The 72,089-nt window shown below is 39.3% G+C and overlaps 1 protein-coding gene, 1 long non-coding RNA gene and 1 pseudogene across 4 annotated transcripts; all 3 read right to left on the reverse strand.

Annotated features, from left to right (window-relative positions):
* LOC110741453 overlaps positions 1 to 3,919 on the reverse strand; it is a 6,639-nt pseudogene extending 2,720 nt beyond the window's left edge.
* A 16,654-nt stretch (positions 3,920 to 20,573) lies between these two features.
* Positions 20,574 to 54,022, reverse strand: LOC103878443. 3 transcript variants are annotated; one of them, XR_004177820.1, is made up of 6 exons: positions 44,819 to 54,018; positions 42,012 to 42,062; positions 31,311 to 31,371; positions 27,247 to 27,409; positions 24,465 to 24,703; positions 20,574 to 24,190 (listed from the first exon to the last, which is right to left on the reverse strand). It is a non-coding gene; the product is annotated as an uncharacterized LOC103878443 (long non-coding RNA). The 3 variants fall into 3 exon arrangements; XR_004177819.1 differs by having other exon boundaries at positions 20,574 to 24,703; positions 44,819 to 45,102; positions 45,841 to 51,357; XR_004177818.1 differs by having other exon boundaries at positions 20,574 to 24,703; positions 44,819 to 54,022.
* A 5,348-nt stretch (positions 54,023 to 59,370) lies between these two features.
* On the reverse strand, positions 59,371 to 60,953 carry LOC100997528 (serine/threonine-protein phosphatase 2A 56 kDa regulatory subunit gamma isoform). The gene has a single exon (XM_003911845.3). It carries the CDS (start codon positions 60,849 to 60,851, stop codon positions 59,484 to 59,486), a length of 1,368 nt encoding a protein of 455 aa, XP_003911894.1. The 5' UTR covers positions 60,852 to 60,953; the 3' UTR covers positions 59,371 to 59,483.
* Positions 60,954 to 72,089: the final 11,136 nt, after the last annotated feature.

A 72,089-nucleotide genomic window follows, 5' to 3' on the forward strand; every position in this document is an offset into this window, starting at 1 on the left:
GGAGAAAAGAGAAGTTTTCTATTTCAAAATAGAAAAGTAGTTAACTGGGTTTTGATGCCAAATAAGTATTTATATGTTTACCTATAACACATTAATTTATTGTACCTACTAATTGTGTTCTCTCCAGGAAATGCAAAGGTATTTGAGGCATAGGCTGTTGGATTTTTTCTATTTTTCTGCAGACTGTAAGCTTCTCAGGTAGAACTATATTTCACTAGCATCTGTAACCAGAACCTAACACAATATCTATGAAACAGTCAATAAATATGCAACAGATAAGTTAACAGATAGAGACATGACTTTATTTCCAAATGATCACATTATTAAGAAAGATCCAAGGCACAAGCAAAGAGAAAAATTGTATTTCCAGTCACAGAGTGGCAACTGACATATAAATGATATAGATAACAAGTGCTACAGCGATTTGAAAGAGACATAAAAGTTCTTACTGGATTTCCATAGGATAAACCATGTGAAAAAAAAAGGGAGAGATGGATTTTGAGTTATTGGTGGGGGTTGGGGTAGTCACAAACCTAGTCTTGATTTAAAATCAAATTTGCAAAGTGATTATATTACAGGTAATGTAATGACATAACTCACTATACTGAGACTTGCAGAGTTTATGATGGTTGTCCAAGATACAAAAACAAGTAATCGTGGGCCAGAATTTTAACCAAGTTCTGATGATCTCAAAACCCCAAGTCCTTTCTCTGTCATTAAGTTGCTTTTGACAGTAATTTTTGGTGGAATGGTAGAAACTGGCTATAGGATGTGGATGGAAAATAATAGCATTGAGGACTGGCGAAATATATATAGGTGGTGCTTTAGAATGAATGGCCCCTGTCCTGTTATCAATGAGTGAGGAGAACTCATTAAAAGTTTCAACGAAAAGACTGACAAGAGTGACATTAGCAAAATGGCAGACTGGGAATCTCTAAGCTCTGAAAACACCAAAAACACCAAGAAAGAACCAGAAACTGGCTAAACTAACCTTATAGAAGCTCTGAAAAAAAGTCAAAGATTTACAGCAAATGAATGTTTGCTCAATCAGGAAAAAGCCACCTTCATATGGTAGGATATTTCATGGTGTTTTCACGTGCCTTTGCCCAAATTCCCATCTCCCTTCTTTGTTTCATGGTCTTGGCCTAGAAGAGGTAGCAGCCCAGTTACCAGTTCTCCCCCTCAAACTGGAGAGAGTGGAGAAGATTTTATTTGCAATATTCTAAACTGTCCAGGGGCTGCTCAAAGGCCTGGTTTCTATTTCTCATAACTCACATCTTAGGTGGTAAAAGTATCAGATTCCATTTTTGAAAGCTGCAGGGAGACTTCAGACCTGATGATGTCTATGACAAAAGATTATAGGTGGAGACTTAGAATAGACCATCTAAGGCCCTGACGAGAATCTAGGGTAAGACTCTTTGGAAAATTAGGACATTTGAGAGAAGTCACGCATAAGAGTTGAGAAGGCCAATTTCAGACCCTCAAAAGATGAATACTCAGAAAATACCTTAAACTTCCACCTTTAGCTGATCCCTAGGCTCAGAGAAAATCCAGCTAATCAGTGAAGTACTATCCTAGACAGAGTCTTCCTTCAAAAACTGGAAGATGTGTCTGTTTTTCAGATGCCCAGTTTTCAACAATTACAACAAATTACAAGGCATGCAAAGAAACAAGAAAACATGACCTATTCAAGGGAACAAAATAAATTGTCAGAAACTATTGATGAGAAAGCCTACAAAAAAGAATGAAAAAAGTCAAAAAGGCTGAAGATACCTATGGCATCCCATTAAGAGGACCAATACGTGCATTATGAGAGTTCAAGAAGGCAAAGAGAGAGAACAAAGGGCAAAGGGATTAGTTGAAGAAATAATGTCTAAAAATCTCCAAATTTGATTAAAGGTATGAATCTACAAATCCAAGAAACTCAATAAACTCTATGCAAGCTAAACTCAAAGAAACCACACTGAAACACATCATTACCAAACTGTTGAAAAATAAAAACAAGGAAAAAGAGAGGAACATAAAAACAGCAATAAAGAAGTGATTTATCATGTGCCAATCATTAGCAGTAAGATTATCAACCAATTTATTAGGAAGAAACTTTGAAATCCAGAGTCAGTGGGCTAATATATTTAAAGTACTAAAAGAAAAACAAAACTGTAAACTGAGAATTCTATGTGCAGCAAAACTGTCCACCACAATGAGGGAAAAATTCAGACATTTTCAGACAAGCAATAGCTGAGGGGTTTATTCCCACTAGCTTTGCTTTACAAGAAATGATAATGGGAGACTTTCAGATTGAAATTGAAGGATGCTACACAGTAACTCAAAGCCAGCCTTTATCAAACTTTTCTAAAACTCAAAGAGCAGGAAATCACTTTCTAGCTTTTCCTATGGGACCAGTATTATCCTGATGCTGAAGCCAGACAAAAATGCTACAAAAAAAATACAGATCAATAAGTCTTGTGAAAATTAACATAAAAAAGTTTAAAACTTCAACAAAATATGAACAAACTGAATTCAGCAGCATATGATTATACACCTGTGATCAAGTGGGATTTATTTCTGAAATGCAAGGATGTTTCAACATATGAAAATTCATCAAATACATCATATGATTTAGCAATTCCACTTCCAAGTATATATGCAAAAGAATTTATATCAGGGACTTGAACATATATTTGTAAACCAATGTTCATAGAAGCATTATTCACAATAGCTAAAAGCTGGAAACTGACCAACTGTCCCATTATGGAATAATGGATCAATAAAATGTGACATATACATGCATATCTTATTTTATTAAACTTTACATTATTGTGCTTCACAGATATTGCATTTTTTGCTAATTGAAGATTTGTGACGACCCTGCATCAAGTAAGTCTATTGGTACCATTTCTCCAATAGCATGTACTCACTTTGTTTCTCTATGTCACATTTTGATAATTGCTACAATATTTCAAACTTTTTCCTTACTATTTTATCTATTACAGTGATTAGTATCAGTAATCTTTGATGTTGCTATTATATTTAATACTTTTATAGGTCTGCCATAACAAAACTCAGTTGCCACTCTATATTTGTGGGAAATTGGTTCCAGTACCCCATGAATACCAAACTCCAGGGATGCTCAAGTCTCTTATATAAAGTTGCATAGCATTTATTAGTATAGAACCCAAAAATGCAAAAGCCACAATTATGTTTGCACCAACCTAGTAATTGCTATGGAGCATCACAAACTTCATCCATATAAAATAGCCAACTTAATTAATAAATGTTTTATGTGCTCTGACTGTTCCACGACCAGCAGTTCCCCTGTCTTTTCCCCTCTCCTTGGGTTTTCTTATTCCTTGAAACATAATAATATTGAAATTAGGCCAATCAATAGCCATACGGTGGCTATAAGTGTTCAAGTGAAAGAAAAAGTTTCAAGTCTCTCATTTAAATCAAAAGGATTATGCTTAGTGAGGAATGCATGCCAAAAGTTGAAATAGGCCAAAAGCTAGGCTTCTTGTACCAAACAGCCAAGTTGTGAATGCAAAAGAAAAATTCTTGAAAAAAGTATTACTGCAGTGATAAGAAAGTGAAATAGCCTTATTGCTGATATGGAGAAAGTATTAGTGGTTTGGATAGAAAATCAAGCCAGCCATGACATTCCCTTAAGTCAAAGCCTAATCCAGTCCACATCCCTAAATGTCTTCAATTCTTTGAAGGCTGAGAGAGGTGAGGAAACTGCAGAAGAAAAGTTTGAATCTAACACAGGCTTGTTCATAGGTTTAAGGAAAGAAATCATCTCGTAACATAAAAGTACAAAGTGAAGCAGTAAGTACTGATGTAGAAACTGCAGCAAGTTATTCAAAATATCTAGCTAAAATAATTGATGAAGGTGGCTACACTAAACAGCAGACTTTCAATGTAGATGAAACAGACTTCTATTGGAAGATGTCATCTAGGACTTTCATAGCTAGAAGTCAATGCCTGGCTTCAAAGCTTCAAAGGACACAGTGATTCTCTTGTTAGGGGCTAATGCAATTGATGACTTTAAGTTGAAGCCAATGCTCATTTGCTATCCAAAAATCCTAAGGCCCTTAAGAATTATGTTAAATCTACTCCGTCTTCGCTCTATAGATGGAGCAACAAAGTCAGGATGACAGCACATCTGCTTACAGAATGGTTTACTGAATATTTTAAGCCTACTGAAGAGACCTACACTTCAGGAAAAGAAAGATTTCTTTCAAAATATTACCGTTCATTGACACTGCGCCTAGTCATTCAAGAGTTCTTGAATGGAGATGTACAAGGAGATTAATATTGTTTTTATGCCTGCTAACACAACATCTACTCTGCAGCCCATGGATCAAGAAGTAATTTCAACTTTCAAATTTTATTATTTAAGAAATACTTTTTGTAAGGCTATAGCTGTCATAGTGATTCCCCTAATGGATCTGAGCAAAGTACATTGAAAACTTCCTGGAAAGGACTCCCCATTATAGATGGCACTACGAACATTTGTGATTTACGGAAGGAGGTGAAAAATCAAAAAGAACAGTAGTATGGATGTTCTTACGCTAACACATTGCCACAGCCACCCCAGCCTTCAATAACCACCACTATGATCTGTCAGCAGCCATCAATATTGAGGCAAGACTCTCCGCCAGCAAAGATTACAATTCAGCCGAACAAGGTGGCTCACGCCTGTAATCCCAACAATTTGGGAGGCCGAAGCAGGCAGATCACTTAAGGTCAGGAGTTTGAGACCAGACTGGCCAACATGGTGAAAACCTGTCTCTATTAAAAATACACAATATTAGCCAGGCATGATGGGGCACACCTGTAATCCTAGCTACTCAGGAGGCTGAGGTGGGAGGATGGCTTGAACCCAGGAGGCAGAGGTTGCAGTGAGCCAAGATCCCAACATTGCACTCCAGCCTGGGTGACAGAGCAAGACTCTGTCACTTCAACTAGGTGGGAGGGAGGTGGCATCTAGGACCAATCTCTAGTTGACAGAGCTTAAGATTACAGCATCACAGATCTAAATAACCACAGCAGAGTCAAGAGTACTTTTCATCCAAGAATTGGAGAGGTTAGTAGAGTAAGAAGATTTCATTAAGAAGCTCTCATTTAGGTAGACTAGAAAAGAGAATAGAGATGCTTGGAGCTAGTTTAATTTTTTTATTTTTTGGAGAGACAGATTCTTGCTATTCAGCCCAGGTTGATATTGAACTCCTGGCCTCAAGCAATCCTCTTGCCTTGGCCTCCCAAAGTTCTGGGATAACAGGCATGAGCCACCACACCTGGCCTATTTGTGTTTATTTTTATAGTGAACAAAAATATACCACACCAATTCTCCTCTTTGCTCTTTAACAATTAAACTGGAGAAATACAAATTTATTATACTTTAACAATTCATAAACATTATTCAAAGCTTTTTATACATTTCTTGCATTTTGATTACCAGCATTTCTGGTTAGAGAGACTTTTGCCACAACTTTTTACTGGTGGAAAGTTGTTTGGAAAAACTTTCTTTCCACCAGTAAGATGATGATCTATTAATATTACACAAATTTGATAACTTTATAAGCAGGAATTAAGAGAGCCTCCATGGTGATGATATTTCAGTCTAAATATCTCTGTTGTCAGCTATGATAACACAAAAATAACTGAAATCCCATTGACAATATCAACAATTTTATTGCTTATAAATTTAATTGACTTAGTCATAGTCTTTGGAAGGTTGATTTTTTTTCTTGAGCTTTGTCAAGATGGCTGACTACAAACAGCCAGGAAGAGCCTCTCCCATCAGGAGAGACCAGACCATCAGGTAGACTGGTACACTCTGAGCAGATCTGAAAGTAGTTTCTGAATGACTTTTGGGCATTGAGGGTTGACAGAGGGAGGATGCAGGCTGCAGGCTAAAACGAGAGGTTGCTGGGAAACCTGCATGGGGTTGCTAAGAACCAACACTCATACCTCACCCTTAGCAGCTCCTAGGGAAGGAGCAAGTGAAACAGGTGTGGACTGGCCAACTATAGCCATGGTCCTCTGGGATTGTAGCTGCAGGAGACCCCATGATCCCCACAGACATCTGAGCTGGTAGGGAGAACTGCCCAGAGAGTTTACACAGGCAGAACTCCAGCCTGCACAGAGCCCAGGAGGTTTGGCATGGGAATGGCTGCAGTGGAGAATGTTTATTGGTGCCCATCCTCCAAAGGTCAACATACTCTCCCAGGTGGCTTTAGCTTTTATTAGCTGCTAGACCTGGACAAAGCCAGGCTGTCTTGCCAGTGGGGTGAGGCTAGTGTGATCTGAACATCCCTATATCTGCCAGCCTCTCCCAGAGTCCCTGCCTGGCTGCACCCATTAGCAGCACAGCCCCAGCTTGCTAGCGGCCACCACCACAGTTCTTTCACTGACAGACATCACCTACCCATCACAACACTTTTGAAGTTAGATCCCCACCAGCATGGACCCACCCACAGCCTTCCTTGTCCTGTGCCCACTCACACTCAGCCTCCCCACAACCAACCCATTGCTGCACATGTGCATGGGGCCAGCCACTGCCCCATCAGCATGCATACATGCACAGACTTACAGATGCACATGCACCTGCAGATCCACAACCAGTGCACATGGACACAAAGACCCCTGCTGCTTTGCTGGCATGCATATATGAGGGAGGTCACCACTGCTCCCCTGGGGTGCTTTTGCCAGCAGCCTCCATTGGAGTTTTGATGTCAGCAGACTGGGAACCCCTTAACCCCTCTAGTGAAGCAGGTGCTTAACCCTGAGGGGACAGAGAACAAAGCTGCAGGTGACCTGATCCCAGCCCCCAAGAGTTAAGGCTTGCAGCCCAGGAATGCCGAGATAAAATCTGGTCCCCTGAAAGCATGTAGAAATGATGCCACTTGACTAAACCCAACCCATACCATAGTCAAATGCCCAAAGGCATCAAAGAATACAAAAACAAAAAGCCTCATCCAAAAGACAACAACTTCAAAGAATAAGGGAACATTAGACCACCCAGATCAAAATGAACCAGCACAAGAACTTTGGCAACTCCAAAAGCCGGAGTATCTTCTTACCTCCAAATGACTGCACTAACTCCCCAGCTGTGGTTCTTAACTAGGCTGAAATGACAGACATAGAATTCAGAATATCGATGGCAAAGAAACTCATTGAGATAAAATAAGGTTGAAATCTAATCCAAGGAAAACAATAAAATGGTCCAAAGTGTAAAGATGACATAGACATTTTGAGAAAGCACCAAACTGAACCCTTGGAAATAAAAAATTTGCTATGGAAATTACAGAATTCAACTTGAAGCATTAACGACAGGATAGACCAAGCTGAGGAAAGAATCTCAGAGCTTGAAATTCCTTTGAACTAGAAAAGGCAGTCAAAAAAAAATTTTAATGATTTTTAAAAATGAACAAGAACTCCAAGAAATATGGAATTATGTAAAGAGAGCAAACCTATGACTCTTTTGCATTCCTGAAATAGATGTGAATGAGAAAATGATTTGGAAAACATTTGAGGATACTGTCCATGAAAATTTTGCCCACCTTGCTAGAGAGGGTGACATGCAAATTCAGGAAATTGAGAGAAGTCCTGCAAAATACTGTACAAGATGGCCATCCCTAAGACACGTAATCCTCAGATTCTACAAAGTCTACACAAAAGAAAAAATAATACAGGCAGATAGAGAGCATGGGCAGGTCACATGTAAAGAGAACACCATCAGGCTAACAGTAGACCATGCTGCAGAAAACTTACAAGCCAGAAGAGATTGGGGCATGTGTTCAGCATCCTTAAAGAAAAGAAATATCAACCAACCATGCATTTCATATTCAGCAAAGCTAACCTTCAGAAGTGAAATGGAAATAAAATCCTTTTCAGAGAAGCAAATGCTAAGGGACTTCATTATCACTAGTCCTGCCTTACAAGAGTGCTTAAGGGAGTGCTAAACATGCAAACAAAAAACAGTTCCCTGCTACCACAAAAAAACACTAAGTACATTGCCAACTGACACTATAAAGCAACCACATAATCAAATTTACGTAACAGTCAGCTAACAACACAACAACAATATCAAATCCTCACATATAAATATTAACATTGAGTATTAACAGGTTAAATGCCCCACTTAAAAGGCACAATGCAACAAATTGGATGAAGAACTAAGACACTACTGTATGCTGTCTTCAAGAGACCCATCTCACATTCAATGACATCCACAGGCTCAAAGACAAGGAATAGAGAGAGAGCTATCAAGCAAATGGAAAACAAAGAACAGAAGTCACCATTCTTATTAAAAAAAAAAAAAAAACAAACAGATTTTAAACCCATAACAATAAAAAAGACAAAGAAGGGCATTACATAATGATGAAGGGTTCAATCCAATAAGAAGACTCAACTATCTTAAATATATATGCACCCACACTAGGGCATACACATTCAAAAAGTAAGTTCTTAGAGACCTAAGAAGAGACTTAGGTAATGGCACAATGATAGTGGGAGACTTGAACACCACACTGATAATGTTAGACTGATCATCAAGATAGAAAACTAATTAAAATATTTAGGACCCAAACTCAACACTTGACCAAATGGACCTAACAAACATCTAGAGAACACTCTACCCTAACAGCAAGAGCATATATATTCTTCTCATCTGCCCATAGCACATACTCTAAGATCAACCCCACAATCGGCCATAAAAAAATTCTCAAAAATTCAAAAAAACCAAACTCATACCAACCACACTCCTGGACCACAGCACATTAAAAACTTAAATTAATACTAAGAAGTTATTTCAAACCACACAATTAAATAGTAATTAAATGGCTTGCTTCTGAATGACTTTTGGGTAAAGAATAAGATGAAGGCAAAAATTAAAATTTTCCTTGCAACTAATCAAAACAAAGATACAACATACAAGAATCTCTGGCACGCAGCTAAAGCAGTGTTAAGAGAAAAGTTTATAGCATTAAATGCCCACATCAAGAAATTAGAAAGATTTCAAATTAACAAGATAACATTACACTTTTGAGGAACTAGAAAAACAAGAGCAAACTAAAAGTTACCAAAAGAAAAGAAATAACCAATATTAGAATTTAATTGGATAAAACTGAGGTAGGAAAAGCCATACAGAAGATGAAACCAAAAGTTGGTTTATTGAAAGAATAAGATTGGTATATCCAGACTAATGAAAAAAAGAAGATCCAAATAAACACAACCAGAAATGACAAAGATGACATTGCCACTGACCCCACAAAAATAAAAAAATAAAAAAATAAAAATCAGAGTTTCTTATGAATACATCTATGCATACAAACTAGAAAACCTACAAGAAATGAAGAAATTCCTGGAAACATACAAGATCCCAAAGTTGAACCAGGGAGAAATTCAAACTCTGAACAGACCAATAACAAGTTCCAAAATTGAATCAGTAATAAAAAGCCTGCCAACCACAGAAAACCCTGGACCAGACAGATTCACAACTAAATTCTATCACTTGTATAAAGAGCAGGTACCAACCCTACTGAAACTATTCCAAAAAATGAAAATAAGGGACTTCTTCCTATCTCATTCTATAATGATAGCATTATTCTGATACCAAAACCTTGCAGAGTCACAGTGAAAAAAATAAAACATCTGGCCAATATCCCTGATGAACATAGATGCAAAAATCCTCAACAAAGTGTTAGTATACCAAATCCAGCAACATATCAAAAAGCTAACTTACTACAAACAGGTAAGATTTATTCCTAAGATGCAAGTTTTGTTCAACATATGCAAATCAACAAATGTGATTCATCACATAAAACCTAACTGAAAACAAAAATCATATGATCATCTCAATAGATGTAGAAGAGGCTTTCTATAAAATTCAACATCCCTTCATGTTAAGAAAAAAATCCCCAACAAACTAGGCATTGAAAGAATATACCTCAAAATAATAAAAGCCATCTCTGGCAAACCCATAGCCAACATCATAGAGAGCAGACAAAAAATGGAAGTGTTCCCCTTGAGAACCAGAACAAGAGAAGAATGCCCACTCTCACCATTTCTATTCAACATAGTACTGAAAATCTTAGAGCAGTCAGGCAAGAAAAAGAAATATAAGGCATCCAAATAGGAAGAGAGGAAGTCAAACTATCTTTCTTCACAGATTATATGATTCTATACCTAGAAAACCCCATAGTTCTCCTCAGAAGCTCCGAGAATAAAGAACTTCAGCAAAGTTTCAGGATACAAAATCAATTCTATACACTAATTACATCCAAGTTGACTGCCAAATCAAGAATGCAACCACATTCACAATAGACACAAAAATAATAAAACGTCTAGGAATATAGCCAGCTAGGGAGGTGAAAGATCTCTACAATGAGAATTATAAAACACTGATGGAAGACATCAGAGATGACACAAATAAATGGAAAAACGTGCCATGGTCATGAATAGGAAGAATTAATATTGCTAAAATGGCCTTATTGCTGAAAGGGATTTACAGATTCAATGCTATTTGTATCAAACTACCAATGTCATTTTTGACAGAACTAGAAAAACTATTCTAACCTTTAGGTGTTACCAAGTAAGAGACGTAACACCCAAAGCAATCCTAAGCAAAAAGAACAAAGCCAGAGGCATCAGATAACCCAACCTCAAAATATACTACAAGGCTACAGTAACCAAAATGGCATGGTACTGGTACAAAAACAGACACATAGACCAGTGGAACAGGATACAGAACCCAGAAATAAAGATGCACATTGACAACTATCTAATCTTTGGCAAAGTCATCAAAAACAAGCAATGAGGAAATGACTCCCTTTTTAATAAATGGTGCTGGGATAACTGGCTAGCCACAGGCAGAAGATTAATATCAGACCCCTTCCTTTTGCCATATACAAAAAGCAACTCAAGAGGGAATAAAGACTTAAATATATGACCTAAAACTATAAAAGCCCTAAAAGAAAACCTAGGGAATATCATTTTGGACATAGACCTTGGCAAAGATTTCATGATGGAGATGCTGAAAGCAATGGCAAAAACCTAAAATTGACAAATGGAACTTAATTAAAATAGAGCTTCTGCACAGCAAAAGAAACCAGAAATAAACAGACAGCTACAGAATGGGAGAAAATGTTTGCTAACTATGCATCTGACAAAGGTCTAGTATCTGGAAACCATTAGGAACTTAAGCAAATTGACAGGCAAAAAAAAAAAAAAAAAGAAGAAGAAAAAAAAGAAAAGAAAAGAAACCCAAACAACTCCATTAAAAAATGGGCAAAAGGACATGAACAATTCCTTAAAAAGACATCCATGTGACCAACAAGCATATGAAAAAATGCCCAGCATCACTAATCTTTGGAGAAATGCAAATCAAAACCACAATGAGATACCATCTCACACCAGTCAGAATGGTTACTATGAAAAAACAACAACAACAACAACGACACAATAAAATAACAGATGTTTGTGAGGTTACAGAGAAAAGGGAACACTTATACACTGCTGGTGGGAATGTAAATTAGTGCAGCCACGGTGGAAAGCAGTTTGGAGGCTTCTCGAAGAACTTAGAGCTACCATTCAATTCAGCAATCCCTTTACTGGGTATATACCCAAAGGAATATAAATCATTCTACCAAAGGACACATGCACACATATGTTCATTGCAGGGCTATTCACGATGGCAAAACATGGAATCAACCTAGATGCCCATCAACAGTGAACTGGATAAAGAAAATGTTGTACATTTATACCATGGAATACTACATAGTCATAAAAAAATGAGATAATGATGGCTGGAGGCCATCATCCTAACAAATTAATGCCGGAACAGAAAACCAAATACTGCATGTTCTCACTTATAAGTGAGAGCTAAACATTGATTACACATGGACACAAAGAAGGGAACAATAGGCACTGGGGCCTATCAGAGGGTGGAGAGTAGGAGGAGGGTGAGAATCAAAAAACTACCTATCAGATACTATGCTTATGACCTAGCTGACAAAATAATCTGTACACTAAATGCCTGCAACATGTAATTTACCCGTGTAAGAAACCTGCACATGTACTTCTTGAGTCTAAAATAAATGTTGGAAAAAATGAATCCTATAAAAAAAAAATAGACATTGAGGACTGCTAGAGAGGTAAGTGAGGGAGGGGAAAAAGTGCTAAAAAATTACCTATTGGGTACTATGCTCGCCACCTGGGTGACAGGGTAATTTATACCCCAAACCTTAGCATCATGCAGTATAGCCATGTAACAAACCTGCATATGTACCCCTTAATCTAAAATAAAAGTTGAAATTATAAAACAAAAAGTAGTGGTGAAATTAAGAAACCCTGCTCTAGGATACTTCAAGAGCTAAATCATGACTCGCTCATCATTGTATCTCCAGAATGGTGTCTGGCAATAGAAGGAATTAGATAAATCATTTAAGAGGACCAAAGGCAGTAAGTACTCCATAGAAACTCATCATTTAGGGAGTTACTGAAAAGAGCATGCACTTTCAGGTCATCTGATTTTTATGTCATTCACAACATGCTCTTTCCATTCCAATCCTTTAAATGGTAGGGACCCTGAGAATTTTCTCATTGGTCCTTTTCTTTTCTTGTATTCTCTTATTTCCTCTTTTCCTATTCTTTTTGGAGTCTCATGCTCATAGACTTCCTAAATAATCTCTTCCAATTGTATAACTCACTATGAAATATATATTAAAAGACCACAAAGTTCTATTTTCAGCTCAGACATCCTCTGGGACTCTAGTATTGCCTACTCACATGTGAACGCTCAGTCTCCTTTCTGTACAGAATCCCTGTACACACCACTCATGATGAGTACAAGGCATATAAATCAGATCTCCCTCCAAATTCCCTGTTTCAGCAGATGAAGGACCAAAAACCCTGTTTGTTGCCCGACACCGAGACTCTTCTCTGATCTCTCAACCCCATTTTCAATCCTTACCATGTGCTGTAAATTCTACTTCTTAAATAGACTAAATTGATGGTGAATTTATACCTTCTCTTCAGCTTGACCCCTAGAAACACATTTCTTACCTGGATCCTGTCCACTGTCTCTTAGCTTGCCTTCATGTTTCCATTTTTCCTCTTCCAGTTCCTTCTTAGAGTCACCTCCTTGATCTTTCTATAAATATATATCTTCTTATATCCCTCTCTGTCTTAAAATTCTAAGATTTAAGTATATGGATAAAATCTAAACTTCCTAGCTCTAAAATGCAAGACAACTTATGATTTTTTTCAGCTCACCTTTATAAATCTTTTCCTTCACTCTGAGTTCTTTCTTTCTTTCTCTTTCTTCCTTCCTTCCTTCTTTCCTTCCTTCCTTCCTTCCTTCCTTTCTTTCTTCTATTTTTGCCACCTTCCATCCCACCTGCAACACTCTGACTTTCTTTCAGTGCTTCTATGCACATGCTGTTCCCAGTGTCTGAAACACCCTCCCTCTCACAGTCACCTAGTTAGTGGAGAAAGCTGGATGTTTTCCTTACTATTTGTGATGGTCCATTTCCTGTATCAACTTGGCTAGACTGTAGAACCTAGTTATTCAAACACTAATCTAGGCGTTGCTGTGAAGTATTTTGTAGATTTGATTAATGTCTATAATTAGTTGTCTTCACAGAAGGGAAATTATCCTGGATAATCTGGGTGGGCTTCATCCAAGTAGTTGAAGGCCTTAAGAGCAAAACTGAAGTTTCCCTGAGGAAGCAAAAACTCCCCCTGTGAACTGCATCAGCCACTGGTTGATATTTTCAGTTTGCCCTTCCTGATGATCCACCCTACAGATTCTTGATTAGCCTAGTCAGCCCCCACAATCACATAAATCTCATTTTACACACACACACACACACACACACACACACACAAAAAAAAAACGTACATTCTACTGGTTCTGTTTCTCTGTTGAAACCCTGGCTGATATACTACTCATGCCTCTCAATCTGACATTCTGCACACAGGAGGAAGCGTTATAATAAACACTTAGGCTTGCTCTCTGTCTTGCTCTCTCGCTCTCTCTCTTGCTGTCTCTCTCTCTCCCTCTCTCTCTCTCTCTCTCTCTTTCTCCCAATTGTCCCCCAAGCTCACTCTTTTCCAAGGAAAGAGGTAGTGACTATGGTAACCAATTTAAATAGCCAGGGCTGGTATTCAAAGGCTCATGCTGTTTTAACCAATGAGTGGAGTTACTCTGTCTTGTAAACTGAAGCAAGACTAGCATCCTGCTCAAGCATGTACACCTGGGCGGGATGCTTCTGTGGTTTAGATATGATTCGTGTGATCCCCGCCAAGTCTCATATTGAAATTTGATCCTCAGTGTTGGAGATGGGGGCTGATGGGAGGTGTTTGGGTCTTGGGAGTAGAATCCCTCATGAATAGCTTGGCGCCATTCTCATGGAAATGAATGAGTTCTTGCTTGATTAGTTCTTATGAGAACTGATGGTTAAAAAGAACTGGGTACCTCCCTGCCTCCCCTCTCTCACTTCCTTTTTCACCATGTGATCTGCACATGCCAGGTCTCCTTCACCTTCCACCGTGAATGGAAGCAGCCTAAAGCTCTCACCAGAAGCAGATGCTGGCACTATATTTCTTTTACAGTCTGCAGAACTGTGAGTTAAATAAACCTCTTTTCTTTATAAGTTCCCCAGCCTCAGGTATTCCTTTGTGGCAACAAAAATGGGCTAAAACGGAAGATTGGTACCAAGGAGTGGGATGTTGCTGTAAAGATACCTGAAAATGTGGAGCAGTTTCAGAACTGGATAATGGGCAGAGGTTGGAAGAGTTTGGAGGGCTTAGAAAAAGAAAGGCAAGGGAAAGTGAAATTTCTTAGAGATTGGTTAAGTGGTTGTAACTAAAATGTTGATAGAAATATGGACAGTGAAGGCCAGGCTGACAAGGTCTCAGATGGAAATGAGGAAGTTATTGGGAACTGCAGTCAAAGCCACTCCTGTTACACTGTAGCAAAGAACTTGGCCACATTGTGTTAATGCCCTAGAGCTTTGTGGAAGGCAAATTTATCAATCTTAATATCAGCCTTCCACAAAGGCTGGAGTGTACAACATGTTCACCTAAACTCAACTGGAAAAATTTTCCATCATGAGGTTCAACATACTGCCATATGCTCCTACCTGAGCCTTACATAAGGCCAAAGCTTCCTTGCCTGAGCCACTGCTGAGAACTTTCTTGTTTTGAATCCTGACAAGTGAAGACCTCTGCCTGCCATGGGATTCTCCTCTCAACTTGCAGTGACTGTGGATTTCTTTAGCTCCGTCTGGCTGACACAACCTCCCCAAACCTGTGGCTCAGTGGTCCCTGAGAAATAATGAACCTCAAAGCTTTTCCTTTTCTCAATTTTCTGGAACAAGAAATGTCTAAGCAGCAAAGCATTCAAGAAATGTCATCGCTGTTTTTAGCAGCTTATGATCAGATACAGGAGCAAAGAAATGACCTAAAATTGGAATTTATTATTAAAAAGTAAACAGAGTGTAAAAATTTGGAACAACTTGCTAGAGAGATTAGCAAGAATAAAATGGAGCCAGGTGCTCATAGTCAAGACAATAAGGAAAAGGCTCTGAAGGCACTTGAGGAATCTTTGAGGCTACCCTTTCCATTATCATCCCAGAGGCCTAGGAGGACAGAACAGTTTTGGGGAACTGGTCCAGGGTGTCACTGCCCTGTGCCACTTCAGGATGCTGCTCCCTATCTCCATGCCACTCCAGCTCCAGCCACAGCTCAAAAGGACCCCAGGTATTATACAGGCTGCTGCTCCAGAAGGCACAAGTCATAAGCCTTGGCAGCTTCCATATGGTGTTAAATCTGCAGACTCCCAGAATTCAAGAGTGATGGAGGCTTAGCAGCTTCTACCTAGATTTCAGAGGATATATAGAAAAGCCTGGGTGCCCAGGTAGAAGCCTGACACAGGAGCCCACTAAGGCAATGCCAAGCAGAAATATAGAGTTGGAGCTCTCACACAGAATGCCCTCCAGAGCCCTGCCTAGTGGAGCTGTGGAGAGGGCTGCCATGCTGCAGACCCCGGAATGATAGAACCACTGGCAGCAACATGCACCCTCAGCCTGGAAGCCGCAGGCTCCAGACTCCAACCCATGAGAGCAGCCACATGGATTGCACACAGCAAAGCCATGGGGGTGTGGATGCCCAACACCTTGGGAGCCCACCGCTCACGCCAATGTGCCAGGATATGGGACATGGAGTCAAGGGACATTATTTTGAAACTTTAAGAATTAATTTCTTGGCTGGGCACAATGGCTCATGCCTGTAATCCCAACACTTTGGAAAACTGTGATCAGAGAACTGCTTGAGGCCAGGAGTTCAAAACCAGCCTGGGCAACATAGTGAGACCCCATTTGTACAAATGGCTTTTTATTGTTGTTGTTGTTTAATTTGCCAGGTGCGATGATGCACGCCTGTGTCCCAGATACTCGGGAGGCTGAGGTGGGAGAGTTGCTCGAGCTTGGAGATTGAGACTGCAGTGAGCCATGATCATACCACTACACTCTAGCCTTGATAACAGAGCAAGACTCTGCCTCAGAAAAAAAAGAAAAAAAAAAAAACAAAACAAAGAAAAACATTTAATGTCTGCCCTGCTGAGTTTCAGTCTTGTGTAGGGCCTATTGCCCTTTTCTTTGGGCTGATTTCTCCCTCTTGAAATGGAAATGTTTACCCAATGTCTGTATCACCATTATATCTTGGAAGTAAATTACTTTTTATTTTACAGGCTCACAGTTTAAGAAACTTGCCTTGAGTTTCAGATGCAACTTTACACTTTGGACTTTTGAGTTGATGCTAGAACAAGTTAAGACTTTTAAGGACTATTAGGATGAATGATTGTACTTTGCACGTGAGAAAAACATGAGATTTGGAGGACCAGGGGCAAAAGCCTGCGGTTTGGGTATGATTCGTTTGGCCCCATCAAGTCTCATGTTGAAATTTGGTCTCCAATATTGGAGGCAGGGCCTGATAGGAGGTGTTTGTTTTGTGGGTGCAGATCCCTCATGAATGGCTCCGTGCAGTTCTCAGGTAATGAGTGAGTTGTTGCTCTATTAGTACTTGTGAGAGCTGGTTGTTAAAAAGAGCCTGGCACCTCTCTCCCCTCTCGTTTCCTCTCTTGCCGTATAATCTCTGCACACACCAGCTCCCCTTTGCCTTCCACCATGAGTAAAAGCTTCCTGAAGCCCTCACCAGAGACAGATGTTCGTCCCATGCTTTCTGTGCAATCTGCAGAATGAAGAGCCAAATAAACCTCTTTTCTTTACAAACTACTCAGCCTCAGGTATTCCATCATAGCAATACAAACTGGCTAATACTGACACATATCTGCATAGGACCCACAACTGTCTTTTACAGGCAAGCTTTTCGTCCTTGTTTATGGAGCTATTTGGGACAAAGGACCAGAGATTCATTTGACCACTTTTAGTAGAAGGAAGGTCTCCATGCTTCCAAAGCAGAAACTAAATGATCAGCTTCCTTTTTCACTCTCACATGCTCAAGAGAAGCATGAGCTTTTTTCTAGTTCCATTGGTTACGGTGAGTGACATGCAGGCCACACTCCTCTCTCTGTTCCAATTCTTCTGTTGCTTACACTGTAGATCATTATGGCAGCTCTAGAAATGACAAGGCCAAGAATCTGGACCTAGCAATCATAGGCCCCAGCAACTGACATCCATCTGCATCTGTGCCAGGGATCCTAATGCAGTTGGCCATGGGTAGAATCATAACTAAAGGAACTCACTGTTTATTTGGAATATCAAAATGAATAAGCAGGGATTTGGTCTGGAGCAGAGATACAGACTTCTCATCTGGCATCAGTTAAGTTTTCTTGGACCGTCTAATTTCTCCAGGAATTCAGGATCTCACAGGGTCTTTCACAGACTACAGCCCTAGAAAGAATAAGGCCTTAGGTCAGGCACAGTGGCTTAAGCCTATAATCCCAGCACTTTGGGAGGCTGAGGCAGGCGGATCACCTGAGGTCGGGAGTTTGAGATCAGCCTGACCAACATGGAGAAACCCCATCTATGCTAAAAAAAAAAAGTACAAAATTAGCTGGATGTGGTGGCACATGCTGTAATCCCAGCTACTCGGGAGGCTGGGGCAGGAGAATCGTTTGAACCCAGGAGGAGGAGGTTGTGGTGAGCTGAGATCACGCCATTACACTCCAGCCTGGGGAACAAGAGTGAAACTCTGAAGAAAAAGAAAGAAAAGGAAGGAAGGAAGGGAGGAAGGGAGGAAGGGAGGAAGGGAGGAAGGAAGGAAGGGAGGAAGGAAGGAAGGGAGGAAGGAAGGAAGGAAGGAGAAAGAAAAAGGCCTTTAATAGAGTTAAAGAAGACTCATCTCAAAGGGCCTGGAAACATTCAAATGTTGGAGAATTGACATGGATGAGATGTTTGGAGAGTTGAGCAAGTGAGAGGCAAGGTTACTTGCTTAGTTTTTCCCTTTTGTTCATTGCTATGGATTTAACGTATCAGGACATGGGTGGTTGACAAGGGATTTTGTGCTGCCTCTTGGGCAGCTAAATTTATTCGAAGCCTGGAAGAATTAAGAAAAAAAATTGGAAAAAGGAAAAGCTTTTGGGGTTCTGATTTCTCAGGGACCACTGAATCACATGTTTGGAGGGTTATGTCAGCCAGAATGAGCTAAAGACATCCACAGTTACTGCAAGTTTGAGAAAAGAAGCACATGGCAGGCAGAGGTCTTCACTTCTCAGGATTCGGAAAGAGAAAGTTCTCAGCAGCGGCACAGGCGAGGAAGCTTTGGCCTTATGTAAGGCTCGGGTAGGAGCATATGGCAGTATGTTGAACCTCATGATGGAAAATTTTTCCAACTGAGTTTAAGTGAACATGTTGTATACTCCAGACAGCTGGCATAGAGTAACTGGCACACAGGCAAATCCAAAGACAAGATGATTTTTCCTTTCATACTTTTTTTTTTCCTCTGTGCTACTTCCTCCACATAACAACACCAACTCTCTGCTTTGATCCATTGCTGGCTAAAGTAAGAGGGGAACATCGCTTCTATTTGTGAAATGCTTTTGCTGTGGGGATTATGTAAAAATGGTGTTTGTACGGGTCTGATGCTCTGATCAATCATCTTATGAGTCAGGGTGACTTTTTGACCCTTTGGGAACCTGGGACACACTGGAGCTCTGGGGTTGGCTGAATCTACTCTTAGGAGGATACAGCAGCTGCAGCACTTCCCTAGAAATCAGAGCAGCCTGCAACAGCCAGGCAAGACTGACTCTGAGCAGAATGGGAGATGGAGGAGTAAGGTATTTTAGAATTATACATCTTTGGTTGACAAGGGAAAGGGGAGTTCCATTTTTATTTCACTTTTGAGGTCTAATTTCTTCTAGGACTTTAGTAGGGAAGTAAGTTATCTATTCTTGATATTGGGGAATCAATATTGCATTATTTTGATCCAGTCCCTAATCTTGGATAAGCTATTTTGGTTAGTGTGCCTGAGTATTGGCTGAGGAATGAACTCAGCCTAAAATTCAGCTTGGCCTTTGAAATAAGTTAACATCCTTTTGTTACTCTTCTCTATTCTGCTGGAGTAAAAACTGAACTGAAGTGCATGGCACTCTAGGGCCAGGAGACAATCCTCAGGGTCTTGTCAGGTATTGGGCAGTGGCCCAGGAGAAGGAGCAGAGTGGCCCTGGCGCTGCTGACCCCTTCTCTCTGGGGACAGCTGTGTCCTTGGCTGATCATATGTTTAACCATCAATCCAAAGGTGTGAGAGAGAACAGAAAGCTGAGGAGAATTTGGGAACACCTGGCCGCCTCTCGACCTGTTTGTGCTCATGCTGTCTCACCATGCGGGGAAGCGTTGGCAGGAGAGACTGTTTTTTCTCCACTCACGTCTTTATCCACTCACCCTTCAGGGATGGAGAGGAAGTCGCTAGCCTAATAGGTGAGAATTTGAGAACCTCAGTTTGCCTCACAGCACTAGTGGGTGCAGTTACTGAACTCACACTCCCACCCCAGCGTCTGGGCCAAGGGAGTGAGATGGTGGGTACTGGGAGATGATAGGAGATGTCCATGTTCATGTTGAGGAATGTTCTATCCCAAACATTGTCTAGAGGTGTCAGAGCATGATGATAATATGAAGCAGAGGACTCTGAGTCAGTACTACCATTGTCTTTAAATTCTCTCTAGACAGTGCACCCCCTATTGCAGGCACCAGGACAGACCACGCCCACTGCCCTTCCTGGGTGCACCACTGGGTAGAGGTCCCCAAGGCTTCCCTCTCATACACCACATTATATTCCAGATTCACCCAGCCCCCTCTGTCTCTTTCTTGCCACCCCTAGCTACCACCATCGTCTGTTTTCTCTTTGGACTCTTTTTTTTTTTTTTTTGAGATGGAGTCTCACTCTGTCTCCCAGTCTGGAGTACAATGACACCTTCTTGGCTCACTGCAACCTCTGCCTCCTGGGTTCAAGCAATTCTCCTACCTCAGCCTCCCGAGTAGCTGGGATCACAGGTGTGTGCCACCAGGCCTGGGTAATTTTTTTGTATTTTTAGTAGAGACGGGATTTCACCATGTTGTCCAGGCTGGTCTCGAACTCCTGACCTCAGGTGATCTGCCCACCTCGGCCTCCCAAAGTGCTGCAATTACAGGCATGAGCCACCATGCCCAACCTCTTTTGGACTTCTATAAGATAAGGCCTCCTCATTGTCCTTCCTTCTTCCTATTTGCCCATTTCATTCCATTCTCCTCACACCAAGTAGAGTGAGAATTCTAAACTTAACCTCTGCCCCCCGTAGTGTCCCATCACACTGAAAACCACATCCAGTATCTTTCTGATAACCCTCAAAGCCCTGCTCATTCCAGCCTTCTGTTACCTCCTGGTCACGTGGCTTCAGCCACACTGGTTGCCTTAATCAGTTCAGGCTGATTAACAAAATACCACAGACTGTGTGGCTCACACAATAGGCGCTTATTAAATACCACAGACTGCGTGGTTCACACCATAGGCGCTTATTAAATACCACGGACTGTGTGATTCAAACAATAGGTGCTTATTAAATACCATGGACTGTGTGGTTCAAACAATAGGTGCTTATTAAATACCACAGACTGTGTGGTTCAAACAATAGGTGCTTATTAAATACCACGGACTGTGTGGTTCAAACAATAGGTGCTTATTAAATACCACAGACCGTGTGGTTCAAACAATAGATGCTTATTAAATGCCACAGACTGTGTGGTTCAAACAATAGGCGCCTATTTTCTCACAGTTCTGGAGCCCGGACATCCATGTCAAGGTGGCTACAAGTTTAGTCTCCTCACAGGGTCTTTCCTCTGTGCACATACATCCCTGGGTGTCTTCCTATAGGGACACCAGTTCTATTGGATTAGGGCCCCACCTCTATGACCTCAGAAAACTTTACCACTTTAAAGGCCCTGTCTCCAAATACAGTCACATTGAAGATCAGGGCTTGAACATATGAATTTTGGAAGAACACAGTTCAGTCCCTAACACTGGCTTCCTGCCCCCCAGGACCTTTGGCCATGCTGTACCCTCTGCTTGTAGGACCTCTCCAGGTCTTGGCATGGCCAGCTCTCTCTTGCCATTTAGCATTTAGCTTGAATGTCGTAACTCTGGAGTGACCCTCTGGTCACTGATCCCAATATCCCCCAGCCACTTGCCATCACTTCGCCTGTTTTGATTCCACCACAGTACTTGCTCTCTCCTGCTATTGATCATGTATCTGTGTGTTTGCTTGTTGCCTGCCTTCCTCCATCAAAACAAAAATTCTTTGAGAGCAAAGGCCTTGCCTGCCATGCCCACTGGTCGCTACTGTGTTCCCACAAGCACACAGCAGATGCCCAACAAACATCTATTAAATGAATGAAACAAAATTGCCTTTGCCTTCAGAGTTAAATAGATACATGGATTCATAATGAGGTAAGTCAGACAGCTTTCCAAACTGAAAAATAAACTATCATTGGTGCCCAAAGAAGATCTTCCTCTGATCTAGCGAGCAGAGTGTAGCTCCAGGCCAAGTTGCAGGGCATTAGAAAGTTAAAACACTGGCAAAATTCTTGCTGAAGTGCCTTCCAAAACAAGTGAGATGGTTCACACCACCATCAGGAAGGCACGCGTATGCTGGGTTCCCACCCTCTCACCAATGCCATGTGGGATCAAACTCATAAATATTTATCAATTTTACGAGTAAAATGATATCCTGTTTTAATTTTCATTTCTTCAGTGATGAGTAAGATTGTGTATCTTTTCATTTGCTTATTAACCCATTGTATTTTTTCCCTGCTGCTTATCTTTTCCTTTACCTAGTTTTACATTTTTTAATTCATCGTTTACTTATTGGTTTGCTGGAACACTGTGAACGTAAAATAAAATGCCTTATTTATCTAACCAAAAATATATGCGTACATTCTCTAAACCAGAAATTATACTTTTAGGCGGTTAACCCGGAGATAGATTTGCCTTAGCGCACAAAAATACATCTGCACAAAGTCCACCGCAGTTTTGCTGTAGTAACCACAAAATAAAATCCACCTAAATGTTCATCACCAGGGACAGGTTGCCAAAAGCTGTTCCTATTAATGAAACTGTTCACAGTGGTTGATAGTTACAGTAATAGAAGAGGAAGCAGGTTAGAAAGAGATCTTAAAGATTCAAAGGGTTTTATGTTTTTTATGACCTTTTTTTAGAGCAATTCTAGGTTCATAGCAAAATTGAGAGGAAGATACAGAAATATCCCATATATCCGTTGCCCCCATAATGTGAATACAACCTCCCCCATTATCAGCATCCTCCACCAGAGCAGTACATTTGTTGTAACTGACGAACCTACACTGACACATCACATCACCCAAAGTTCATAGAATACAACAGGGTTCGCTCTTGCTGTTGTACATTTCATGGGCTTTGGCAAATGCATAATGACACATATTCATTATACATTTGTGTAATTACAGTATCCTGCAGAGTATTTTCACTACTTTAAAAGTTATCTGTGCCTCACCTAGCAACCCTAACCCCCAACCCCAAACCCTCTGGCAACCATGGACCCTTCTACTGTCTTCATAGTTTTGTCTTTTCCAGAAAGTCATAAAATTGGAATTCTACAGTATCGTTTCTTTTTTAATACAGGCCTTAAAGAAGCAAATCTCTTTCCAACATCCCTCTAGCTCTGCAGATATTCAAAATTGCCGATAGAGTTTTCTCCATTACCTATTTCTTTGAAAACATAGAATAGTTCTTTAAATTCTAGAATCAATCTTGACTCATTAAAAAGTATTAATTTTTGCATCAGGCCATTCTCCTGCCACTTATTAAGCCTAGCTGTGAGGGAGGAAGTGCATTAAGGCTTGTAGCTCTGCATGCAATATTATGCCACTAAGGGCACATTACAAGAATCCTACTTGCATTCAAGCATTTCCACACAAAGCAGTGGCTCACATACAGTGTGAAAATTGAGTGTGCACAGCTCTCAGAACTCGGAATTCTTGCCAGGGTTGAAGAGGTTTCCACTGGAGCTAGCTGTTCTGAAAGTATTTGGCATCCGAGCCAACGGCTTTTTCGTAGCCCCCTCTCTGCAGTCCAGGTGTGCATCCCCAGAAAACTATGCACTATTGCATCCTCGGCACACTCCTCACACCCAGGACCTGTGCTCAAGCCACCAAACCATGCTGGTTCCTAAGAGCATCTCTGCAAACCAGATGTCTCTTTGTATGAAACGTGCTGGGAGGATGAGTGGGGCACCAACGTGGAATGAAGTGGTCTCTCCTCCTAGAAATTATACCAGTGAATGCACTTGAGGTGCAACTGCTTGATCTCACAACAACGAAAGGATAAATGGACACAAATTCAGCTGCTTTTGATATGCTGAAGACAGGCCCCCACTTTGATTTATTTCTGAGGCTTAACGATGACAAGAATAGAAAAGTGGAACTATTATTACCACCCTGTGACTTTTGAGCTGGGCATGGTTTGGGGCATTGAAATTAGAGTAGCCTTGACTCATCTACTCCTCATTTCCAACACCATTTTCCATTGCACACTTTCAAAATCTACTCGATTGAAGAGCCATCCACACATCCAACTGAAAAAGATTAACCTTCCCTGGTCTCCACACCTCTCCGAGATTTCCAAGCAGGATAAGACTGACATCCGTGGCCCCACATCACCACTGTCAGGAATAAAGAGAAAGCCTCAGAGCACTCCCAGCAAGATCCCATCACTCACTGCCCTGCAACACTCCCAGCCTTCTCCTCAGTGCTTACATTGAGAACATCAAGACAAATCTCGTTTTGCCATTCTCTCATGTACATCAAACTTCACAAGGAGCCTGCAGCTCCCAATCAACTCTGATCTTCCTGGCCTCTTATATCTATAGTCTCTCTTTTATCAATTATCTCTATAGTCTCCCTTTTCTCATCCACTCTGCCACTCATCCCACATACCTGAAACCAGTCCACACTGTCTTCTGGAAGTCATGATCAATTGTTAGCTTCTCCTTACTTCTTCTCAGAACTTTTTTTCACTTCTTGCTGTCAATGGACAGACTCTCAGGAAACCACTTGCTTTTACCCAGCAGTCTGAAAGTGGTAGCTGTGGTATCTTGCAAGGTTCTCGTAATGCCAGATCTGGAGGTAGGGGCAGGTGTTCTGCTTTCATACTGCCACTTGAACATCCTTTTTTCCTACCACAAGAACAAATAACAACACAAAGTTTTCATCTTTTAATACCATGTGATTAGTCCTTATCAATCACCATTTTAGCTTACTGCTGTTACCTACAGACCCACAGATCACTCCCCTAATTCCTTGAAGATTTTAGCACCTAACTCACCACCACTTCTCCCACATATTTGGTAATTTCAATATCCATATATATATGATCTTTCCAATGTCCTAGACTCTTGGTTTTTCGAGGCCCTCTTTTCCAGCTCTCACATTTTCCACCCTGCCTCAACCACTCTCTCCACAAGCCGTACTCTGGCCTTATCATTACCAGCAAAGCCATCCATAATTACAATTTCAACCATTCTGTCTTTCCAGCTCACTCTCACCAATGTCCCAACTCCAAGAAACCCTGACCCCACTAGGTGCTATTAGCCATTGACTACTTAAGCTTTTCTTGGTCCCTCAATTTTCTCCCCGGCCTAGATTAGATCTGATGGTCCATCATCTCACACTCTTGCATACATTCTTAACAATCTTGTTAAGAAGATTAACAAGACCCCAGGCCAGGTTAAATCAACTCGGTTTACTCTGCACACCAACACAGATGGCCATGGCTGGAGAAAGCCACACAGCTTGCTGACTGATCTCATTTTAAGTTGATAACCCTTACCTTCAAAAAGGTCTCAAGCTCTGCCCATCAACCATTCAATATTTCCATAATCCATTCATTCTCCTGTTACCCTAAACTGATGATTTTCAAACTTGAGGCTGCCACAGAATCATCTGGAGGATGTGTGGAAACTCAGATTGCTAGGTCCTGACCCTTGAAGTATCTGAATCAATCTAAGGTGGACTGAAGAAACTGCATTTCGAACAAGTTCCCAGATGATGCTGACCCTGCTAATCTGGACCATGCATTGATAACCACTGCCCTAGATGATTATTTCATGACTTTTTCTTTCTTCTCAAACTTCCAACACATATTTTTCCATCCTTACTCTCCACTGATGACTTAACTTGCACTCACGCACATGCACACATACACACATCAGAAAAGAGCTTCCCAAGCTCCTGACCCCAAATCTCCTTCCTTACTGGGAACAGTGTCCATATGTTTGTCCTTCCCTCCTGCCGCTGCAGCTGAACTGTCTAAGCTTCTCCCTAAAGCCAACACTTCACATGCATCCTAGATTCCATCTCCTCTCTCTCACATAAACCTGACTCCTGAAACTTCTCCTCTCCCATTGCTCTCCCTACATCAAGAATTTCTTCCTCTCTATTGGGTCATGCCCATCAGTGTCAAGTGTCTTATAAAGAACCCCTTCCTTACCCCCATATTATCCTCTAGTTCCCCTTTACAGCAACATTCCATGAAATTTGACCTCCTCAGTTTTCTTCCAACTCAACCAGGTACATCCTTACCTCATGGTCTTTGACCAGATTTGTCTCCATTCCGAAGATTCTATAAGGCTGACTTGAAACTCTCCTTCAAGGCCTTAATCAAATGCCATCTTGTCAATGACATTGACCAACCCATTAAAAATGGCAACATCTGTTTCCCAATGGCCAGCAGCTCCCACCTCTCAACCCCACCGACCACCAGTCTCCACTCCTCCTCTCACCTTTACTACTCACAGTCTGAAATTCAATCGCAGTTGGAATTAGGTAATAATTGGCATTAGGCAAAACTAACATCTTTCAGACAGGACTTCTAAGAATGCTCTTTGACAACATCTAAATTGGTTAAGGCCTTCCTATTGTTTCATCCTCTTTGTTTCCACACTTTGTGATGAAGTTCATGACCAATTGGACACTTCATGGCTTTGTCTTCAGTGATATTTAAATGCCATTGGGCCTGGGAGACTAACAGATTTCTCCTGAGGCCTCTTCAAATGTAGCTTAATTCTTAATGTTTTTGTGGCTTTTGTTAATTTAAAAGACAGATCTGTAAGACCTACCTCGTCTTCCTTTCTGACTACTCATCCATCTCCATATTAAATCCTGCCTGGATACACCAGGAAAGAAAAAGAAGAAAAAAAAAATGGCATATCCTTGTCCTAAAAGAATCACCATGGCAGTGGTGTCAGAGGAATTCCTATGTCATTCAAGAGGTGCTCAAGTACTCTTAAGAAGTCTAGCACTGGCTTCGAGCAAGATCCCTGGTACATCACATCACCTTCCACACAGTGAATGAATTTAGCTGAATCCAGCAGAAAAGGTATGCTGTGTAGTACTTGGGAAAGAAAATAATCAAAGTGACAAAACCAACAGATCACCCTGAAGACTGAAGGGCATGCAATTTCTCCTCCGCACAGTGCCCAGATAAAGGAGAGGTCATACGAAAACCCCAGACATTAATGAAGGAAAAAATGATAATTAAAACATTTGTGGACTCTCCTTCTAACAAGAACTCTACCACTTTAGCTTGTGGGGGTAGTTGGTCAGCAATAAGAAAAAAATGAAATCTCCATGTAAAAGACTTAAAAGTTAGGTGAATTTTACATATCATGGTCTCTCTACTTGAGTGATCTAAAAAATAAATAAATAAGTAAAGACTCACTGAGGCTTTAAGTGCTGCAAGTACCCCAGGCAGAAAGATCAGGCTTGGTTAAACTATTACATAGTCCGCCATTTGTGTATCATGTCATCGAAGGTGTCAGGGAGGAAAAGAAATGTACCTCTTCCTTCATGTTGGCCAAAGTGACAGAAATCGGTGCTCAGAACTGAAATGACAAACCCTTCAGTTTAGAAGAATGCACATTAGAGCATAGACCTTTCAGTTCTCTTATGTTAAAACAAAATAAATAAAATAAAAACACAAAATTGTAAAACAAGAAGGGAAAATGCTAGGGCAATCTGATCAGGAAGATAAAATCTCCCCCTCTGGCAAGGTTCAGGAACATTCTGCAGTAGAAGTTCTCCACTTGTCAGAAGAATTTATTTTTCCAATTCCTTTCTCTTGGAGAGCATGCATTTCCCCAGCAGATATGAGAATGACCTGATTCTCCCAAGGTAGCAAACTCTCAACTGGAACTCTGTTGCAGTCGCTCGTAGAAAATTTCCTGTTCCATTATTGCACCAAATGAGCTCTGGGCTAATCAGACCCTCTAGGGAAAGGATAAAAAATAAAAAGCACCCATCCCCTAAAGCAAGACTCTGAGCTGCTTTGAACTACATTTACAGCCTTAATATAACCCAAGAGATTTCACAATTCACATGAGAAGCTAAACCCTTCTTCTAATGAAATATTTATTGGGTTCATCATGGAGAAAAGGAGAACAATTTTTGATGAGCATATTCTTCTATTTATTGTGTTCATTAGAAGTGCCAGTGAGAGGTTTCAAAGTAATTTTTTTTATTGTTGCTTGGGATGAAACATATAATTTTCATCATAAGCAAGATGACCGTAAATAGAATACAATTCTTGCTTGAGTGCTGCCCAAGTGTTTGGTGAAGAGGAGGGAAATGTATATCAAATGCCTCCTCCTGCACCTTACTGACTAAGCCTTATGTTGGCAACTCACCCCTGGTATGCACTCTCTGCATTCTGTAGCTTAGTGAAGGATTTTGTCAGGCCAAAATAAAATGACACTAGCAAAGAAATCAAGATCCCAAAGCAAGCGACTAGTGAAAAACACACTGGGGAGACGGTGCTGCTTGCCCTTGGAGCCTTGAGAAGACAGAGGGTTGCAGCCAAGCAGTCCTGGTGTCCACCGGACAGGAGAGGGAGGGTTTAAAACTCCACCGATTTTGTGGTGCTCTCTTTTGCCTAATAATATGTGTATGTTTCACCCTCACTTCATACTGAGAAAAAGTAACAGACTCATTATTTTATTACAGGCAGATATTCGTACTCCGTTTTTTTTGTTTTGGTGAAAAGTGTGCCGACACAGCACTGAGCGTTCCTCGGCTTCCAACTGCCACCTCTTCTCCCAAGGGGTAAGAAAGCTGTTATCACTTCGATGCTAATAATAGAAAATTTAGCACAACTGCCTTCCCATCTTTCAAACCACTTCAATATTTTAAAAACAAAAAACAAAACCCCCTTGGCTCAAGAGGAAGAAAGAAAAGAAAAATTAGATTACAGTTGATCAGATCTGAAAGCAGTTGTCTAACGTCTCTGTGCAGGCTTTTTTTCCTGTAATTAAAAGAAAAAATTTTTTGATGTCTCACTTTTGTCCTATCAATTATGAGAAAACTGAAGCACCCACATTATACTCCTTGTCCTGCATTTCCTGCCTGTCCCACCAGGCTGTTATTTATTTCTTCCTTAGACATCAACTCTCACCTAATGAATGGGTGCTGTTATGAAAAAGAAATTTAATTTATATAAACATTAATGTAATACCCAAGGAACTTGCTGAAAAATAATGTTTTTTTTTTTTTTTTTTTTTTTTTTTTTTTTTTTTTTTTTGAGATGGAGTCTCACTGTGTTGCCCAGGCTGGAGTGCAACAGCGCAATCTCAGCTTATTTCAGCCTCTGCCTCCCAGGTTCAAGTGATTCTCCTGCCTCAGCCTCCCAAGTAGCTGGGACTACAGGAGCCTGCCACCAAGTCTGGCTAATTTTTGTCTTTTCAGTAGAGATGGGGTTCCACCATATTAGCCAGGGTGGTCTTGAACTCCTGACCTCAGGTGATCTGCCTCCCTCGGCCTCCTAAAGTGCTGGGATTACAGGTGTGAGGCACTATGCCTGGCCAAGATATAAATTTTAAGTTCATCTCTGGTTCATAGTCCAAGTAAGTACAGCTCACTGGGTCATGTAAATTTTTTGTCCCTCAATATTAAAATATAAGATTATTACAAAAATATAATCATGGCACTATTTAGAATTTAGATAACACCTTTCCTCTTAGGAAAAACGTATCTGGAAATAGATGGCCATATTTCATATTCATTACAGTCTTGTATGTTAGAAGAGGTATTCTATGCTAGTATCCCTATATCATAAGGAAGAAAGAGAAGTCTTAAAAACTCAAGCATCTTACATACTAGAATGGAATTTGAGCACCAGAGTTAAAATATTGCATGGGAAATTCATAGAAGTAAGGCTACTCAGTCATTCATTGAGTTCAGAGTTTGTAATGACCCCCACATGGTGCTAAAAACTTAAACCTCCAAAGTGTTCCCAGTCCTCCAGACCAGCACATTTGTCTAAAGCAATTTTTTGACCCAAAGAAGGACCAACTGAACCAACTGAATTAGAATTCAACATGGTCCAATTAGCTAAGCTTGGTGCTGCTTGTCCTTCCCAGGATGTCTGGCTGGCAAGAACTCTACCCTTACTGGCAAAATGGGGGATGGAAGGACTATATAATTAAGCTCTAAGGGTAGAACAAAAACTGCTCTGAATATTCACATTTCCTTTCTTTTGTCTCTCAAATGTTATTGTAAATGAAATTATGTCAGAGTAAAATACTAATAAACCAAAGTGGGTTTTTGTTTTCCTACTACGGAGAGCAACCAGTCAGCTTTACACTAGCTAGATGTGGTTTTCCAGTCCTGGTTTAAAAAGCAATGCAGGTATGTAGTCATTTACTTTCAGCCTGCAAGTCCTTTTGATAAAGAAGCCCTTTGCAAGAAGCATTTCTCTCCTGTCCTTATAAATCAAATAAATAAAAATAAAAATTTCTGCCAAGCCATATGCTTCTGCTTCTCTCCTTCAACTGGCCTAAAATAAAAAAGATTACCCCTCTCTGTTCTTTTTCCTATCCTTCTACTTGAGGGGGAAAAAAAGAGCTAGAGAAAGAAAAAGAGAGAGAGAGAAATCAAACAACTGTCTAAACAAATCAATCCAACATTTCCAAGGGCTTTTGACCTGCAGCAATGTCAATCTCGTCTTTTTTTCCCTTTCTTTCTTTGAGTCAACATAACCTATGATTCTGATCACTCCAATATGTCAGTGCCTGCTGAGGGCACGTTTTATTGTTCATAAAGCCCCAGACGATAATGAAAAATAAGCAGGGAAATGATAAATTCATCAAAGTTGCGAGAATATTTGAGGAAAAAAGGAATTTCCCGAGGTAACTGTCCTTGACCTGGCTCTTTAATCGAGTGAAATTTCATCACTTTATCTAATATCATGCTTCATGCTTCAGGCTCCCAGCAATTCTATTTTAGTGTGGTCTAATGGGCAGCTGACACATCCACTCAGCACCAGACTGCATAATATGTGCTGACACACTGTGTGGCAAACTGCCTTGCAGGGGCTGTTTATTTGAGCCTCGCCAGGAAAAATGTCATCACAAAAAGGTTCTTTATAATTCTGGCCTCAGCTTTCCGGGACTGGGTGGACTTCCCACTTTAAGAGGTCTGGGAGCCCTTGCGGGAAGGCAGGCAGTGATTTGGGTGGCTGTGCACATTTGACTTTGGGTGAGAGGTTGGGAAAGCCCCGGTTATGGTTGTCTGAAACCTGAATCTAGATAGTGTAATGAAGAGTGTCATTCTAACGGCTTTGCAGGCTGCTCTTCTCAGAACCTCTGATTCAATTTGATATTCTGAGGCTAACGTACTGTATTGGGCCTGAAAACAGGAATGCACATGAAAAGCTTTTATACTTATTCAGTTCAGTAAGCATGGCAAACTCATCAACAGCTATTTGTACACTGTAGGCATGATGGGACTTACTTTGATGTTCTGATTTATGCTTGCTATTTTCCCCTCAGTGTTACTTTGGAGTTGAAATGCACTTTAAAAAAAAAAAAAAAAAAAGTCAGCTTTTGACATAATAGCTAAGGATATTATCATAAATGAAGCAACACACACACACATGCATACACAAATATAGAAATGCCACAATCTTTGACTCTAAATTTCCAATGTAGACAAACTTCAAATTTGAAAAAAATATAAAGGAGATTAAAGATAACTAGATGAAATGTGTGACCCTGGGCTGAATTCAGTGCCACAGAATGGAAAAAAATGCTATCAAGGACGTTATTAGGACAACTGACAAAACATGAACCGTAGATTAAAGTATTGTATCAAATGATAAGTTTCCTGAATTTAATTACTTGTTGTGATTATGTAAGAAAATGTGTTTTCTTAGACAATTCACAGTGAATTAAAGCTACTAAAGAGTATGGGGCATGGTGCATACAAATTACTCTCAAAGGGTTCAGAAAAATTTAATTAGAGAAAGAGGGAATGATAAAGGATATGTGGCAAAATGTTAAACATTACCAAATCAGCAGAGCAATGCAAAGTAATTCTTGTCGAGAAGGAGTAAATAAATTCTGTCAAGTAGAGGTTCAATTATCTTCCCTCCACTTCCGCAGAAGAAGCTAGTTTGCATCCATATGCAAATATATTTCGATATTCCTGATCTATAAATGAACCTTTGAACTAGCTGTAATAGTCGCCTGTTTCCCTCACTAAAGATGAGCTAAAACCTCTAGCACGTGTTCCTTCAAAATAAAATTGGTTAATCCAAATAAAGTCTTTAATTCTCTAAACCAGTCTTGTGACACTTTCATAAGTCTGAAATCATTGCAAAATAAATATTTTCTAAAATTACTATAAACAGAAAATAACTATGAGTGGGGAACTGGTGTAAGAATAAATACCTGCTGCATGTGCACGTATTAAATAGAAATGTGCTTTACAGGGAGATAATGTGCTTACTCCAAAACTGTGGCACCAGTAAGGTTAAGCAAGCTATGGTCAGTCTAATACTACCACGACTCTGATCATAATGGAGTTCTGTGATTTGTGGCCTCATTAGAACCCTGGGATGGCTATTTAGATCTCCGTGTATGCTATGCCTTGCTTCACCTCACAACCTTTATATTTAAGAAACTGGAGTACAGTCGCTTTACATTTCCCAGAAAGATCAAATTTAATCTCAAATGGAGTAAGACATTTCTATCTTATGCAAAGTAAGAAGTCACACTGGGACTGGCCTAGTGATCCCCACAGTCTATCTACAGAGGAAGAGTCTTTTGTCACAAAATACTGGTAGTTGCAGTTAGGGAGGAAGAGCATGGTGGGGTGGTATGTTAAAGCCGCAAAGACGTCTGTCCATCAAAAGGTTGAAAGCAGGGCATTTCTTCAGTGGAGAAATAAGAACATTGTTCTGTCTTACAAATGCCAACATTTATACCACAAACATCTTTCACTTTAAGCAGGAGTGCTTTGGTAAGACCGATCAAATATTCCTTCCCCAGTGATTTCCAGCTTTGCTTTTTCTAGAAAGGAATTAGTACTGGTAGCAGTATAATAGGAGCCATAATGAAAATAGCCTTTATATTAGATTGAGCCCTTACAATGTGCCATATACTCTGTCAACAACATCACATTACCACTTTATTCTTCACAGTTTTCTGAACCAGATATTATTAGCCCCATTTCACAAAGCAGTAAACTGAAGGACAAGGAGGCTAAGTGATTGTGATACCAAGAGCTAAGCAGTGGCAGAGTTACATTTCGTATTAGGTGAAGTCTGGTTCCAAATACAGAATGCTTGCATTTACACTACACAACCTCTAGAACACACACTTGACGAAAACAAGCTCACAAATTACTTTATTAAAAGCTCATTGGTTCGGGTGTGGTGGCTCACATCTGTAATCCTAGCACTTTGGGAGGCTGAGACGGGTGATCACCTGAGGTCGGGAGTGCAAGATCAGCCTGACCAACATGGATAAACCCCATCTCTACTAAAAATACAAAATTAGCTGGGAGTGGTGGTGCATACCTGTAATCCTAGCTACTTGGGAGGCTGAGGCAGGATAATTGCTTGAACCCGGGAGGCAGAGGTTGCAGTGAGCTGAGATTGTGCCATTGCACTCCAGCCTGGGCAACAGGAGCGAAACTCAATTCAAAAACAACAACAACAACAACAACTTATTGAAGAAAACAATACAAATTAAGTGTTCACAATATGGTACTGTTCATGTCGTGGCCATGGTGATCAATGGTCTTGTGGAACATCATACCAATGAAATAACTAGTTTAAATAAAGCATGTAGATTATTTTGAACAAATAATGCAAAGCAATAAAAAGGTTATTTCCTTTTATTGCCTTAGATTAGCTAAAGTTACTAAGAACAGAAAAAAGGAACTACTATTTAATTTTCCATTTTGAAGATTTTTTTTTCCTCGAGATGGTATCTTGCTCTGTCCCCCAGGCTGGAGTGCAATAGCACGATCTAGGCTCACTGTAACCTCTGCCTCCTGGGTTCAAGTGATTCTCCTGCCTCAGCCTCCCAAGTAGCTGGGATTACAGGAACGCACCACCACGCCTGGCTAATTTTTTTGTATTTTTAGTAGAGACAGGTTTCACCATGTTGGCCAGGCTGGTGTTGAACTCCTGACCTCATGATCCGCCTGCCTTGGCCTCTCAAAGTGCTGGGATTACAGGCATGAGCCACTGCGCCCGGCCCATTTTGAAGATTTTAATACTCTACTTGGAGAGACCCTATATTTTCTAAAACTATAAAACAAAACTGTCAAATTATGAGAAATTTTTAAAAGCAAGCTTCAAGTGTTGTTGTTTTAGTAATGGTAATAAACTATATCAACATTTTTTCTAGTAAAAGCAATAATTTTTCTAAAGGGGAAAACTTTAATTTATAAAGACTTTCACTAGTCAAATCATGGCTAGAAGTATTTGGGGTCTGATATTTTAAGTAAATTGATTGTATCTCAAAATTAATCCTGTCCACCATTTTATGTGAATGCCAATTTTCTTTAATTACTGGAAAGTATCAAGTCTTGTCAATGAGACTTTTAAAAAGTCTAAGAGAACATAAGTCAAATAAAACGGTGACTTTGGATATTATTTCATTTGTTGTCTGCCTGTTGGGTCCTTCGTTCAGCTAAGAGACAAACACTTATTGAATGTGTTTTGATTCTTGCTCTCAATAATCTTAAAATACAAAGATGAGATACAAATAAACAGTTGGCTGTAACAGAGGGCAAATGAAAGTACCCGATAGAGAATGTAATGAATAAAAACTACTTTTTTTGGAAACTGTTTCTCACTCTACATGATTCTACCTGTTCATCACATGACCCTACCTCCTTCATCATAGAAACAAGCTTATGACCTGGACTGGCCAATCAGAGAACCCAGGCTTCCCAGAAACAATGATAGCCCCAAGATAGACACATGCCCCACCTCCAAACAATCCAAGTCATATGACGAGTTGATATAAATGCTGTGAAAGAGGATTTCTCTCCTTCGGAGACTGAGAGCTAAAAATACTATGTAAATCTGGAGCTTCTGAGAACCGCTTTCCTATCATGTATGAGTGTAGGGTCTGCTTAAGACTGAACCCAACATGGAGAAAACCAGAGCCAGGAAATATAATAAGGGACAGATCTCTGAGAACATTAGCCAGGTACTGAATTCAGCCAGCTCAACTACTGGATTTTCAGTTACACGAGCCAATAAATACGTATTTTATTTACCCTTGTTTGTATCTTTCATTGAAAACTAAATTGCCTCTCCAATACCAAGATGATCCCTGAATGGAGATGGATTGAAGTGTAAAACTTTTTCCATCTCTAACATCATATTAATTTACTTCACATGTGGGATAGAGGAAAGAACAATTACCTTCAGCTGAGTAATACACTCAGTGTTTCATGGAAGAAGTGATATTTGAGTTGAGCTAGGATTTCCAAAACTGTAAAAGCAGAGTAAGGACTTTTGGGATGAGGAATTAACATGAACAAAAACAAAGAAATATGAAAGTATCCAGTGCATTTGTGTAACTCAGTGGTACAGAAATATAACAAGGAATGGAGGAGAAGTTGAGAATGGGAAGGTATTTGAGAAGTCAATGATAAAAGATCTTGAATATTTGCCAGGTAGTCCTAACTCTTATTATATAAACAAATGCAAACCATTGAAGGCTTTGGAAGAAAAAAAAATTCAGGATGTGTCGTACTTCCTGGGAAAATAATCCTGCTAACAGCCTAAAGAAATAATTAAATTAGTAAAGATTGGAACGGAAGGCAACCTAGGACCTTGGTGAGAGGTGTTAAGGACATAAAGAAAGTGCCTAGAGGGATGGATAAAAGCAGATATATTCAAGAGACATTTTAGAAATAAAATTAATAGAGCAAGGTAACTAAAGTTAAACCTTTTAAATGATAAAATCTGCCAAGAGAGAATTTTAAAAAAGAAATTGTGATCTGATGAAGTTTTGAGGCAACAGTTTTTAATGGTTCAAAACACGATCTTTCAGGCAAAGTGGAACTAACCTTTGAGAAATGCTTAGAAATGATCCAAAACAGGCAGATGTACTACGCTCACTCTAGTATCAGGAAGTGAAAGAATTTTACTTCTAAGTTTTGACTTTATAACACATTTTAAACTGCAGACAAATGAGCTGGCATAATGATAGAGTCACAAAATGAATTGCAAGTTGAATGTTAAATGATGCTTGCTTCCTTTGGGTTTTCATGTGGTCGGGCTTAATCTCAGGACAGCAACCAAATGTGGGTGCAGACTGTCTTCATTTCCTTCCTTCCTCCCTTCTCTTTTCTTCCTCTGGCTCTCTTCCTTTTTTCTTTTCTCTTTCTTTCTCAGTCTATCCTCTTACTCCCCCATTATCATTAAATTCGTAGCCAGATTTAGACAGAAAACTTTTTATTTTCATAGTGGAAATTAATCAGCATGTTGTTTTAAAACAACACAAGAAAAATTAGCAAAGTTTTCCATGACTTTAAGAGTGGGTGACCTTTTAAATTTTAATGCAGTAAATATTTATAGAGTGCTTACAATGTGGCAAGCACCGTGCCGAGTGTAGTCATTGTCTCCAAAGACTCAGTGCCCAGAATCTTCACTTAAGAGAGTGATGATTTGTCAAATTTAATAATTAGAAATTTTCTATTTCAGCAAAATTACACTTCTAATCATAATACGAAATTTTAGGATGATTTTCTTTCCTGAATTGACTATATTATCATTTGAATTCAAATAGGGAGTATGGCAACATTCCAGAAGTTTCCATACTAATTTTTATAAAGGTATATGCAAATGTTGATTTCAAGTTGTAACCCCTGGGATGGGGGGTGGTGCCTCATAGCCAGTTTTTAACTTTCAGGTGGATAGTAGGCATTAATTGGTCACATTTAGGCAGGCATTGAACTTAATAACAAACTGTAGTATTCATTATGTACTGTGAACTAACAAGTGCTCAGGGCGGGCGGGGGGGCTCATGCCTGTAATCCCAGCACTTTGGGAGGCTGAGGCTGGCAGATCACCTGAGGTCAAGAGTTCAAGACCAGCCTGACCCACATGGTGAAACCCCATCTCTACTAAAAATACCAAAATTAGCCAGGCATGATGACACATGCCTGTAATCCCAGCTACTGGCAAGGCTGAGGCAGGAGAATTGCTTGAAGCCAGGAGTCAGAGGTTGCAGTGAGCTGAGATCGCGCCATTGTACTCCAGCCTGGGCAACAAGAGTAAAACTCCGTCTCAAACAAAAAAACAAACAAAAAAACAAGTGCTCATGTCAGGGAGGGACAGTAAGTGGTAACTACAGGATGACTGAAGTTGAAGGGAGAACAAAAAGGAAATCTAGTTGTCAACACCAGAAATCAGTTGGCAACCATCATCCATTAGCTACCTCAGTGATTTTTTTTTTCTTTTTTTTTTTTTTTGAGACGGAATCTCGCTCTGTCTTCCAGGCTGGAGTGCAGTGGGGAGATCTCGGCTCACTGCAACCTCCACCTCGCGGATTCAAGCAATTCTCTGCCACAGCCTCTAGAGTAGCTGGAATTACAAGCGCCCACCACCACGCCTGGCTAATTTTTGTATTTTTAGTAGAGACAGGGTTTCACCATCTTGGCCAGGCTGGTCTTGAACTCCTGACCTCATGATCCACCCACCTCGGCCTCCCAAAGTGCTGGGATTACAGTGATATTTTTAACTGTACCTAAATCTAATACCATTTAAAAAAATAAGAATTAAAATTTTCTTAACTCATAGTATCTTTTCAGGTAAATACCATATACTATTATTATTACTCTAAGTAATCATCTAGGAGTTTACACACAGATAATGTTTTCTTCATCTTCAAAATGCAAAGAGGAAAAAAAATGAATTCCTATAATCATCTTCAAATTCTCCCTCAAAAAAAAAGTAGGAAGCTGGGATACAAGCCAAGAGAAAAATCCAATTTTAGAACTTCAAGATCAAGTACCTAGGCCAAGGGTGAAAAAGGCATCCTTAAAGAGACTGAAGTCTTAGAAACCAGTTCTGAGGAACTTGAACACGGTTTTCTTACAAAGTTGAACTTGGCCGGGCGCGGTGGCTCATGCCTGTAATTCTAGCACTTTGGGAGGCTGAGGTGGATAATTCCAGCCCTTTGGGAGGCTGAGGTAAGAGGATCACTTGAGCCTAGGAGTTGGAGATCAGCCTGAGCAACATAGGAAGACCCTATCTCTACAAAAGATTATTTAAAAAAACCAAAACACCTAGCTAGACCTGCTGACACTTGCCTGTAGTCCCACTTACTCAATAGGATGAGGTAGGAGGATCGCTTGGGCCCAGGAGCTCCAGGTGACAGTGAGCCATAATCATGCCACTGCACTGCAGCCTGGGCAGCAGAGCGAGAGCCTGTCTCAAAACATCTATATATATATATATAAAAACAAAAAGTCGAACTCATTAAACTGTCCCAGATGAACAAACCGGTTAACATTATTAAAAACACTTTTCAATAAAATATAACTTCTAAATTACAATATCACACAGATCAGTGCATTAATTAAAAAATAAAAGATATATTTAACTCAATCAAAATTCTTGAGTTTTCAGATCTTAAAGAAAAGTATGTTCTTACAATTTCCTTTTTCAACTTCATAATCAACTAACAGTTTAACAAAAGGCAGAGGAGAAATCTGTAGCGTGCATTAAACTTTCACTTTCATTAGCAAAACAAACACTGAATGAATGTGCTTTTACCACATCTGCTTAACCTTGAAGACTCCGTATTTTGTTCACTCTTCTTCTGGAAGTTTTAAATGGCAAAAACATTCCTGGTTTCATTTGCAGTCTGAATGAGTAATTTCAATGATAACAATGACATTTGAAATATTTGTGGTTTTGTGCAGCCTTTCCTCCAGGAATAATAAATAAGCCCAGAACATTGAATAATGCAAAGAAGACCTTCCTTAAGAACCATAGAGGAAAGCAAGATCCTGTGCAAAAGCCATTTGTTCTGGCCTTGTAGCCCCGTTCGGAGTGGAATTCATACTACCCAGACTCTTGGTTTTTTTTTTTTGGACAATTAATTTATTAATAATAAATTTAATTAAACAACCAACGAATCAGTATTTAGGTCTCCATTTCTGAGCTGATAATATTTGTCCAGTAGTGCTTAAAGTCCGGTTGTTATTTGTTTAAATTTAGACTTACATAGATTCTGCATGTTCAGAGGATCTTTATCTTTTACTGTCCTCTCTGTTGGCCAACATTTGAGCATAGGAGTTGGGGAGTGGTGTGTGATGTTCTAGTTCAAAGGCTCTTTTAGCCAAACTGAGCTTAAATATGTACATAGGCATATTTTAAGGTGAGTAAACAGTATTAACTGGTCTCTCAAGCTACATATGTTTAAATAAAAAGCACTTATACTAAATACAAATCCTTTCTGAAGTAATCAGACCACCAACTACAATGTCAAAACACTTTTAAGGAAACTTCACAAAAACACCAAGCTTCAATTGTCTCCTTTACTTGTAGCAAAATGAAACAAACAGGACCAAAGGAAATTTCCCCCAAGCCAACACATAGACAGGAAAAGACTTCAGAAATCCAGGAGCAATGACAAACATTTTTTAAATAACATTGGATTTTCAATTAAAGTCTTAATTAAAGTGGTTCTAAAAATCAATGTGCTCTGCTTAAGGGAAAGAGGGAAGACTCCAACACACTTGTAAGCACACAGTAGGCATTCAAGAAATCATTGTTGATTGCTAGGAAAGCAGTGACAAAAATCTTATGTTTTTCTAGAATAGAGGCTGAATCAAGGCTTTCTCTCTGTCTGGATAGTTTGGATGTTCCAGAGAGTGTAACAGTGAAAGGACAAGAAAGTAAGAAAGAAGCACTTAAGGGAGTGAAAGAGAGACTTTGGAATTAACAAAGACAAGATCCGTTTCTCATTTCCCTATCCCTTCAAAACAGTTGGGGCGGGGGACTAGTTATCTCATCATTGTAATAAAGGAATTGATCTAGATGTACTCTATAGAGGGCCGTAAACTGCCCAGTAGACATCATTCAATCGATTCTCACTATACTATTTTATAATTTTTTGAAAAAAATGATGGTATTTTCTCTATGTTCCTCATAGCATGGAGAAAGATCTAACAAGGACCTAAGAGCTCCCTAATCAATTGGTCCTCATTGTTCCAGGAAGTTAATAGATAAGAGATTGCTTCCAGTTTGGGGGAAATTATTGAGTCATTCAATTCTTTCACCTCTCCAGATCCTTCTCGATATCCAAAGTAAATAAAATGCAGAGATAATGGGACCACCGCAGGAACTCTCCCCACTGTTCCTTTAATATCCAGTTGAATGGCACTGTCCAGTCTCCAGGTAAATATCATTGCTCCATGCATGTGCTTTAGCCATACGTGGAGAAGGTGTGACCCTGAGAAGACTGAAGAAGAGAGAAGCTAAATAATCACTGTTATAGACAACACAGAAGATTTCAGGTGGCATGTTCATAAAAATCAAGGACTTTTTCCAAGCTCACTGTTCAAGCAGGTAGACAATACATGCAGATTCATTGCACTCTAGACACAGCCACCGGTGTTTCCCTGTCTTAAAGCGTTACCATTAAAAAGGAATTATCCTACTTAGAAAAAGAGGCTGTGTGTATTTAACTTGAAAACAAGATTTGACAAGGTGACCATCTGTTTTCTCTTTCCCATTTAATTACAAAAGGAATGGTACTTAAAGCCAACCAAATACCCACGGAGGAATTGGGATTATGACATACTCATTTTCTCTGCAAAGTGCAAACCTAACACTTGCTCATATGGCCACATTGAAGGGGAGCAGAATTAGCGCAGCTGCAACTGATCTCCCACCACAGCCACTGGGACTGAAGTTAGTTAACCTGAAAACCTGACGCCACTCAATGTAAGCACATTGAAGGGCACCCAAACCATTGGTAAAGCCTCCCCTTGGGAAGAACAAATGTTCCACTGGATAACATCTTATTTCACCTGCTTGCATGGGATCATCTCCACTCAAGGTCTGAGTTTCTTGTCTTTCCCTTTTCTTTTCTTTTCTTTCCTTTTCTTTTCTTTCTCCCTTCCTTTTCCCTTTCCCTTTCCCTTTCCCTTTCCCCTTCCCTTTCCCTCCCTCCCTCCCTCCCTCCCTTCCTCCCTTCCTTCCTTCCTTCCTTCCTTCCTTCCCTCCCTCCCTCCCTCCCTCCTTCCTTCCTTCCTCTTTCTTTCTTGACAGAGTCTCGCTCTGTCACCCAGACTGGAGTGCAGTGGTGCTATCTCGGCTCACTGCAACCTCCTCCTCCCGGATTAAAGCGATTCTTCTGCCTCAGCCTTCTGTGTAGCTGGGACTACAGGCACACTCCACCATGCCCCACTAATTTTTTGCAATTTAGGCTGGTCTCGATCTCCTGACCTCATGATCCTTCCGCCTCGGCCTCCCAAAGTACTGGGATTACAGGCGTGAGGCACCACGCCCTCAATCTGAGTTTCTATCAGCAGAGTTTGTTTGGTGAAATATGGTTGAATCCAATTGTGTAGAAACAACCCCTTGTAATGGAAAACACAGAAGACTGAAAGTCACAAAATCTAGGTACCAGTTCCAGGTAAGTCACTCCTTACCTATGTGGCCCCAAGCAAGTTATACAAACTCCCTGAGTCTCAATTTCTTCATCTATAAAATGGGAACACTAATACCAACTCTGCTTACCTTATAGGATGTCTAGAAAAGTTTTATACGCTAATTGGAAACTGATAGGTAAAATATAAATTATTTTACCAATATAAAATATTAATAAAAATATCAACAAAAATATGGTCACAGTAAACCTAAGTAAACTTAAGAAGAATCCCGTAAGGGACATCTCTACATCATATGTAAATACTCCTTGCAATAATAAGATAATTTTTCTAGCTACTCCTTTTTGTTTAAGCAGAGATCTCCTGACCAGCTTCCAAAAGGCCACGAAAATAGTCAAACTGTCCCAGAGAAGTAATTACTTCAGAATATTTGCACTTGTATAGACATGACTTTTTGCAAGAGCTTGTTGCATGACTTTTTGCAAGAGCAAAAAGTGAATTCTGTTCACTTAAGTGTATTCCCTTAATTCTTTGGTACTTTCCTGAAAATATAGTTACCTTCATTCCAGTGCTGGCCTATGCAGTATGGGAGCCAGCCGTCACATATGCCTGTTTAAAATTAAATTAATTAAAATTAAATAAAATTAAAATGTTAGTTACTGAGTCACATTAACCTCATTTCAAGTACTCAATAGTCCCAGGTAGCTACTGGCTATATCACAGCAGACAGCTCAGATGGAGAACATTTTCATCAGAGAACGTTCTGTTGGACAGCACACGTAAGGCCTTAAAAAGTAAAGCTTTACTGGGATCAAACTGGGGAAGGAAATACACTATGTGCTTTCAAATTCAAACTTTGACTCAATTCTGCCTTTCACTTGAGTGAATGTTAAGTTTAAATTTCCTAAGTCTCAGTTTTCTTCATCAGTATAATGGGGACAATAACAGCAAATCTTCACAAAGTAATTATAGTAATTATGAAGACTAAGTGAAATAAGTAAAGCATCAAGCATATTATACGTACTCAATAAATGTTATTTATTACTGAATTTCATCAAGTCTAAGATGCAGAACTTTTCACATTTTAACATATCTCAAATTCGCATGTAATTTATAACCAGTGCCAAAAGAAACTTGGCAGGGGAGGGAGTTGTGACATAGATGTCAATGCCTGCACATGTGCAAATTTAGCATGTGTGTAGAAGGTTAGAGATTCATCTGAGTCTCACCTAAGCTGAGATATAAGCCTTGTTAGTGTGGCATGTTGTTGAACCTTTTTTTAAATTTGGATTCCAATTGTCATTTAAAATGTCTTCGAAAAGAACATATGAAAATTTTACAGAGAAACAAATGAGTATTGTCTTTGCAGAATTGTCGTGCTCTATGTAGTACAATTACATGCAATAGCAATTGCCAGATCTCTTAGGATGGGCATGTGTTTCTCAAAACTATGAGGATTTGATGATGTCTGTTCTTGAATTCTAAATGACTATCACTCTGATACCATCATGCATCCATCAGAAATTCCCAGCTGACTCTTAAGAACTGTTTAATGTCCATCAATATGTGATTCAATTAAAAGGGAAAAAAATGTAATGATGATTTTAACCACATGGGAACTGTTCATGAAGTCTGAAATGCTGCGATATGCCTTGAAATTAGTCTTTTGTTCCTAACCATGCTAAAGAGGAATAGATTATAAAACTCAAGTTCTGAGAAGTGGAGTCACCATGATCCCACGGACAGTGTCCAAATAGACTCAGGACAATATTTGGACTTTAAATGCAAAAAAGCTTATGCTCAAACCAAACTTATGAACTGAAGAATATATATCTGTCAGGAAAAAGAAAGTTGTGCAATTTTATAGGTACCTATTTTTTCTGAAAAGCTGTTATTCAGTTCATGATGTATTTAGCAACTTATGGTGTCTGCTGTCAAGGAAATGTGGGATTATCAACAAGAAAAGACATATGATGAGAGAAGAAAGAGATAAATCCCCAAGTCTCCTAATCTTAGCTCTAGAGGAGAGAATTTATTCAGTTTTTTTCTTTTTTTTTTTTTTTTAGTTTTGTTATTATTAATGTATTTCATCAAACCCGATAACTTAGCTGAAGAACACACAGTTATTTTAATAGCCACCAACGAAAAAAAACTTAGCAATTAAACTGATAAAAATGCCTTTGTATTATTTAGATTTTATTTTATACTTATTGAAATTATTTCTTAACACTTATTTTTCCAGACTCCTCTGTATCCAAAACAATGAAAGTGTTAGCTAAAATGCTACCAGTTAAGACACTACAAAAAAAAAAAAAAAAAAAAAATCTTCATGGAAAGAACCCAAAAGGTCTTTCCAAGCTCATCTTGAGAATATTATACCTGGGTAATCTGGAGAACAACCAATAAGGATTAGAGAAAATCCCCCATGAGTCAGCATCAAAGACTGCCAGAGTCAGGGGTGGATGGGTTGCTTGCTTCACAAGCAGGAAGAAGCAGGGTCCATTGACACAAAGACTGTCGAGGGCCTCCACAGTCAAGAAATATAATTCACCCCCAGTCAGTGAGCCAGAGGACATCCAGAGCTTCTCTTACAAACGCCATCCCACAACCCGGCATATCAGTCTTCTGACACGGCGCCTTTACAAAAATAATATTTACTGGGTTTTGTGGTTTTCTTCTGGTTTTGAAAAGTATCCTTGTTTATTGTAAAGAATCCAGAAAAACAAAAATAAAATATAAATGAAAAAATAAGTGTCCCAGAATCTCATCATTGGTAGCAATTTGATATATTTCTTTCCAATCTTCTCCCTGGGTGTCAATTAGGATAATATTGATTCTGCAATGCTGTTTCTTATCATTTTCATTTAATATTTCCCAAAGCTAATAAATATTCTGAAAAAAATTCTAAGAAAAAAATTCAGCAGGAATCACTTTTATACACAAAGTCATCAATTATATGCCTTGAAATTAGTCTTTCTATGTTTTTCTTTTTCTTCTCTTTTTTTTTTTTTTTTTTTTTTGTGTGTGTGATGGAGTCTTGCTCTGTGGCCAGGCTGGAGTGCAGTGGCACTATCTCGGCTCACTTCAACCTCCACCTCCCATGTTCAACCTCCTGCCTCATCCTCCTGAGTAGCTGGGATTACAGGTACACGCCACCACGCCCAACTAATTTTTGTATTTTTAGTAGAAATGAGGTTTCACAATGTTGGTCAGGCTGGTCTTAAACTCCTGACCTCATGATCCACCCGCCTCAGCCTCCCAAAATGCTGGGATTATAGGTGTGAGCCACCATGCCTGGCCTCTATGATTTTTTAAATAGTCTATCTATGTTTTTCTGTACTATTTCATTGAAAGATAATACATACCTTGAATATACCACAATAGAATACTCCTCTATTGACTATGGAATTTTCTTCCAAAGGACTGACAACCAGTTGGCAAGTGTTGATACTGGTACTTCCTTGATCTTTTCAGGCAATATCAGGACACACATTCCTTTCTCAAATGTTCTTACTTGGCTTGCTGTCACCAATATCAAGGAGTTACTGAGGTCTAGTCGTGAATATATCAAATTTATGCCCCTCTGTTCTGTTTCTGTGTTTCTGCACACACAGTAATTTTTCCTTTCAATACATAATCACAGCGTAGTCTTTTCAAAAAAAGAAATGTATGGCAATTAAACTCAGCACACGTAATACCACACAACTCAATTGATGCAATAACAATATAAATAGCCAAGAAAAGTTTACACAGGCTGGGCAATGACAACAGTATCATAACTGTCACCTGAGAAATTATAATACAATGTCTTTGATGATAAGATGTGTCCTAATTTCAATTTGTGAAAAATGCTATCTTAAAAATAAATGATTATCAATTTATAAGGAAATATAAAGGACATGATGAATGAACACCACAGGGATCCAACTGGCAAAACCCAGACTACAGGAAACTGCAGGTCAAACAAGCTGGCTTCTTCAACAAGAAAATTGCAAGAGACAAGAGAGAAACAATAGATTAAAAGTGACTTAACATATATTTTTAAAACACAATCAATTTCAATGCATCATGATATTCATGAGACAATTGAAAACTTCAACACTGGATATTTGAGAATATTTTTGACATATTTAGTTATGTATTTTTTGAAGGAGCTCTTATCTTTTAGGCATGTATGTTGAAATATTTACAGAAGAGATGACATGAAATCTGGGATTTGCTTTAAAATAATGTTGGAGGGTAGAGATGAATGGAGGCATGGTAGGCCAACTTCGCAAGTGGCCTCCAAGGATTCCTGCCTCCTGGCATGTGATCCCCTCCCCCTGGGTGTGGGCTGGACCTAGTGACATTTTTCTAAGGAATAGATATGGCAAGGGCGGTCAGGTACCTCTTTCGTGAGACTGAATCTTCCTCTCTTGCTCGCTCTCCTTTGTTCTCTCTTTCTTGCTGGCACTCTGATGAAGCAAACTCCATATTGTGAGATGCTCTCTGTAGAACTGCCCACGTGAAAGGGAACAGAGGGAGGTCTACAGCCAACAACTAATGAGGAACTGAATCCGGTCTAGGAAATGGATCCTTTCCAGGTGAGTCTTGAGACGACTGCAGCCTATGAGAGAACCACAGCCAAAGGACCCAAATAAGCCTGATGCAAAGACCAAATCCACAGAAACTGTGAAATAATAGATGTATTTTGTTTTAAGCTGCTACAATATGGGATGACTCATTTCATCTTAATAGATAACTAATACAGTCTAGACAAGGCCATGGATGGTTGGCTTTTGGGGCTGAGTGACAAGTATATGTTCATTTACTATTCTTTCTACTTTCGTATATGTTTGAAATTCTCCATGAAAAAGAGTTCTTAAAAAGGAATCCGTGAAATATGGTATTAACAATTCACCATTCTTTCTGTCCTGCACCATTTAATGGCAGTAGAGTTCTTTTCCATATAGCTAAGTTTTGTCTATCTCTTCTGTTTTGATGTGTTTTCTACTCTGATTTGTCAACTGAGCTCTGTATGACAGTAAACATTTGCTGAGTGTCTAATAACTACTAATGAAGAAATGGCCTAATGCACAGATTAAAATAGAAATGAAGAGGAAAGACTCTTCTTATATTACTTTTATATCAAATTTGGGGAATTGTAGCAAGATAAATGGAGATAAACTGAAGGGAATATTTTAAAAATGTATAAATAAAGGAGGAAAGGAACTCCAGCATTGGACTAAGATAACACAGATAAGGGCAAATTTGTTAGTTGATTTTTTAGGCTGTGGATTATTTGGTGTCTCTGTTTTCATTTTGTTTTGTTTTGCTCAATGTTTTTGACTCGACCATTTCACTAGTTTTTAAACCTCCACTAGCAGAACAAGAGAGAGAAAAAAAAGGTGAGCGGTAGTCAGATATTTCTCCTTGTCACCACATGTAGGAAATGTTAAAGATGATGGAAACAAATAGCAAAATTAAACACTGAGTTAATTAATGCAAAGTGAATATTGAGTGGGGATTTGGATTCCTAGTGAGCATGTAGCTTGCTGATACATTATAGGTCTAAGTTTATAAGGTCACAGCTCGATAAAATTTAACAAGTGTTTTAGAAGAGATGTAAAATGTTTTTTATCAAACCCACACGTAATTTTCTTATCTTCTTTTGACAGGGATAATTTTAAATTAGCTATTTGCCACTTTGTTCTCATAAAACGATTATAGGATGTGACTCATTGAGGCCTAAATTATGTGAAAGTGCTAGAAAGAAATCTGCTGAGCATCGGCTGTTGAGGACCAATAACAGTTCAGACCCCAGGAGCAGGCTTCCTTCCACTGTGATTCAGCCACAGAGGGAGAACTATGCAGAAGGACTTCAACATACAGGCTCTGGCTGAAACCACGGCCACCCGCAAAGGGTACGAGCTTGGGAAAGCAGTTTAAATGCTCAAAACTTCAGTGTACTCATCTGGTAAGAAAGTAAGGTAATAATATAGTTAACCTCTACATTTCTCGTGAGGAGCAAGTGAAATAACACACATAGGTGACTTAGTACATGGCTCAGTTTCTCAGTAAATGAGAACTAATATTGTTGCTATTACCAAAACAAACAGATGATCTTGCATCCTTGGCCACCCAAACGTAGACGCTTAGGATGTATGAATGTGAATTATGGTGTAGAATACAAGAAGCATCCTCCTCCTATTCAGGTGATATTTTGATGTTAAAATGGAGGAGGTGAAGTTGGGAGGATGGGTTTATGCATACAATTTGCTTCTTTATGATATTGCAATGTAATATCCTTCTAGGACCTGTGTATGCCCCTAACTCAGTGGTTCTCCACTGCGGGCAATTTTGCCCCACAGTGGGCCCCAGGGGACATTTGGGATATTCAGTTTGGGACATGTGGAGATATTTTCATTGTCATGACTGGGGAGGTACCAAACATCCCAAAATGCACAGAACTGCCCCCAATAACAAAGAGTTATCTGATCCAAAATGTCAAGAGTGCCAAGGCTGAGAAATTCTCCCTAGCTACAGCCAAGGACAGAATTCTTCTAGGTTTGGGGCAAACATTTCACAACGTCTTTAAAGGTTTGGGGCAAACATTTCACAACAGCTCAGACTGCTTTTAAACTCTCTTACTTTCAGCCAGTGGAATTACTCATGATCCTTTAATTACACTGACCAAGACTTCGGAGGATCTCTTTCTGGTGCTGTTAGCCAAATCAGATTTTACTGGGAGAAAAAACAGGGAACAAATAGACATGCCATGAGTGAACAAAAGCCTTTCATTATTCCTCAGCATTGTGGCCTGGGAACATAGATGCATATTGCACTCTCTCTATAATAAATGTATAACATATAACTACAACTGATGTGCTATTTTATACCTTCCAGTGCCTAGAACTTGTGGTCCACATGACCCAATACCATTGAAAGTGAAGGATGGGTAGGAGAAGGTAGGAACTGAGCACCACTGAGATCCCCTCAGTAGCTCTGATTTTCCAACCCATCTTCCTCTCCACTCCAACCAAAACACTTCTAACAGTCTCTATGGGTGTTTTTACACTAAAACCAACAACAGATCCCCACCACCATCAGCTTCCACAGCATTTCACAACACCTATTATTTGAAGAGCTTGAAACCAGAAGCCCTGTTTTTCCACACTGAAAATATTTGAATGGGCTGTCAAAAAGCCTCTCAGAAATACGCCCCATCCAACAGCAACAAACCCTGTGCAAACAAATCAAGTGGTGCAGAAATCCTTTGCACAAGATGATAGGGAGGCCTCCATGCTGACACTGTAGGCGAGCCAAGTTTTCATGTACTTGGATGGCTGACCTCCAACTTCTGACATATTCATTATATTCCAGCATGTCGGCTGCAGATTGCATTGAAGTGATGACAGCTACAAGACAGCCAACGAGGAATATGGCCATTCTGGCAACAGGTGGCCTTTCACTTGTACTGGGAAAGTTAATCTAGTTTATCATCAAAGTATATTGTGTTCAAGGAGTGTCATGTTTTGAGAGCTCTAGTGACAGATCAAATAGAGAAAGCATTCTTCCGTGGAACGTGACATTTTGGGGAGACCAACCCTTTCAAACCACTTCATTGTTTATGCTTGATTCAAGTCTGTTAAGTTACTCAGTTGTTTCAAGGTTTACATTACAGGTTCTGAATTATGGTTTGTGTCTTCTGTCAAAGGCTGACAGAGGTATCCACAGTCTTACCTTAAATAATCAACTGCCTCTACTGCAAGGAATTTTTAATGGCCCTAATTTGTCGGCAGAATAATATATTGAAGAAAAGGCCAGCAGCAAAAGTATATTCCTATCCATGCAAACTGACTATCACATTTCCAGTCACATTTTCAAATTATAGATGTTCAAAACCAACTCTGCCTCCTAACAATCAAAATACAATTTTAAAGTAATCAATGAAATTACATGGACCCAGAGGGTGGAATCATAGACATTGGAGACTTGGCAGCGTGCGATGGTGGGATGGCGGAGGTGAGGGATGAAATACTAGCATTGGGTACAATGTACACGATTCTGGCTAGAAGCCCAGACTTCACCACTAAGCAATATATCCATGTAACAAAACTGCACTTTTACTCCCTAAATCTATCATTAAAATAAATAAATAAATAATGGTCTATGAAGGTTCATAATGGAGGCACAGTGGCCCCTGGACTGGACTGCCTTCTCTCTGGGTTTAACTTTAGAATTTGGCAAGAAATCCCTCCCCAGCCTTGCCCACGTCCTACTAAAGCCTGAGAGAAATGATGCTAGATGGTAGTATTTATTCAGTCATCCCATTCCATGGCTGTCTTCCAAGTGGAATGATTACGTTCTGCTGCACTTTGGACCTCATCTGAAGAACTCTTAAGATGTCTACAACATAGGGAAATAATCCAAATGCTTATTTGCCTTGTGAAAAATAATTTTCCTTTGTTTGAAAGTCTTCTACTCTATTGGGTCATACTTTATGAAGAGTCTTAGTATAAGAGGAATGGAATTGCACTGTTTAATTTTCATTCCTACATGAACTCCTTTTTGCCCAGGAACAGTCCAAGACATTGAATCTCTAAAAGCAAATTCATCTCTCTAATCCACAACTACCTTTCTGTACTTGAAAGGATGGCAATAGTCCCATGAACATATAGAGAGAAGGCCATCTATTCATGATACTTCTCTACTATTCTTGGGCTCTACTGAAGAATCTAAGAGTAGGCATCAGCTGACTCATCTCAGATGTTGATGATTCTGAAGCAGTAACCTCACGCCCTACCAGTACTACAAGTGCTTCCTTGGATATTGGTCAAGTTGAGGACCCTTCAGGCTAACAATCTCAGATTTTGCAGTTCAGCTGGTTACTGAATACTTCAGAGAAAAAGAAATATTGGCATATGTAAGAAGATGGAGCGACATGATTTAGTTTGTTTTGTGATTACACCATTCACTTTTTGCTTTAAAAATGTATTATGCATTTTATTTCAGTCAAACAATCACTTAGATAGCAATTAGTAGACATTGTTCTCAGTGCTATCTATCAATCTATATATACCTATATATACATATATATGTGTGTGTGTATATATGTGTGTGTGTATATATATCCTCATAAAAATGCCATGGGGTAGATACTATTATTGTATCCTTTTTGCAAATGAGAAACTGAGGCATAAGAGGTTACATGCCTTCCCAAAGCCACAGAACTAGTAAGTGGCAGGCCAAGTTTGAACCAACAACTCTTACACCAGAGTCCACAATATTAACTATCATGTTTTGCTATGTCCACCAATAACATAGCAACAATATTAACAATATCTAAAATGCAATGATCCAGGCTAGCCACTGTGCAGAGTATGCTGAATCCTTACCACAGCCCAATGAGGAAGGTACGATTATTACTCCATTTATACATGAGGAAACTGAGTATTCGGGAGATTCAATAATTTGTCCAAAAACTCACAACCAGCAAATGGTGGAGCTTGGGCTGAATACTGTGGAGATAAAGAGATGAAATGAAAATTTTTTCTGTTCAAGTTTATAATCGTTTATAAAAGGAGATATTTGTTGGTCTGGAAGCATTGGGAACATTTTTAGAAGTGTGATTTTTACTATCCCTAGAAATGGAAAGCAAAAAGTGAAATTTTGCTTTTCTGGCCTTCCTGAGATATTATGTCTCATTCCTAAAGGATCTGGAGATTTAGTTGTTACTCTGTTAAGTTAATAAGATCCTGAATCTTTAAAAATATCCAAAGCTAATTTACTCATGATAGGAAACTCAAATAATTGAATTCTTTCACAAAGGTAAAATTACATTTCCTTTAAGAATCCCAGTGTTTATCATCTTTTTTTGAAAGGAAAATAATTAGATATGTAAGACATCGACTTTAGAAAATACGATAAAAAATAAATAATACTAGCAAAGTCATTGTTTCATTAGGAAAAATACAAGCCTCCCAGGAAAAAAATAACACAAATTTTAAAATTTTCAATAAAATATTAAGTGTAAAGGCTATACATATGCTTAAATATTAAACAAGCATTTAAAATTGTGTTTATGAAGATTTTTATAAAGTTGGGGTAATATGCATTTATGTTAAAGAAAAAAGTAGCCTAAAGCTCTGTACACAGAGTATAATTAAATTCTTCTAAAAATCCATTCATTTGGTAATTTATATGCATAGAAAGCTTAAGTGGGAACTAGTAACACCATGCACCAAAATGCTAACAAAGGATACCCCTGAGTGTTAGAAGTGGAATACCCACTGAACAAGGGATACCCACTGACTTAGAAGAGTGTGTATTTTCTTCTTTATATTCTTTTCATTTTTCAATTTCCTCAATTACTTATTACTTTTATAGTCAGAAAAAAAACCCTACTTAGAAAACGATAGAATAACTATCCCAATCTACACAGACCCTGATTCCAGACTGACTACTGCGAGCTCTGCACCTTCTCAGCCCAGGTCCCGGGAGTACTGGAGACAGATTCCTAAACTGGACTGAAAGTACCTAGAGAGGGATGTTTAACTGAAGAAAAACATAGTATCAAGGAACAATAAAAATTAAACACATGAAGTCAATCAACAGATGTTTCAATGTCATATGTGGAAACACAACAGCATCTGCCCTATGGGGTATGAGGAGGAAAGTCCAAAACCAGAAAGACCAGAAGCAGAAGTGGAGAGCTGGAGCCGAGCAGGGGTAAGTTCGGGAAGAGGACCAGGTATCACAGGAAGCTACAGAGCTTCACTGTATGCACTGCTGGTGCATGTTTCTAAGATCGTCATGGTAGCTTAAGGGAGCTATGCAAGTCAGGACCAGCTCATGGCTGGTTTCCTAACACTACCAACTACCATGTGTGCCAGTTATGCAGCAGGGAAGGATAAGTCCTTGACACCTACAGCAGAAACACCCAAGGAGGCCCCTGTCTTCTCTCATATCTTTGAATTCAGGACAGCTTTAGCATTCCAAGAACCATCCAGACACTCAAGCCTGTACAGAACAAGGTTGGCGGGTCCAACGACCATAGCTACTTTTGGAAAACTAAAATGATGTGGATTTTAGTACAAGTTTAAAAAGAAAAAAATTCTTAAGAGATTTACAAATTCCAAGAAATGAATCACCCTGAAGTGAACTACCCAAGTTATAGGGATCCCTGAGTTGTTCCTGAAGAGAACCAAAATTAGCCTCATTCAAAGGAACTCCTAATCACAAAGCAGGCGAGATGAAAAGCCTATCCCACCCCCAGATGTAACCAAATACATTGAGCTTGTTCAGATACAGATACAGCTTCTTGGAAATACTGTTAGTGATACTTCATTTCTCTAAAGTCCTTTTCTTTCCAGCCTGCTATCTTTCTTTTAATTATCCCTCAGTTCTCTTTTGTTGTTGATTTATTCCTTGATTTTGTTGTGGTTAAACTAATCTGTGGATTACCAATCCTTTGAAATTTGTTGAGTCTTGTTTTCTGGTCCAGTACATGGATAGTTTTTATAAATGTTGTTCGCATGTTTTAAAGGACACCATTTTGCAGGAGTCTATGTATTTCCATTAAATAAAACCTCTTAATGACACTGCTCAAATCTTTTATACTTGAAGTTTTGTCTACTTGATCAGTCCATTAAAGGGAAAAGTATATTACAATCCACACTATGACCGTTAAATTATCCTCTGCTCCTTGAAATTTACATCATTTTCTTTATTAGGTATTCATGTCCAACTTTTAATTTTCCCAACCATACCTGCTACTTCTCTGCTGTTCTCCTTCTCAGTAACTGACAACTCTTGTTTTTCCGGTGCTCAAACTAGAATGTGTGAGGTTATTGTCTGCATTCCTCTTTTTCTCTCACATCAAATCCCATGGACTCTATTTTGAAATTTACCAGAACCTGATTCCTTCTCCTCACCTCCAGTGGTCCAAGTCACAAACGTGTGTCATCTGGACTATTGCAATAGCACTCATACTGGTCTTTCTGTTTCTTTCCTTGCCCTCGGAACAGTCCAAACTCTGTACTACAGTCCAAGTAAGTCTTTTAAAACAAAACACACCTTTGCTCAAAGACTTTCTATCTCACTCTGAAAAAAAAAAAAAAAAAAACATCCAAAATTGCTACAGTGACCATCAAGGTCTCAGTAATCTGACCCCCTGTGACTTTTTGGACATTATTTCTTGCCACTTTCTGCATGATACACTCCCCTCCTATCATACTGACTTCCTCACTGTCCCATGAACACATTAGGCATACTGTTACCTGAAGGACATTGCACTTGCTAATCCCTATGCTGTGAAAGATCTTCCCTCATATGTTTACATTGCTTATGCCTGCTCTTCCTTTGGGCCTTAGCTCAAATGTCATCGAATTTTTAAAACTTTCTTTCACCACCCTATGAAAAGTAGTACCCTTGTATTGTTTTTCTTTCTCCTCTCACACTATTTCATTATTTTTCATAGCACATATTACCTCCTGAAAATTTTTCTTTGAGATGGGGTCTTGAACTGTTAACCAAGTTAGAGTACAGCAACAAGATCATAGCTCACTGTAATCTTGAATTCCTGGGCTCAAGTGATCTCTCGCCTCAGCCTCCTAAGCAGCTAGGACCTCAGGTACATGCCACAGCACCCAGCTAATTTATTATTATTATTATTATTATTATTATTATTATTATTATTATTATTTAGAGATGGTGTCTCACTGTACTGTCCAGGCTGGTTTCCAACTCCTGGCCTCAAGCAATCCTCTTGCCTCAGCTTCCCAAAGTGTTGGAATTACAGGCATGAGCCATTGCACCAGGTCTAGTAATCCTTTTAACCCTAAAGAGCTTCTTGGCCAGAATCAAATGTAGCTATACCAGCTTACTCCAAGTTAATGTTTCTGTTGCATATATTATCCCATTCCTTTCCATTCAACATTCCTCAATCCTACATTCCCCTACAAATCCTTTGTGTTTGCCTCTGTCAGACCACCAAGAGATATTATCAGACCCAGACTGATGTTGACCATAAATTCTTGACTTGCAGATTACAAAATTATAAAAGTAGTGTAACAAACCTACTTGAGTGTAGAGCCATAAATATGAAATCACACTTTTTCCCCCACCCAGAACACAAGTCAAAAAAACAAGATTGTTTTCCCCTTCTCCTTGGGCTGGAAGGTAGCTTTGTAGTTTGGTATTTATTTCTTCATATTTGCTTAGTTGTCTTCTCCTACACCATTTTCATTTGTTAGGTTCCTATATGTGGAGATTTAAGATAAAGCCCTTTTCTCTTCTAATTCCACTCCTTACATAGACCAGAGATTCAGCTCCTCTTGTCCTTCTGGTGGTCATTAAAATATATGCCCATAGTTTTCGGAATCAGCACTCCACCTCCATCCCAAAGCAGTCAAAAGTTAACTCTCACATTCAGCTCAGTTCCTCAGGCTCCTTTTCGTCTTTGGTCCCTAGGACTCCTTTGACTTTCTGCAATGGTCAGATCTTCATTTAGAAATGCCTTTGCTACACTTTATCAAACAGTTTCAGCTGTTTTATAGCCCAAGATTTTCTTGCTATTGTTATTTTTATGCCATCTAGTCTGCCATATATTGCCAGAAACTGAAATCCCAATCAGCTGTCTTTAAAATGTATTTCCTTTCCCTTTGTAATCTTCTGCTACTACAAATTCAAGCACCCTTTCGTGTGTAATTTACTTTTGATCTTACTTAAAATGTCTTCATTCTTTATGGTTGGAGTTGGCACAGTCAGCCTCTGCCTTGATTTGGCTCTATGCCTGGTTGAGATTTTCTCCAATGCCATGTGTCCTGCAGTCTGAGTCTCTTTCAAAGTGATGTTCTTTTCCTCCCTTTCTCCTTTCATAGGTGTCAAACCTTTATTATGATCTGAAGGCTTTCTCCACCTGTATCTGTTCCCTATGCTTTTTATCATTCCAGACACTTTCCCCAATATTTCTTAATATATCTGTCTTGGCATCTGGCCCATTCAACCCATTACACTCAGTGAAAATGAAGTTTGCTCCTTATGCTTGTTCATCTTTGTCATATAAATTTCATGGTACTTTTGCTTAAATTGCAATAACCTCTGTCAGATTTTCTGTATTTCTCTGAAGCTAGTCTTCCATTGTTATTACTCCCTCACCAGGACTCACGTGCTCCAAACTGATTTGGAGAAACTGCGGATCATGAAATACTTATGGTCAGTGTTATATTTGCAGGATAACCTTCCTAAATAGTTGTGGAACCTCCTTGCACAATTGCCATCCTATGGCTTGATAAAAAGAACAGTGATTTGGGCTGGACATGCTTCACAGTTTGTCCATGTAGGAAAGCTTTGTTCTTTACACACCTTCCATGGGTTCTCCACATAGCCACTGATTAGGGAGGTTTGGATAGAATAAAAATCCCTTGTGTCTCAGGAGTTCTCCCTGACACACTCCCTAGCCCACTCCCAAAACAGTTAGCCTGTTTATCAAATTATACTTCATCATAAAAGCTTGATTACAATTTTGGTATTTATATAGTATTACTTGTGACACTCAGATGGTCCAATTCTCCAATTAAACTGAGGTTTAGATAAATTAATCAACATTGTATAAGTCTATGTTTTGCCTCTTTCATTTTGATTATTCTTTGAATGCAGAGAGTTTACCTGGTATTTCTATTTACACTGCGCAACCCAAATGATCATTACATATTTGATTAGATGTCAAATTAAAACCTAAAAATGATTTACTTTTCTACTCATTATATTTAATGGCCAGGTTTCCCAAAAATTAAACTAAGTTTTATAAAGAAATATGCAGAGATTAAGCACTTTTACTAGAAGTGTTAATGGGTATAAAAATTTTGAAGTAATAATAATTCCTTTTTATTTTATAGATGATTCAAAAGAGAATCTTAATTTATTTCTATTTTTATATAAATTGGTTCAGATTTTGAAATTATCCGTTAGGTGTAATCCTTTGGAGGAGAATTTAATATAATATCTTTCAGTTTGTAAGCAATTCAGAAAATATATTTGAGAAAGTAATCACATAATTCAGTCTATTTCTTCAAATTAACATTTCACTATTTAACTGCCACATTAACTAATTTTCAATTAAAAGAATGTACTTTTAATAAATAAGAAATTAAGTTTCACTAACGTGTCCTATTAAATACTAACACAATACACAAATAGAAAGACACAATGGGGGAAATAAGTATTCACTGACCTTCGGTATTATAATGAAACATATATTAATTGGATTCTTTTTAATAACATAATACCAAAAAATGTATTATGTAGATTTTTAAAGATCAATATAAAGGAAAAAATAAAAGAACTATGTGTTTCCAGAGTCTCTTTTTATTAGAAAGCTTTTTGTTTTGGGATGCTATTTTAATCTAAACTTCAGAAAAACGATGTGCCAAGATGTTCAGAGCAGTCTTACATGTAACAATTTAATCGACCACAACCTAAATATTAGCTATGATTTGAAATGTTTAGCAAATTATTTAACATGGATGGAATGGGATATAATCTGAAACAAAGATGTTAATAATATTCTAATATAGAAAATACGATTACTATTATACTAGTAGGATAATCTTCTTGAATATTCATGGAAACTCTTTTCAGAATTACCAGACTAGAGCAGCATTCTAGAAACTCCTATGGATTAATAAAATGAGAAATGATTTGGGCAGGTGCCCTTCAAGTTCCATCATTGTAGGAAAGCTTTGTTCTATACATTCCTAGAGCAAGCAAGAAGAATGAATAATGCTTTTATCATATGATCAAAGTCAAGATTATTAGTTCCCATTACATAAGATAAAAATATTGAGAAAGAGAAAAGAAAAATTATCAAACAGACCATAAGGAAAGTAGCAAAAATTAGATAAACTCTAACTACAGGCCAGAGTTAAAAGTTTGACTCCCCTTTTATCATCTCACCCCTCAAGACCTCTGCAGAGGCAGCAGAAATCAGGAGGTAGAGAAGCTTTGGCATTCACTGAGCAGATAGAGTGTAAAATTGGCAAAGTGCAAAGAGTTCTCTGAATATCATTATTTCTGTATTGAGGAGTAGCCTATTCTGTGAAACGCAAGAGATGGGGAGGAAAGAGAATTGAAGTGGGGGAGAGGATTCCTATAAAGGAGGTAGCTATGGGCTGTGGAAAAGGAAGGCGAGAAAGGACGGATGTCAGAGAAGAAAGGTAGTGCAGAGAACTGTGGAATGCTTTTTTTTTTTTTTTTTTTTTTTTGGATGGAGTCTCACTCTGTTGCCCAGGATGGAGTGCAGTGGCATGATCTCGGTTCACTGCAAGCTCCGCCTCCCAGGTTCACGCCATTCTCCTGCCTCAGCCTCCCAAGTAGCTGGGACTATAGGTGCCTTCCACCATGCCCAGCTAATTTTTTGTATTTTTAGTAGAGATGGGGTTTCACTGTGTTAGCCAGGATGGTCTTGATCTCCTGAGTTGTTGCCTTAAGTTGACATTTGCCTTTTGGTGTTAAGACTGATGACCAAGACTAAATAGAGGCCAGATGTTTATTGACTCCGGGTGACAAACATAACTCTGAAGTTCCTTTTTAATCTGTGCATAACAAAAGATCAAAATTTCCATGAAATTCACTTCTATAATTTTTAGAATCCTGTCTTCTCACCTAATACTTTGGTAGTGAGGTCTCCTGTGTTATACAAGGTAACCAGATTAGAGTGTAATACTTGATCTACCAACCCACCCTCATACTGCCACACCCTATCTCCAAGGGGCATTGACAATCACTACCTAAACCCCTTCTTTCAGAGACGTGCTGGTAAAGAATTACCTGGCCCATGGAGAAGAATGGTTCCCTTTCTCCATGGCTGTTGATAGATATTGACCACCTCCTTAGAGTTGGTTAAGGATATCCATCTGTGAAAAGCTGTGGACCCGCGAGTGTTGAGAAGTCAGGACAAACTCACAGCAACTACAGTAAATCCAACATTGCCAAATTCTTTTTTACCACTCCTTCATATCCCAGAGTAGGTAAAAATAACCCTCAGGGATAAAAGAGGTTAGGGAGCACATGCGTTGAAAATACCAGCAAAAACAAAATTCACACTGTGTTTAATGACACCATGTTCAAATTAAATAGCAAAATATGTTTACGTATAAGCATATTATTATTTTGTTTGTTTGTTTGTTTATGAGACAGAGTTTCATTCTGTTGCCCAGGCTGGAGTGCAGTGGTGTGATCTCGGCTCACTGCAACCTCCACCTCCCAGGTTAAAGCAATTTTCCTGCCTCAGCCTCCAATGTAGCTGGAACAACAGGCAGACACCACCATGCCAGGCTAATTTTTATATTTTTAGTAGAGACAGGACTTCACCATGTTAGCCAGGCTGGTCTCAAATTCCTGACATCAAGGGATCCGCCTGTGTTGGCGTCCCAAAGTGCTGGGATTACAGGCGTGAGCCACCGCACTGGGCCTACTTATAAGCATATTATGTCTTCCCATATAATACAGGTATTTTCACACCCTTTTTGAATCAATGTACAACACCCTCTTTCCTTTTGTGTAGTCAGACAAGTCAGCCTCAAGGTCCATGCTGCTGTGGAAACAGTAGGCTTGTATCTTTATTGGCTTACATAGAAAAGTGGTTAATCACATCATTTCCCTTTAATTCCTCCTGAGTCTACAGGTTGGAGAATAGAAACACAATGACACAATTCAATGTGGTTTTCTAGCAAGTGAGCTGCTACCTCCTCTTATTTTCTCACTTAAGCCAGATAAGGAGTATAAGATGAATGGGGCAGAATTACAGGGAATGCTTTGCAGAACTTTTTGTAAGAACAGAATGCTCTATATGTTGAAGTGAGCAAGAAGACAAAAAAAAAAAAACAACTTGGAAAACAATAGCTCTATTTACATATTATTATTATTATTATTTTTTTTTTTTTTTGCAAAGTTTAAAAGTACTTCTTATTGCAGACATTTTCATATACGTTAGTGAAATCACGTCCCCCCGCCATGGTGAAGACATATATTCCTATCTTATAAAAACATTCAAGTAACCCTGGGCATTTTCATGTTACTCCTTTTTAGTACCTGGGGATTGGCTTTGGCTAGATTTTCTATTTTAACCCATGCTTCTTCCCGTTCTTTCATTTTTAGCTTCTCTTTTAGTTTCTCTGCTTTGAACTGTTGTGTACAGTCATCAAATAGCTTTTGGTTCATCTCCATGAAGAGCTTCAGGGCGTTGTATATCAAGCCATGCATTGTCTTGTTCCAATGGGTCTTTGAGTTGCGGTACAAGGAAGGAAACATGATGGGCAGAATCTTCGCTGCATTGTCACTGATTAAACTCATGATGTATTCATTATTCCAGTAATAGAGAGCTCGCTCTGCCACCTGAAAGTGTGGGCTGGAGACACATTTGGCCAACTGCCGGAAGAGGGGCTCCATGATCTTCACAAATTCTGATGGTTCAATGACATCTAAAATCTCTTCTAATTCATTTAAGAACATTACTTCTTTTGGACTGTGAGTCTTTGGCCAGTATTTGAGAAGTGCCATCACCACTGGTTCCGTGAGGGTGCTGTCCTTTTCTAAAAACTGCACTACACAGTATGCCAGCTGGGGATGGCAGACACTCAGAGATTTCACTTTGTGCAAAGGTAGTAACACCTTCAATAAGAAAATCTTGTGCTCTTCTTTGAGTGGTAAGGCAAATCCATTAATTATACTTCCCAATATTTCCAGTAACTCTGCTATGCCATTATGATGCTCTGTTTCATAAATAAACCTATAAAATATATTATTTATCTGTTTTCTGATGTAAGCTCTCAAGCCTAGGAATTTCCCATAGATTCTGTGAAGGGTGGTTTTAAGAAAATCTCTCTCCCGAGGATCTTCACTCTCAAAGAGCTCTAAAAGCTGCAATACAAACTTCTGATCAATATATTTCTTCGCTATATTAGGTTGGAAATCTGGAGACTCTAAAAATCTTAAGAAAAATTCATAAACAAGCTGTAGATGAGGCCAGGCTGCTTCTAACGTTGGTTTGTCTTCCTCTGGGTCAAATTCTGCTCCCGTAGGATTGGAGGAAGGTGGTAATGTTTGAAACATGTTAACTGCAAACATATGGACTACTTCTGGGTAAATAGGCTCTGTGATCACATTCCGATTATGGGTGATATATTCCACCATTTCACTTAAAGCAGCTTGTTTTACCTCCTTCCACTTTAGGTCACTTAGTGGATCAGAAATAAAGTCAAAGAGGATGCAACACTGACGTAACTTCTGGATAAAAAGCTTCTCTTGATCAGCAGGAGGAACATCTCGAATATGGAGAAGGGCCACGGGCTGGAAAGGCCCATTGGAGTTGGCCGCATCCACCACCATCCTGCTGCCCGCTTTGTTACATGTCAACATCTAGACTTCAGCGGGAAAGGCAATGGGCTCCTTAAGGCAAGAAACCAGCCTCCATTTTAGTTTTTAAAAAAAAGGCAAACTGAAGCTCTCTGCAGCTGGAGGGAACTGCTACATATTATTTTTAAATTCTTTACCTAGGGGGAAAAAAAAAGACTAGAAGGAAATACTTTCAAAATAATTCCTTTGGGTTTCATAACTCTTTTTGTCTTCTTTTCACTGTTCTGTTTGTTCCAAATTCCCTTTCATGAGCAAGTATTGCTAAAACTTTTAATATATTTAATAAAATTTAATAAATACTTGTTTAAGAACCAAGGTAGATGGTGATTTCAATAGATTTTAAAACTGGTAATTTTAAAATGTTCTTTTTTCTTAATAAGCAATATAATTTTTATCTCAATTTGATACATTTATCCTAAGAAAATGAGAAGAACTTTGCCTCTTGGAACAAACATCTTTATAGTTGAAGCTGGGCACCTGTGCGTGGAATATACGTAACTATTTTTAGCACAGTTTTTCTACTTAGGCGCAGCATTAGAAAGACTCCAGAGACCCTCTAGAACAGAGCTTTATAGATGCTGTAGATCTACCTCCCCAAAGGCTGAAAAGAATTAACATGCACCCAGCAGTATCCAGAGCAGTGATTTCAGCACTATTGTCTTCGTTGTGCAACATTCAGAAGGTGGAAATGATGTTAAATCATTTTGTATAATTTTTAGCAAACTGTCAAAACAGAAAGTACTAATGCAAAATCTTGGAAGGCATTTTTAAGCACAGTCGTAGAGGGAGCATCATAAAACTAAACAGGCACTGAGAGATAAATATACAAATAGACAATGGCTGGACTATATGTAAAAGTAGAATGCTGACCCACAACCTGAAGCAACCTGCCCAGGAAACCAACCCTTTACCTACCATAAGCAGCCCAGGAAACCAGCCTAATAGAAATCAGACTGTAGAAAGTCAGACTCCTATCTCTAGTAACAAACCAAGAAGCTTAATGATAACTTCAATAACAGCACAAAATGGCGAGGATTTTGTTAACCTGACAGCTTCCCTCATTTTTGTCCCCATTTCTAATTTAAGACCAATCAGACAAAGCCAAATATGTACCCCTAACCAATCACATAGGATGCCCCACTTCTAGTTACCCTGCCTACCAGCTTCCCCATGCCAACAACCTTCAGTCAGAATATACCTGAAACCTTCCCTTTTTTCCACTATAGAGCTTTCCTACCCTTCTGCTTGCCTTTCAGTCTTTGCTAAAATGCAAGCAATGGTAGCTGACTCCCTTGCTATAACAATCTCTGAATAAACAGTCTCTACTTTTGGTTGGTCTTCATATATTTCCATACCATGGAAGAACAGAAAATTCCATGACCAACTTGTAGAAGAATTCATTGAAAAGCACAAGAATTTAGCAATTGCAAATTGTGTACATGAAATTTACACCTAAATATGACATACAAGGTAATAAACACACGTACACTTCATAGAGCACTCCTTGGGGAATCACTACAGCATCTCTTTTTAAAATGCATTCTCACATACAGTGATCTTCAAGCATTTTTAATTCAGTATGCCATCAATAAATGTTTAGCAAGCATTCCAGAAATATAGATACTTATTTATACATCTTACACACATTGCAAATTTAGAAAATTTAAAAGATGAAATAAAGTGTGTGTTAGTTCACTTGTGTGTTGCTATAAATACCTGAGGCTGTGTAATTCATAAAGAAAAGAGGTTTATCTGGCTCACCATTCTGCAGGCTGTACAAGAAGCATGGTACCTGCATCTGCTTCTCATGAGGGTTTCAGGCTGCTTTCTTTTATGACAGAAAGCAAACAGGAGCAGGCATGTGCAAAGATCACACAGCAAGAAAGAGGAAGCAAGAGAAGGTGGGGCCTCTTTTTAACAACCAGCATTCTGGGGGACTAATACAGCAAAAACTCACTCATCAACCTCAAGGACAGTACCAAGCCATTAGTGAAAGATCCACCCTTGTGACCCAAACACATCACATTAGGCCTCACCTACAACACTGGGGATCAAATTTTAACATGAGATTTAGAGGACTGAAACAAAACAAAGTATACCAAAGTTAAATAAAACTACTTGTAAACATTCTGCAAATTATGATGACTTCATACTATTAGTAGCTAATACCTTTGTTATGGGTATCAATTCACATGTCAAAAAGTCTTCTAGAACATTTTCAAGCTTTATGTCCAAGAATTAGATCATTAGATTGTCATTGCTTTTACTTCTTAAGTGACGAACCATGAACTCATATTGTAGGGGGTAGCAAAAATGTCAGCTCTGCTTTTTTTTTTCTGACCCTTGCCTGTTGTTTACATCGTTTTTAATATATTTCATCTTTGGTATCTTTGCAAGAATCTTTTAGTCCACTTGCCATATAAAGGTTGAGATGCACACAGGATAAAATTGTCTATAAAACCATATAAGGCCAGGAGAGGTGGCTCATACCTATAATCCCTGCATTTTGGAAGGCCAAGGCAGGAGGATAGCTTGAGCCTAGGAGTTTGAGACCAGCCTGGACAAGATAGCAAGACTCCATCTCTACAAAATTCAAAAAGAAAAAGTCAGCCAAGCATGGTGGCACATGCTTGCAGTCCTATTTGGGAAGCTGAGGTGAGAGGATCACTTGAGCCCAGGAGTTTGAGGCTGCAGTGAGCTATGATTGTACCACTGCAGCCCAGCCTGGACAACAGAGTGAGACCCCCATTTCTAAAAAATTAATTGCTTACTTTTACAAAATAGGACCACTTAACAGATTGGCTATAAAATGTTGCAAGATGCTGAAAGCAAGCAAGTCATCAATCGTCTACCAACATGTCCTGTTTGTGGAACACTGAAATAAATATATCCAAGCCAACCAATAAATTAAATTTCAGTAAATTTAGTTCATTTCTCATTTTGGAGAATATATTAATAGAAGTAGAAGATTAAGAGATAAAGGGAAGTGCTACTGCTTTTCTCCCGTATTTCAATTGATCCCTCTGTGGAGACATGCTTTGGAGTCTAGACAGTCCTCCATATTATTTCCCTGAGTTTGATAAACTAACATGGCTTTTTTCCCTTTTTGCAAACAAGAGTGAGAAGGAAATGAGATGAAGAATGTGCCTACATTTTCTTAGCTTAAATTCACATCAGATAAGGGATTATGCATAATCCTTTTCAACTATTGGCCTTCTGAGCTAAAGTGGAGAGGGGTCAACTTAAAGAATAAAACCATAGAGCTGGTGCCTTCAAATATTTGTTACTGAAATTTCCCTCCTTTCTTTCTTTGAAAATTGGCAGCTCCAGAGTTCAATGCATTTAGATATTCAGTTCATGTTAAATCAGCACAATTATCTTATAAAAATTATGCATCATAAGTAGTTTGGTAAACACATTAGCTAATTCTTGTATTACCCAAGAGAGGAGGCATACCAACCAGATGTGCTGATATATCTAAGTTCCAAGTACAGACTGTCATTTATCTGCATTTTTAGTAGCCATGTTTGCAATTTTCTTCATTCTTCATTGGTGGTCTAAACTCTCCTTTATTTTCTTTCATAATTACAGAATTTAAACACTAGAAGATCAGCCATTTTAGAGTCATTCATGTTATGTCCATCTCTGCTGATTATTGAACTTTTCAAAAACTTTTATCTATTTCTTCCCTGATATATTTGTGAAAGTCCCATTATCATTATCTCCCTCTGCTAACAAACTCCATTTGCGTTTTGGCTATTATCTTTTCCTTGTCAGTCAGAACTAATGGGGCAGAATCTTGTTTAATTTTTTCCATCTATTCTATTCCTGTCATGCATTTATTACCCCCTACATATAGATCTTAAAATAAGTCAAAGGAACCAGTTCATTAAAAAATTATTTGAATGCTTCTCACAGCACACAGGCTTTCATTTTGGTGTCAGCTCAGATTCTTTATCTCATTCTTATTCTCCCAATTGGATCTTTTTCTTGCTGTAGAATACAAGGAAACTCTTTAAAATAATTTTTCTTAAAATCTGATACCCAATGTTATAATCTGTAAAACCAATCTGTATGATAGTCAGCATTGAGTTAGCCATGGTAACTGGGGAAACATTGACCTGTCCTAATTAATGGAAAGCTCTCAAAAGAAGCTGGAATTCAGGTACAGAATAGCTCTTTACCCTCCACCAAACCTGCGCTAATATTCACATAAATACCTGCATTCAAGAGATATCAATCTAAATGTGTTCATCTATTTTCCCATAGGCATGCTAATAAACATTCAATTAAGTAAAAGACGGTCAAAAACAATAGCTGAAAAGGAAGGATAGACCACTGACACCAATTCTTAAATGTGGTTACTTCTGGGAAAGAGTGCGTGATTGAAGAGTGGGAGAGAAGATAAAAGAGGATGTTCAATTTCTATTGTATCTTCCTCTATATCAATGTAACATTTTACAAAAGGCATGTATTTTCTATAATTTAAAATAATATAAAGAAAAAGAAGGGGTATATGAAAAAATAATTACCTTTTTAAGTTAATTACCTGTATAAACAATAACATTAGAATATATTGTCAGCAATTTCCAACAAAGTGTATACGACTGTGTGGCCAGCCACCATCCTCTTTAAGATAGTAGGACTGAGAAGACAGCAAGGCACCGCGAGCAGCTTGGGACACATGGAAGTGAGGTCTGTATTGGGTTTAGAAAAAAAGCAAGCTAAAATAATAACCAAAACGTACCTGTGCCAAGTGTTTGTGACTTGGATATTTTGCTGAAAGCCAACCCTACTGGAGACTTGCTGCTATATATGCTTCCACACAGTCACCAGTCACCCAAATAGACATGTCATTTTCTAGACTTCCTCTCTGCCTCAAAGGAGACAGGCACATATTTGGATCAAGCCTGGTGGGAGATGTGCTATTGCTGGTGTCAGTGAGACTCTGCACATTCCAGGAATTAAAGACAGGATATGCATAGCTCCTCTGTAAATGCTTTATGGGCAATTGGTACAAGCACCAACATCACAGAAGGAATTTTTTTCTTATGATTCCCCAAATGAGACTATTCTGTCTTGTGGAAAAAAAAAATGTACAAAGTAAATTCAGATGGAAGAGACAATGGCAGAGGTGGGGGTGAGGAGAGACTCTCCCGCTGATAGTCGAGTTTTTGGAAAATGTTCTCAAATCATACTTGGCCACAGTCCTCAGACAAAATCCTTTGTCATACGCATCTCTCAGCAAGGTAAAAACGCAAGAACAAAGTGTAAGTCAGAAGCACAGTGGAGCAAAGAGGGAGGCATCTCCTGCTTCACTCAGAAAAATTAGGTTCTGGCAATTCTGTAAATTCATCCTAAAAATGACATCTTTATTTTGATTGAGTGACAAATAACATCTTATGACTTTAAGCAGAAATTTATGTATATGCTCCCAGCAGTCAATTCTTCAGGGTAGAGCATTTGAGAATAAAAATTTTCCATTGCAGCCCCTTGCTCCTTACTAATACTGTTGCTAAGTTTGGCAGAAATGTTCCTTGATGTTCTTAGGTAACAATGGGGAAATTACACAGAGGAGCATCAGGAAAAAATGATGGGAAAACCATTGGGCTACCCTGATAGAATAATACAGAAACTGAAACAATGTCATCCAAGCCACAATCAAAATATCCTATCTATCCAACTGAGTTACCTGAGAAAGGGACACTCATGATTAAGCAGTATTTAAACCAAGAGAGTCTGTAGGAGTTGGAAGGTGGCAACATTTGATGATGATCATTTGAGTTGAGATCACTCGAAGAGTAAAAATATCTGCCCAGTGGAGTCTAATCATGAAGTTAAAAACAGCCACAGCTTGGACAATATGTGTCTTCATTCTCTCATTTAGTGAATCAGTCAGTCAACATACATCACATCAAGAATCTGAATCTTTAAGAATAAACTATAGGTTTGGTATCCCCATCTTAAAGACAAGAAAAATAAAACCAGAGATGTTAAAGAACTGCTGTAAGTCGTTTCTCGAATAGAACAAACTCAAGAAAGACCACCTTAAATGCTATCAGCTTTTCATTCCCTGTCCCTTGACAATACCTGAGGTAGATTCTACAGATTTTCAGTCATTTTTAGGCAATGAAAGAATTTCATTTTCAGGTATTGAAAAGTCCAATCCAGCCAGGTGCGGTGGCTCATGCCTGTAATCCCAGCACTTTGGAAGGCTGAGGCAGGTGGATCACGAGGTCAGGAGGTTGAGACCAGCCTGTCCAACGTGGTGAAACCCTGTCTCTACTAAAATACAAAAAATTAGCCAGGCATGGTGGTGCACGCCTGTCATCCCAGCTACTCAGGAGGCTGAAGCAGGGAAATCGCTTGAACCTGGGAGGTGGAGATTGTAGTGAGCCGAGATTGCGCCATTGCCCTCCAGCCTGGTGACAGCAAGACTCCATCTCAAAAAAAAAAAAAAAAAAAAAAAAAGGAAAAATTCAATCCAGTCCAAATCAAAACTTCAATCTCTTTAGCAATTAAGAATTTCTCCCATCCTGCACCCCTAATCTGAACCCACCATTTCTCAGACCATGAGTGGACAGTAGAGGACACATGGTCTCTTCTCTGCCTGTCCTTAATCCAACTCCTCACCTACTCATCCTGTTGGCTGTAGCTCCTCCACAGTCAAGAGCAGTAAGTGGAATAAGTGTTAAAGGAGCAAAAGCTTTTTTTCTTAGCTGATGCTTTTTATAGCTCTTTTTTATATGCCTAATAGCTCTTGCAAAGCAGTCATTCAAACTCTGACTCTTCTGTGGGGTTCACTGTAAATGTTTTCAGCTCCTCCTCAGAGATCTCCCCACTATACCATTCCACCAGGGCAAGGGATGCAATTTCAAGCTTGTCTCTTTTACTCCACCTTAATCCCTACCCTCTATTTGTACACCATATACAATCTCTTTCTGTGGGGACCCCATTGTCCCAGAAAATATTTCTCCTGGACAGCTTTTTCCAACAGAGTTCACTCTTGGCTGTCCTGCTCAGGGTCAATTAGCCTCCAGGAAACACTGCGAATCATTGTCCCAACAAACAATTCAAGTGCAGGCCTCTGCATGTCTTTGTCTGAGTTCCCTAAAAGTAGGGCCTGAGACAGAGGCTTGCATGCAGGTAGTTCACCTGAGATTATGATTCTAGAAAGCAAGAGAGCAGGTGAGCTAGAAAGAAACAGAATGAGGCAGAGCCACAGCAGTTATGCTTTATGAAGTTGAGCCCAGTGAAGGACAGGAGTGGTCATCCTGTCATGGCTGACTATGGACCTTTATGAAATGCACCTTGGAGCTGAGCGGATGGTGGCCGGGGTTGGGGGGTGGCAGGTAAGCTGAGGAAAGCAGAAAACATGTATCTATCGTCTCTCATTCTTGGTTGACCACATGTGGCCCCACTGGTATTAACCCTCCACAATTCCAAGTTGCGTATAAATGAGTTGAGGGTCACTATATCAGAGAAACCAAAGGCCAGGAAGGGAAGGCTATGCAGTTTGGGCCTGAGGCCAGGACCTGTCTCACTGAACCTGTAGGAAACACAAGCAGTGACTGGAATGAGAGGTAGGTGGCCAAGAAACCTTTGAAGTGATGCACAAGAGATGCCCAACACATTTTCTCTAAGTCCTCTCTCCTTTCCTGGCTGTTAAAGAATAATTGCTTTCAAAAGGATAAAATTGTCAGGTACAGTGGTTTACACCTGAAATCCCAGCACTTTGAGAGGCCGAGGTGGGTGGATTGCTTGAGCCCAGGAGTTGAAGACCAGCCTAGGCAACATAGAGAGAACCCATCTCTACAAAAACTATTTAAAAAGTTAGCTGAGTGTGATGGTGTGCACCTGTAGTCCCAGCTACTTGGGAGGCTGAGGTGGGAGGATAGCTTGAGCCTGGGATGCAGAGGTTGCAGTGAGTCAAGATCACACTACTGCATTCCAGCCTGGATGAAATGTCTCAAAAAAAAAATTTAAATAATAAATAAAAGGATGAAATCATGACTCTCACATAAATATAAAATGAACATGCATAGGCCAGGCACAGTGCCTCTTGCCTGTAATCCCAGCAATTTGGGAAGCTGAAGTAGGCAGATCACCTGAGGTCAGGAGTTTGATACCAACCTGGCCAACATGGTGAAACCTCATCTCTACAAAAATGCAAAAATTAGCTGGACATGATGATGGGTGCCTGTATTCCCAGCTACTGAGGAGACTGAGGAGGGAGAATCACCTGAACCCGGGAGGCAGAGGTTGCTGTGAACCAAGATGGCATCATTGCACTCCAGCCTGGGTGAGAGAATGGACTCCATCTCAAAAAAAGAAAAAAAAAAAAAGAACATGCATAAAGATTATCTGCAAGTCATTAATTAATGAGGGAACCAGTAAGATGTTAGAATCACTTCAAAAAAGAATCCAAAATGCAGATTTACACTTAGGCCCTTAATAATGCTGAAGTAAAAATAATTTCCTTAGATATAAAACTGGCTTCTTTGGAGAAGGGAGGGAAATTAAGCACCTCTCCATTAGACAAAGTTCACTTGCATGTCTATGGACAAGAACAATTTGCATGACTCAGTTTTCTATAAGTTACAGGTTTGTAAAGTTACTCAAAGCAGATGAAAGAGACCTCAGGAAATCACACAACTATGGAGAATGTTCTAGGAAATGCCTAGCTTTCTATTTTAAAAGACTCAGTTATCTTTTTTGCTCCTTTCAAAATCTTTTACAATTTTTCCCAACAAGGCCGTCATAAGATACTCTGGTCTTTATATTCCCATATACCCATCAGACATTCTTCCAGGAGTTCATTTGTGATCCAACCAAAAGAACTAAAGGATAAATCTGTAAGTCAGGGGTCAGCAAACTATGACCCACAGGCCAAATCTGACCAGTCTATTTTTGAAGACAAAATTGTATTGGAATACAACCATATTTATGTATTATCTATGATGCCTTTCACTCTACAACAGCAGAGATGAATAGTTGCAACAAGGACCTATGGCCCACAATACCTGAAATATTTACTATTTGGCTCTTTGCAAAAAAGTTTGCTGATGTCTGCTCTAGTCCATAAAGCTAACAGGATTGTGAAATGTCCGTTGTTCTTTGTGTCAGATGGCCCTTGTCTCTAACAATGGTTTTTGAGAGATTGAGGCCAAGAAGGGAGTACAGGAGAAAAACGCTGGCATTTCCTAAGCCTGTTATGCCCTTCAATGAATCCTCCTCTTCTCTACCATATCCCCTAACTTTTCCTTATATAGAATGAAGCTGGGCAATGGGGACAAATTGTGAAACGATGAGTCTGGCCGCTTTCTAAGGAAGTCTACATAGAAATGTCAGCACTTCTTGCAAAGTATGGGCACTTACCACCCATTGTTACAGTTTATGAGACTTCACTGAAATTCCTAGATCTCGGGAAAGGTCTTATGCTACACTACATTCCATAACTATGCAAAGGTAAAGCTGCTTAATTAAGGTATTAGGACTGAGATTCAAATCCAGGTCTGACCTAATTCAAAGCTTGCCCCGCTCTCAGTATAGGCACGATTCATAAATAGAGAGCTGAGCTCGTAGGAACCGACCTCGGGCTGACGTCATAGACTTTTAGAGCCATTTTGCTGCTATTTTAAAAGACATTGGATATGGCAAGAGCATTAGGGTGAGAAAAAATGTTTTGGGTGGAAAGCTTGATACCTCCTTTCTGCTTCCTCCGATATTCAGAAGAGGGAGGAGGCACGGGTCGGCTTCCACACCAGCCTGGCAGAGGAAACAGACATCTGTCTCAGGACGGTATTTCTTACTATCGATAGCAGCCAGGACTGCTTTCTGATCCAAAAGAAAAAATGTGCCTCAGCTAAGAAATGTGAGATTAAAATTCAAGCATATTGAAACTAAACTTTGAATTAAGTTTCTTTCTTTCCTTTTTTTTTTTTTTTTTTAAGAACTGCTTAACAACAACAAAAAGAATCTTCACATTTCTAAAGCACCAGGTAGTGTGTTTCTAATGAAGACTTAAGAGAAAAAGCATCCGGAAGCCAATTAGTGTAAGGCGAGGGGAGACCCACATCATCAAGGTGCAGCATTTTCACCTTTCTTTCAACACACAGAAAAACCAGCATAGTGATTCCCTTCTAAAATTACTATTATTGTTAATATTGTTATTATTTATTATTACGGTTATAACAGGAGAATGAAAGATATGGATTTTGAGGCAATTATTTTATAGTGCAAATACGGACTCTCAATCTGAATGTCAAGACTGTATCTTGGGCTGACATTTGAAAACCTTAACTTGCTTTCCTGGTTTTCTGTGAGGGTGTTTCCTCTGGTTATTTTCACTTAGGGAGGTCAAATGTCACATTTAAAGTGCTTGTGGGAATGTCTTGCCCCACTCTTTCTTGAGTCATCATGAAATAATCAGGGGATACCATATAAAGTATGGTGTTTATAGTATAGTGGCAGAAAGGTACAGTGACTTTCTTTTCCCATCAAAAGGGTCACAGCTGACACTTCTATAAGAAAAAATAGATTAACACAAGAAAAGCATAACAAATATATTTAATCCAAATTTTACGTAGCATGGGAGCCTTTAGAAATGAAGACCCAGGCAGGGCATGGTGGCTCACACCTGTAATCCCAGCACTTTGGGAGGCTGAGGCGGGTAGATCACCTGAGGGCAGGAGTTTAAGATCAACCTGGCCAACATGGTGAAACCCTGTCTCTACTAAAAATTACAAAAATTAGCTAGGCGTGGTGGTGGGTGCCTGTAATCCCAGCTACTGGGGAGACTGAGGCAGGAGAATTGCTTGAACCTGGGAGGCGGAGGTTGCAGTGAGCCAAGATTGCTCCAGGGTAGGCGACAGAGTGAGACTTGGTCTCAAAAAAAAAAAAGAAAGTGAAGACCCAGAGATCAAAGGAGGTTGGGGGGCGGGGTGGGGATGGCGGCGGCGCAGAATCTATCTGTTTTTAAGCTTAGATTCGAAGAAGAATGAACAGCATGTAGAAATGTGATTGGACAGAGGGTATAATCTAATGAAAATAGACTGAGGAAGGAAGTCTGGCCAGGCCTGTCTGTTCAGATTCTTCTTGGCCTCTCTGGTTAGCATTCCTTCCCCCAGGGTATGGGGCAGTTCCCCTCTGGAAAAAGAGTCATCAAGGGAGAAGAGAGAGAGTGACCTTTCTAGGTTTTATGACTTGCTTTGTGAGAGAGAGGTTCTATCTTCTATGACC

Source organism: Papio anubis, chromosome 13 (genome assembly GCF_008728515.1).
Source record: "Papio anubis isolate 15944 chromosome 13, Panubis1.0, whole genome shotgun sequence".
Classification (NCBI taxonomy): Eukaryota; Metazoa; Chordata; class Mammalia; order Primates; family Cercopithecidae; genus Papio; species Papio anubis.

Bases quoted from the DNA above. Each gene is read 5' to 3' on its own strand.
- LOC100997528 (XM_003911845.3), bottom strand. From the start codon at position 60,851: ATGTTGACATGTAACAAAGCGGGCAGCAGGATGGTGGTGGATGCGGCC.